Source organism: Macrobrachium nipponense, chromosome 17 (genome assembly GCF_015104395.2).
Source record: "Macrobrachium nipponense isolate FS-2020 chromosome 17, ASM1510439v2, whole genome shotgun sequence".
NCBI classification, from domain to species: domain Eukaryota; kingdom Metazoa; phylum Arthropoda; class Malacostraca; order Decapoda; family Palaemonidae; genus Macrobrachium; species Macrobrachium nipponense.
The window spans coordinates 58420939-58492540 of NC_087210.1; the positions used below are offsets into that span (position 1 = coordinate 58420939).

At 39.6% G+C, this 71602-nt stretch overlaps 3 protein-coding genes across 3 annotated transcripts in view; 2 read left to right on the forward strand and 1 right to left on the reverse strand.

Moving 5' to 3' along the window:
• The first annotated feature begins 14677 nt into the window (after window positions 1-14677).
• Window positions 14678-23414, forward strand: LOC135196262 (uncharacterized). The gene is made up of 4 exons (XM_064222956.1): window positions 14678-15334; window positions 20208-21032; window positions 21181-21336; window positions 22214-23414. Exons 1-4 carry the CDS (start codon window positions 15173-15175, stop codon window positions 22787-22789), a joined length of 1719 nt encoding a protein of 572 aa, XP_064079026.1. The 5' UTR covers window positions 14678-15172; the 3' UTR covers window positions 22790-23414.
• A 2913-nt stretch (window positions 23415-26327) lies between these two features.
• LOC135196263 (uncharacterized) lies at window positions 26328-47852 on the reverse strand. Its single transcript, XM_064222957.1, has 10 exons — window positions 46526-47852; window positions 40287-40417; window positions 39648-39784; window positions 36665-39147; window positions 31173-31362; window positions 30351-30497; window positions 29536-29655; window positions 28785-28892; window positions 27506-27564; window positions 26328-27061 (listed from the first exon to the last, which is right to left on the reverse strand). The coding sequence occupies exons 1-10, from the start codon at window positions 47633-47635 to the stop codon at window positions 26975-26977; spliced, it is 4572 nt and encodes a 1523-aa protein (XP_064079027.1). The 5' UTR covers window positions 47636-47852; the 3' UTR covers window positions 26328-26974.
• A 13225-nt stretch (window positions 47853-61077) lies between these two features.
• The window catches only part of LOC135196266 (uncharacterized), an 83101-nt gene continuing 72576 nt past the window's right edge, over window positions 61078-71602 (forward strand). The window contains exon 1 of the mRNA XM_064222969.1: window positions 61078-61264. The gene's annotated coding sequence lies outside the window, so the exon portion shown is untranslated. The remainder of the gene's footprint in view (window positions 61265-71602) is intronic.

The following is a 71602-nucleotide window of genomic DNA, read 5'->3' on the forward strand; positions in this document are numbered from 1 at the left end:
CACAGGGTGACGGATCCCCCAAGCTTCCAGTGTCACTGACACCGGAGTTGAGGCAGGACCTAGCCTGGTGGCTGGACGACAGGAAACCTCTTAAGAGGAGTGCCTCTGCGCACTCCCCCCCCGGACAGCAGCTGTTCTCAGACGCATCGACCGAGGGATGGGGCGCACACCTGGAGGAGTTGCTGACTCAGGAGTGTGGGACGAGAACGACAAGCACCTTCACATCAATGTACTGGAATCAAGGCAGCGTTCCTCGCTCTCCAAGAGTTCCAGACCGCTTGATGGGACACTCAGTGGTGTTGATGTGCGACAACACCACGGTGGTGGCCTACGTCAACAAACAGGGGGCCTAGTGTCTCTCCCGTTGTACCAGTTGACTCGGCAGGAGTGCACGAAGTGGGCCGAGGCAACACTCGATAGAGCTGTCGGCACGCTACATTCCAGGGAAGAGGAATGTAGTAGCAGACACGCTCAGCCGTCGGGATCAGGTGATAGGGACCGAATGGTCTCTACACCAGGACGTGGCGAAAGCTCTTCGACCTGTGGGGGCGACCAGTCGTGGATCTGTTCGCCACCCGGCACAACAGGAAGCTCCAGGTGTTCTTCTCGGCCGTGCCGGACCCATGGGCAGCTGCACGAGGACGCGCTCTTCAACACCGTGGGACAACCTCTTCGCCTATGCCTTTACCCCCGTTCAGCCTGATTCGCAAGGTGATCAGTCGAGCACTGGTCACCCCACCCGAATCTCAGGATGATCCTGGTGGCTCCCAAATGGCCACAGGCCATTTGGTATCCGGACCTGCTGGCTCTTCTCGCAGGAGAACCGAGAGAGATTCCCCCTTGGCACAACCTTCTCGCCCAGCCACACGTCGAGCGGTACCACCGAGCAGTCCAGTCCCTACGTCTTCACGGCTGGCTGTTATCCACCATCTCTTGCGAACGAGAGGCTTTTCTCGTAGCGCAGCAACAGAGATGGCTGGAAACGTCCGTCAGTCCTCTGCAGCTGTGTACCAGGGGAAGTGGGCCGTCTTCTGTGGTTGGTGTCGTAGACGGGGTCTATCTCCTCTCAGAGCCACTCTTCAGCAGGTAGCGGATTTCCTCTCGTTTTTCTTCGCCGAGAGAAGCTCCTCTCAGTCCCACAGTCAAAAGATACAGAGCCGCCTTGGCGCTCGTCCTGAAACTGAGGGGATTGGACATCTCGAACTCGTTCGAGATCTCCTTGCTCATGAGGAGCTTCGAAAGGTCTTGCCCACCCAGGGAACTCAGGCCCCCTGCGTGGGATGTGACTCTCGTCCTTAGGAGTTTGACTCGAAGACCCTTCGAGCCACTCCGAGAGTCGTCAGACAGGGATCTGACCCTCAAGACCCTCTTCTTGCTGGCCCTGGCATCGGCGAAGAGAGTAGGGGAACTTCATGGTCTTTCTACGATGTACGACATTTCCAGGGGATGGGGATCTGTTGACGCTCGATTTCGTCCCGAACTTCGTTGCGAAGACTCAGAAACCGTCGATCCCTGACGACAGGTTCGAGTCATTCACGATTCCCTCCCTAATGGACTTCACCGATAATGATGCGGATGAGATGCTGCTTTGTCCTGTTGAGGGCGCTACGGCGCTATCTGAAGAAAACGACACCTCAGGCCTGAGATGTCGACGCCTCTTCGTTAGCACCGGGGTAACCAAGAAAAGAAGTATCCAAGAACACTCTTTCATTCTGGCTGCGTGAGGTCATCAGGAGGGCGTATGAGGCTGATGGTAGTGAGACATCCGTACGTCCCGTCCGAGAGCTCACGAAGGTTCAGAAGTATTGGCCCCTCGTTGGCGTTTTCGTAAGAAACTTCTCCGTGGCGCAGGTCCTGAAGGCAGGGGTCTGGTCTAACCAGACTACCACCTTTAACGTCCTTCTACCTTCGGGATATTGCCCACAGGTCCTTGGATACCTTTTCCTTGGGACCCGTGGTGGATGCTCAACAAGTTGTGTAGCAAACCCAGACCCTCGCAGGCTGAAACAGCATCGAGTCCTGGTGTGACTGTGTGGATGGATGTGTGAATGAGTGAGTGACTGGCTCCCTCTTCCCGTCTATTCCTCCTCCTCTACTGTGGGCAGAGGGCCACGGTCGTCACTACGCTGGATGAGGACGAGATGCAGGTGAGCTATATGACAGAGCCCCATCCTATCCCTTTCACTAGGGATAGGAGCAGAATATCCACCACTTCCTTCCTACAAGGGGGGGGAAGTGGATGCCTACAAGAGTCAAACCATGACTTTATATTTGCTCCTGTACAGGAACAAGTTCTTACATTGCTGGTACGAAGAGATACGCTTGCCTCTCTCTTAGTACTCGGTCCAGAGGTCTGACCATTGATCCTGCGGTGCACACCCCGATCAATCGGACAGAGGCTTGGATCCCTCCCTCGCTCTTACGACCAGGGAGGCTTCCAAGGTTGGGCGAACACCAGTCTGTTCACAAAAGACTCAGATTCCAACCACCAAGAAGTGAGTCTTCTATTGTAAAAGGACCGAAGTTTGTATGCCGTGTCGGAACAAATGACAATTGTTCCGATACGTATAATACAAACCCTCGGTCTTTAACAATAGGAAGTAGCTAAGCGGCAGCTGGAACGGTCGTAAGCTTCGAACGGGAACAAGGGGAGAACGGTAGTTAACTGCTTGTCCGATCGTCGCGCGCCGCGCGACTGGGAGGTAAACAAATCACTTTTGCTTTCGGCCGCGGGTGTGAAGGACGTGTTCGTCATCGCTCTCTGCCCGCTTCATCGTCGTAGGCTTTGTTTATATTGTGTTTTCTACTAATGGTTTGGTTTGACTTGAAATGAAACTGTAAGTACACTGTTTTCATTTTCATTACTTAATTATGAATCAACATGGAGCTATCGCCGTAGAGACGGCGATTTCCGCTCTTTTCATGAATTGAACCCTTGAATTATGCTCGGTGCCGAGGGCGGGCGCGCGCTGCGCCGATCATGTATTTGGGCGAAAGGGTGTAATTGAAAAATGTAAGTACTTTTTTTCATTATATTTTTGCCCTGTGCGTTCGTTCCGAGAGTGTGATTGCGCTCGGCACGAACTTTTAATTTGTATAATAGAATGCAATGAAAGTGGATTCGCAATAGCAATATTCTTTTCATTTTCATTTATTGATTGCATGAATTTAATCTGGATCAATTTTCGTTCTTACCCGGGAATTGATCCTTACGATTTTTTATGTGAAAATGGAATCGCAAGTGCAGTATTCTGTTTCATTTTCATATATATTTTATGATAGCATCATATTATTGGATCAAGTTTCCGTTCTTACCCGGGAATTGATCCTTTCTCCGTTAAGTTCTATGAAGTGAATCGCAAGGGCAGTATTCTGTTTCATTTTCATATTACTTTTCACTGCTGTGCGGGGGTGGGGGAAGCGAAGGTCTGCCAGGAAGTTGGTAGCCGATTCTTCGTCTTCCTTCCTGCCCCCCGCTCAGCTCTCATTGTATTTTGTATTTTGGGGTCTTCCTTGCGTTCGGGGTGGGGCATGTCTTCCCCCCGTGCGTGAGGGAACCCCTCTTACTAATCTATCTATGTTACCGCAGGTGCTACATCCGTGGGAGACGACCTTGGATGTAGATGTAAAGCCATCAGCGAGGACGACCTGGGACAGGTGTGGGAGTCGCTGGGACTGCAGGGGTTGATTCAGCGGTTGGCGGGGTCGGCAGTGGTCAACTCATGTACGGTAACCGGTAACCCCTACAAAACCAACCCAATCTCGACACAGCATATGAGATGTCACCGCACCTGGTGTACACACCACATGTCATGTCGGTAACACCCACGGCTGCAATCCAGAACCAATTCCTGCCGTGCCAATCAGGACGGTGCCACCGCCACCTGGTTCTTTGTATTGCCGACCCCGGACTGCCGCTGCCCAAAGAGTACCCCCTGGACCTGCCGCCAGTGCCGAGGATACGGTAGCTGCCGACAGGACGCCTGTCTCTCCTGTGGTACCTGCCGTGCCTGCCGTACCTGTTGCGGTCCCAGCCGCTCATTCCCTTCAGATCAGGTGCCTGCTGCTGATTCACTTTCAGATGTTCCCTGCTGTTCCTGGACCTGTTCCTGTTGTTCCTGCTGTTGGTGATGCTGTCACAGTCTCAGGTCTTTCCGGACAGGTGCAGTCGGGCCCTGTTGCTTCGGCAACTGCCCCGGCTCCCTCCTGGATGGAAGACCTGACGTCTGTCCTGCGGAGCCTGGCGAAGAAGAAGAGGAAGAGGAAGAAGGTGTCGTCGTCGTCTTCGTCGTCTTCTTCGTCGTCCGCTGCCTCTCCTTCCCCTTCGACTTCTAAGGCCAAACAGCCGAAGAAGAAGAAGGTTGCCTCCTTCCCCCCTAAGAAGACTCCTTCGGGATCTTCTAAGGGCCCAGCTCGCTCAGGCGAGCTGGGGAGCTCTTCTGCTGGTCCTCCTGTTCCTTCGGGAACGGGGCCCGTCGCTTCTTCTGCAAAGAAGAAGTCGACGGGGACCAGAGGGCACCAGCCTCGGCTTGTGCGTCTCACCTGGTGCTAGCGGGTCTGCCGCTAAACCAGGTTCCGTCTCGGCCGCTTCTCGTTCGCGAGAAGCACCGAGTGGACGCTCTTCCAAGAAGACCGTCCAGCCAAAGTTTTGACGCCCGAGCTCGCTCGCCGTCAAGACAGCGGCGCGGAGCAGAAGACTGGCGAGAGTCGTGCACACGACTCTCGCCAGGCCAGTGGACGCTCTCGCAGCGATCAACTGGCTGCTCGGGCTTAAACGTGACGGTCGCTGATCAGCCACGGGTTGAGGCGAGGAAGGAGTCCCCGCGGGCCCGCCGTACCACCCACGGCTGGTACCAGCGACCTCGACGCGCCGAGAGGACGCTGGCCGGTCTCGACGCGACACAGAGCTAGCAGGTCACCCGTCCGCCGCTCCCGATGGGACCGGGCGGAGACGGTGACCAGCGGCAGCTCGCCTGACGCTAGAGATCGGTCTCGACGTTCTCAGCCGAGCCAATCGCCCCAGGCGAGCGGCGACGCTAGGCCTGCTGCTCGACCGTCACCGCGGGTTGACGATCAGCAGCAGCCCTCCACGCACGCTGGTCCTGCCAGCGAGCGAGGGGGGAGCGTCAGGTCTGCCTCTCCCATAACGGGTTGAGGCGAGGAAGGGGTCCCCGCGGCCATCGGTACCAGCCACGGCTGGTACCAGCGGCTCGACGCGCCGAGAGGACGCTCGCCGGTCTCACCGTGACAGCGAGCCTAGCAGGTCACCTGACGCGCTCCCATCGGGACCGGGCGGAGACGGTAACCAGCAACAGCTCGCCTGACGCGTAGAGATCAGCGTCGACGTTCTCAGCCAAGCCTCTCGCCTCAGGCGAGCGGCAAGGCTAGGCATGCTGCTCGATCGCCACCTCGGGTTGACGATCAGCAGCAGCCCTCCAAGCACGCTGGTCCTGCCAGCGAGCTAGGGGGGAGCGTCAGGTCTGCCTCTCCGTACCTTCAACCTCCTCGGCTACGCCGGGGGAGGATGCGAGGTACCTATGAGTGATCGCGAGAGGTGCGCCGCTCGCGACCCCGCTATGACGCCGTATGGACCAGGCACGGTTCTAGGACCGACCAGGACATACGTGCAATTAGCTGGAGGCGACCGTCAGGGGTCTGCCGCTCTTCCTCCTTCTGAAGGAGGAGTATCTAGGGATCTGTTCTTGTTGGAGGGACTGGACGGTCCTACTCCGCAAGACGCGGTTACTCCCGAGATACAGAGGAATTTGCAGAAGTCATTAAGCTGATTCGTCAGCATAATGACCCTGCGGAAGGATTGCCGCTCCCACCAGCGAGCCCAAACGTCTCTGCTCGAGTCGTTTTGGGGCCCGAGAGGGAACCCAAACCGACGGTGGGTCTGCCGCGATCGGAGCTTGCCGATTCTGTCTCGAACCAGTGTTCTCGTCTCCGGACAAGAAGGCTCTCTCAGTTCTGGCCGGATCGATCAAGCTACTTCCACCTCCTCTACTGCGACAGCGGCGTTTTCTACGTGTCTTCGGACACCGTATTTAAATACTCCTTCGGTCCTCCTGAGAGGTTTCGACCTCGACGAGGACTGGAATGAGTCGGAGGACGGTATCGGCTCTCTCCTGTCAGGTGTCGATCAGCCCCACCCAGGACGACGTTCACATGGGCGGCAGACCCTTACCTACAGTGAGAGTTCGTAACCCTCCGCGGGAAAAACGTTTTCTCCTGACGATACGTTTTCCCAGACTCTGAGAGGCCATCGCCGCAAGGCGATGGCTGCTCCTACTCTTCTCCAACTGCTAGTTCCACTGGGAAGGCGAGCGAGTATCCAATTCCTTCCCCATTCCCTCTCTCCTTACGGCTACGAGGGAAAGGGGAAGGATCCTACAGAGATTTCTTTGTAGGATCCCACGTTCGGGACTGCGCTACCGGGGGGACCTTCGGGTCCTACCTGACGTAAGCCCCGGTCGTTGAGGAGGAATCCTGCTCCATTCTCGATTTCTACGGGAATCGAGAGGACCACCAGCCGATATCGTTTGACGAATTCGGTGGGGGTTTCGCAGACTGCTTAGAATTCTACGGAATTTCTAGCGCATTCAGAGTGTTCGAGTTTTTTACGATCTTCAAACACTTACGCGAGACCACGGTCCAAAGTGAGCGAGACGAGAATCCCCGATATGTTACACGATAATCGGGAACCTCGCCTATGCTCGAATTCCTGGAATTTCTAGCATTGTGAAGAAGACTGCTGCTGAAAGAACTATCTCACAGTAGGCGACCAACCTGGAATAGAGGAGATCGGACGGGAATATCCAGTTTGGCTTGAACTATCGTCTTAGTATTCTGGTTCACCATTGAAGCTTTTTCCTTCGAGGAAGACTTCTCCTTCACTCTCTTTGATAGAGAACGAAGGTGGTCGATCTCCAATCCTTATTTTGTTTTCTTGAAGGAAAGAATTTAGGATGGAGATCGTTGTTCAGAATCCTACAAATATTACTACGTATATTAACCTCGCGGACCTGATTCTGCTAAGCAGTTGACTTGTCCGAGGGGTAGGCGCATATCCTAGTTATTCTACGGATTGCGACTTAGACGAGAAGTATTCTAATTGAACTGCAACCTGGGGGTTGCCTGCAACCTCCCAGGAGTTTTCAGTTTCAATTTTATATACTTATGGTTTTGTCACGACAACACCATTTCAACTTTTATATTACCGAAATTCGTTTCGCCTAAATATAATTGCCCGAGCATATCTTTTATGCTCGATAGTTCTAGCCGAACGCATTCCTTCGTGGAATAATGGATTACCTGGCAAACTCCGGATGACGAGTCAGCAGGCTCAAACCACTGCGTATTGAACTGCCTCATAGCAGCTCAGTATCAGCTGGGCCTCCGAGATTCACGGTCATGTATGTCTCTCTCTCCCCTGCTTGATTGACTACCGAACCGTATCTCTGCCTAACAATCATGGACTTAGGTCTCTGATTAACGGGGATTCTCGCAATAATGAAGGACCATCTACTGCGGTGACGCTGGATTCCATCGCCTTCGACATTGCGAGAATTTTCAACAGAGATATCTCTTGGACTCTTTCATCTTTCTGTTTACCGCACGGTAACAGAAGTCTGTACAAGTCTCCCGCTGCATCGCACTGCGATAATGCGAATGATTTTGCAGACATCTGAGTTTGTCTTCAAAATATCTCGTATTCGTAGGTGTACAATTGTTCATTGTTCAACCCGAATTACGAGATGTGTCAGAAGACATCGCCTACTCTCCGACCTGACAGCTCTACCTCCAAATGTTCAGCCATGAGAAGCAGTTCTTCAGGCGGCTTTCACCTGTGTTTTCATTACCGAAGAACGCCCCGCTTTCATTGCAACTACGACTTCTCACCGGACAGCAATGAAATAGCGGGTAGCGTTTTCAGTCATTTGTAAGCACAGGTTATGAATCTTGAGATCCTTCTCTCGATTCATATGTGAAGACGTAGGTTGCATTCAATATCTACCTTCGTTTTCAACTGTACATAGTGTTGTTTCTCCTTAGCTGAGATTCAACAAACATGAGATGTTTTACCTTCAGGGACCTCGGTCTCTAGAAGGCAATTGACTTTCGCCTGTTGGGTACATGCTTTAAGAGAATCATCACCTCGCTGTCCGGCATTGGTGACAAACAAATACATCATTTGTTTGGTCTCTCGCATAACCCTTTACAAAGGCGAAGGTCATGTGACTTACTCGGATGCTTTGACAACTTGCCTCTACCGAACGCAGTCAGTCGGCAGCTGTCGGAGCGCCCGAGTCAGTTACGAATTACGCTGTTGACTTAGTTCGGTTGTTACACAGCAACCATTACTTCGTTTTAATAGCTTGTCACAGTACCCATACCATTGACACCCACCATGGAGTGTCGGTGTCCTATCCACTACCGAGAACTTCGCTGCATGGGGATAGGAGGATGCGAGAGACTTCGTTGCTAACGGACAGACCAGTATGGGTACTGGACATCACCGAAGTAGAGAAGAGGGATAGGTCATGCGACTATTTCCTTCTTTTCCTCTGAGGAACTGCATGACTTCTCCTGCGAAGTCAGGCACCCAGGGGATGGGGATCCGTGACGCTCGATTTCGTACCGAACTTCGTAGCGAAGACTCAGAACCCTTCGGTCCCTGACGATTGGTTCGAGTCGTTCACAATCCCCTCCCTAATGGACTTCACCGCCTTCGATGCGAAGGAGATGCTGCCTTGTCCACAAGAACTTCTCCTTGGCGCAGGTACTGAAGGCAGGGGTCTGGTCCAACCAGACCACATGCCCTTCCTTCTACCTTCGGGATATTGCCCACAGGTCCTTGGATCTTTTTCCTTGGGACAGTGGTGGCTGCTCAACACGTTGTGTAGCGAACCCAGACCCTCGCAGGCTGAACAGCATCGAGTCCTGGTGTGACCGTAAGGAATGGATGGTGAATGAGAGTGTGACTGGCTCCTCTTCCCATCTTTTTCTTCCCCTCTACCTGGTGGTTAGAGGGACACGGTCGTCACCCTGCTGGATAAGGACAAGATGCAGGTGAGCTACTCAACAGAGCCCCATCCTATCCCTTTCACTAGGGATAGGAGCGTATATCCACCACTTCCTCCAACAAGGGGGAGGAAGTGGATGCCAGCTTGAGACAACCCATACTTTATGTTGCCTCTTGCAAACAGGAACAAGTTCTTGCTTGCTGGTACGAAGAGATACGCTTGCCTCTCTTAGTACTCGGCCCAGAGGTCTGACCATTGATCCTGCGGTGCACACCCCGATCAATCGGACAGAGGCTTGGATCCCTCCCTCGCTCGTTACGACCAGGGAGGCTTCCAAGGTTGGGCGAACACCAGTCTGTTCATCAAAAGACTCAGATTCCTCCCACCAAGAATGAGTCTTCCTATTGTAAAAGGACCGAAGGTTTGTATGCCGTGTCGGAACAAATGACAATTTGTCGAAAATTGCATTTTTCCTAACTATACAAACCTGAGGTCCTTTAACATAAAGTCCCTCCTCATGCCACCCCTCACTCTGCGTATTTTGCATAGGCCAAAAGCAAAAGTGATTTGTTTACCTCCCAGTCGCGCGGCGCGCGACGATCGAGGCAAGCAGTTAACTACCGTTCTCCCCCTTGTTCGAAGCTTACGACCGTTCCAGCTGCCGCTTAGCTACTTCCTATTGTTAAAGGACCTCAGGTTTGTATAGTTAGGAAAAATGCAATTTTCGACAAATTGTCATTTTTCCTAACTATACAAACCTGAGGTCCTTTTACACATAGCCCCACCTCATGCCACCCCTCACTCTGCAGTTTTTGCTTGGGCCAAAAGCAAAAGTGATTTGTTTACCTCCCAGTCGCGCGCGCGCGCCTGTCGGACAAGCAGTTAACTACCGAACCCCTTGTTCGAAAGCTTACGACCTATCCAGCTGCCGCTAGTACCTTCCTATTGTAAAAGGACCTCAGGTTTGTATAGTTAGGAAAAATGCAATTTTGGACAAATTGTCATTTCAGAGGAGTACTTTGCCAATCATTGTGCATTTGCTACTGCTAGACATGTGTTTTATGTCCCACATATGACTGTAGATTTTTTAGTTGTATGTGAGAAATATTGTGAAACAAAATATTTTTTAAATGATTAGTGGGTGTTATGCAAATTATGTATACTGTACCATCTTTTGAAGGTCTTTAAGTTGAAATGTTTCTGAGCTTTGTGAGTCTAGCCATAAGCATAATTTTTATGAAAATTCTTTTTCTATTTACTTACCAAAATGGCAATATTTGAGAAAGGTCTTGCAAATTGTTCGGTACAGCACTGAATGCAACAGTATATGCAAGCATATAAAAATGGTATACATATATGCATTTGTATACTGATTTTTACCAAAAGAATAGCTACATTTTTGTACCTTCTTTTTGGTGTCTCGATATACTGTTAATAATAAAATGAACACTCATTCTAATTTAGATGAAATGTATGTATGTATATGCAGAGCTACTGTAGCAGTATTTTAATTTTGTTTGGCATACATAAATTTACAAAATCCTTTCACCATCTGCAACATGGTGAAGCTACTTGAGCTTAGACATTTTTATTTTGTTAGATGAAACAGCATTTATGTAATGCAGTGTTTCCTTATTAACACAGTCGTATTAATCACGTTTTATTAAAGGATATTAAGTTCCGCATTGGATGAGTGGTTTTTGTGCTCGGCTACCGATCCGGTGGTCTGAAATTCGATTCTCAGCTCGGCCAACGCGGAATCAGAGGAATTTATTTCTGTTGATTGAAATTAATTTCTCGATATAATGTGACTTGGATCCCGCAATAAGCTGTAGATACCATTCCTAAGTGACCAATTGGTTCCTAGCCACGTAAAACATCTAATCCTTCGGGCCAGCCCTAGGAGAGCTGTTAATCAGCTCAGTGGTCTGGTAAAACTAAGATATACTTAATTTAAAGCATATTAACTTAAATTAAACATAAAATTATCTTATCCTTCGGGCCAGCCCTAGGAGAGCTGTTAAACAGCTCAGTGGTCTGGTAAAACTAAGATATACTTAATTTAAAGCATATTAACTTTATCAAAACTTAGAATAAATACTCGTACACAATGGAAGAAAGAGTAGGCAGACATATAATTGGGTACGAAAGTGACAAGCCACAAGTAATCAACAACTAAACTTGAGAAATTTACATGTAAGTATGGGAATTTACACTATATTACAGTGAAATAATGCTGAAAAATGAGAGTGGAAAGAATTTTTGTGTGATTGCTACTCAGGCAGTTGGGTATTAGGTATTTTGTTACTTATCAGGAGGTTGGCTGTACGTATTTTGTTACTTATCAGGTTAGACTCTGAACCATCTGCTTAATTTAGCTTTTACTGCTATGTTTTTTGTGCACTTCTGGTAGTTTTCTTGTTGTCAGCATTGTCAGATGGTTATTTGTGATTTTCCCTGTTGAGTCTTCCCCCTACCATTCTCCCCTTTGACTGGGCCAGTGGTAGGGATTTTGGTTGCTCTCAAGACCTTTATGTTCCTGCTCTCCTTGGGTGAAGGCCGAAACTGATTTTGGAGGACATTCGCATACTGATAATTCCAGTCCCCTGGTCTCACACTCTAGTAACACATGTGCATATTTTGAATGTCCCTGGAGGCTTTGATCAACTTTATGTAGCTTAGAGAACTCCTCCTAGTCCTGAGTTGCCCAGACCTGTACTGCCCACCAGAATAATCATGTCTGGTACCATTCATGGGTAGGAATATGTGTGGTGTTATTCATAAGCATTAAGAACTAATTCTTGTACCACTTAGCACATTTGGGGCCAGGTCATGTCCACAAGTGAAAACACTCTTAGGTTCTAGCCACAAATATGATCAATCCAAGTTACCAATTCCAGTATGCCCAGTATAATAACATCCATTGGAGCTATCGTTTATAGGTGCCTTAAGCATGATTGGTGGCTGGTATTCGTTATAATTTTTCCTATTTGGTAGTGTCCTAAGTATGAACATTCTCCACTACTATACAGAAGTTTGATTTTTTTCAATTCTGTTGTGGGTTGCCAGGATGTTGTCCTGTAGAACTATTGGTCTCATGTCATAACAAACATGGCTGGTACCTTACCATAGCATCTAGGAACTTTTTCTCAGGTACCTTCCAGAAGTTCAATCTGTTCCGAGACTTGCTTTGACAGGCACTGTTCATGAGCAAGATCACTTGGTTGCTCACAACTGCTTGCATGAGATTAACTTGTCCATGGAAAGTCTTTTGCCCCATGGCCCCCATCCTCCTAGAGGTGTCATCAATAATGGTATTATGCCTGCTCTTACATTTCTTCAGTTGTACAGTAGGAAATTAGGGAGCCAAAATATTTTCCTAGTGGCTGGACTAAGTTTCTTGGTAGGGATTTGTTTGGTTTTCCTGTATTCTCACTTACCCCTCATTAGAGGTTTCTTGCTTTTCAGGAGGCACATCTCAGGGTAAAATTATTCCATGTGGTGAAGAATTTGTGCCTTTCTCTATCATTTTGTAACTTGTCTCATTTGGACAAGGAAAACATCTTGCCCAAGGTTCTTTGTTGGGCTGAGGTCAGTGAAGTGGTTGCGATTGTTGTCTGGTTCCTTTTCCTCCTTTGCACTTGTCCAGAGTGTTTGACTGCCCAACCCTTTTTTGGGCATGTCTTGCCAGATGCAGGTGTGCTATACAGTTTAGCACCTGTTCAAGGATTACAGCCCCAGAATACTTTTTTCCCTCCACCTTCTAAATAAGGGTGAGGGGCCCATGCATAGAGCATAATTCTTTATGTTCTGGGACAGCAGTAATTTGCTACTTTTTAAATTGTTTCCAGTTTGTAGACAAGAGAAACAGGGTTATTGTGGTTCTTAGAGTTGAATTTGACATGAATCAGACTTCAGTGTATGGCCCTGTCAGCCTTTCACAATGTAAGCCAGGCTATATAGGAGGCTGTAGAATTTTTTTTCCCCTGCTCATGTACACTACTGGGAAGATGGCATATCTTGGTAGTGATCGAGCATATTATCAGTCTTACCACTTGGCAGAAGTCTATGAACTTGTAAGTTCCACGTGCTATGTACCAACTCAATCAATTCCTTCCAGACAAAACCTCCTACTTGAAGTTTTTCCTCTATCAAGACAAAGGTTTGTTTACTTTGGAGGAACAAAGTATGGTATATTTGATTTTTCTTAGATGTACAAACATCAAGTCTACATATTTAACCCAACCTTTAACCACTCCCACATTTGCACCCCGTGAGTGGGCAATACCCCTCTTTAACCTGTAACTACCTACCTTGGTACCAAGCCTCAGTAATTCATGTAAGTGGCTTGGTTAATTCAAAGCTTTTTCGTCAGAGAGAACCAACAGAACCTTGTCATGAAATGCAGTACATGTATAAAAGAAATTAGAATGCCTATTAAACAGCCAAGGGTGCTTTTTCTAATTCTACTCTAAATATATTTGTTAGTAAGTAGGTGTTGTGGAGTAATGCAAATGAATATCAAAAAAGGCTAAATCCACTCTAAATGGAAGTTTGTCTGATCAGTTAAGAATTTTTATTGCAGAATGTCATGCAATTCTAACACCATTACATAAAACTTTTGCACTCCAACAGAAAGTATGTAATCATCTTTGAATGTGTCACCAGCATTGAAGAACTCTGTTCACTCCTCAAATAATACTAGATGTATTATAGTAATTTCATAAGATTAGAAGTAGGGCTTAAGAAACAAAGTTTTGCTGGGTTGTGTTTTTGGTGTGATAGAAACTGTAAGAGCAAGATGCAATATCCAAAGAGACTGTCATTGACACGAAGAAAAGTAACATCCATCTCCCTGTGAAAGGGATGTAGCAATATTACAATTAGCAGTTGCAGATTCTTAGAACTCTTGTTGAGAGATTAGCTAGCCAGAAAATGAAAGTACAGTAATCAGATTCATACATCTTTAGAAATAAACTAGAATTGAAAAGATCAAGAGGTTGAATTTCGTACATCAAAGAGTGGACGCTTAGATTTTTAGTGAAAGGGAATTTTTACCCTTTTTGCGACACTGTCTGGTGTAATTGACATTAGACAGGTAATGGTAGAGGCTGCAACACCTCAGTGTATGAAAAGACCGCTTTTGCGGTCACGGCCTGGCATTAGACAGTTAAATAATATTACTGACTACACTGACCACTTTTTATAACTTTATTTGCTTGGCTCTATGTTTTCTTCTTAAAATTTTCATTCAATAAAATATTTACAAAAGATTACAACAAATCTAGAACTACATACATTTTCATCTAGAATACATTGCTTTCAAAGTTACAAAAAATTATGTGTGAAATGCTTATGAAGCAGTCTGAAAATACTACGCAAATTAGAGATATTCAAATATCAGCTAATTTAAGTATCTGTTAAAGATATGAAATAATAACTTTATATTGCTACTGAATAGATAATAAATGTAGTCATGTCAATTATCAATTACAATGGTATGCTTTAAACAGGTACATATATGATAAAATTGCCAGTTTCTAGGTTACAAATGGAAGTAGAGTTTTTTTTAATAAGGGAACTAACTCCACAACATAGTTATCAGTATAAACAATAAAGGGAAGTATCCAATCAAGTAGCATTGCCCATAATCATATAATACGTACTTTTGAAGTGCGAGCAAAGTAAATGAGTGTAACAAGTCTCACTGAAATCCTTGAAGCTTCTGACACCTGGCAGTTATCTTACAGAGAGAGAGAGAGAGAGAATATGAGGATTCTATTTTACAACGACAGCATTGAATGCCAAGTTCTTTCACTATAGTACCTTCTGTTCTTCGAAAGTAACTGCCTTTTATCGCCATGGTCGGAAACAAGCCTAGGTTGTCTGGTTGCAAAAGATAAAGTAGGATCTCTGTACGCATACGTTAACATTATGAGTAGAAAACTTGTCCAGTTCTTTATTTGGCGCTAACATCACCGTAGAAACGTGAAGTAGCTCACGGTCAGTCAATGACGTGGCATGGTCTGGTAAGGTGTAACATGACAGCTGATTGTTCAGTGTCCTGGAAGTTATCGGCAAATTCTCCGGGGTAACAGTAGAAACATTGTGATCGTGAAGGTGGACTTCGTCCAAACGTTCCATGCATGGGGTCTTTAATGTGTCGCATGAATTCATCGAGAAGCAGCAAGAGGAAAAGGAAGCGAAGGGATTCTGCGGTTGCGATAATTGTTGCCTATAATGCGAAAGACAATGTTGAATCGTATCCAGGAGCCAAACATAATCCACCTGAGCCTACGCGGAGAGAGGTAAGGTTGAAATATATCATATGTGCATTTTTTATGCAATATTGTGCATATATTCCATATGTTTCAATGTCCTGCCTTCTACCAAGGACAACGTGATATCGGAATCTTTCTGCTGATTTCTCTTGCCCTTTATATAAGTATCGATTTACAGAGTTAGGCGAACCAGGCATGTTTATGTATCCCCTCACGGACTCGACATTCATCGACCGGCTGCTATAATATACTTTCACTACCAAGACTGCCAGGAAGGCTACCATATTACTTGCAGCTGTTTTATTTATCTTGTGTACCATCGCTGGGACGTTATGTTTTCATAATTGTCCGTCTCTTCGATTGTTTGTGACGAACACTATTCTTCAAACATGTGGAAGGTAGTGCTACCCTCGATTTAAAAACATTACTTCGTGGCGGTTTTAAGGAATAATTTTTGTGTGAAAGATCATATCGACTAAATTTCGTTGTGTTAATGGAGCAGGAAAACCGAAGTATCCGAAAACTTTGAATTTTACGTAAATATTTTATAAAGATCCAGATATAGTGAAGGTCATATATTTGTCCTTTGAATAGTTAGTCACTGAATTAAACTGCCCACACTTTTATATGTTTAATTCAATATTTTTTCACTCTCGAAATGTTACCTTGTAATTAAGGGTTACGATGTATCTCATTATCCTTTTTTACCCTTCATAGATGAACTATGAACATATTGGTTTGGATTTGCGGGAAAATAAAATTCCTTAGAAGTTAAGCCTGGGTCACACTGGCGATTTCAATCCGCTCAAATCATAACGGCCGAAATTTTGCTAATTTCGACTCCACTGCGTTCTCATTACAATCAAATCGCCGTTAATCGTAACCAAGTCACCGAGTTTGACGACTCTGCGCCAGTGATGGCGACTATTGTCGCCGTCATTCCACGACTACTGTCAAAAGTTGCCATGTCGTGGCGCAACACGCAACAATTTCGTAATGGCCTCTCGACTTACGGCATTTGATTACTCAAGTTGTAACTAGTAATGGCAAGTTACGGCATTCATTACATGCGCCATGTACTTGGTAAACCCACAATGTGCGCAGAGTCAGAATGTTAGTGCGTCGGCAGCCTATAAATATAGTTCAAGGGCTTAATGAATAACCCATACCTGCCTCGGTTTTCAATTCTGGGTAAAATATATTTTGGATTAAAGATTTATTGTATTCTTGACATAAATTGAGAACTTCAGATATAGCCAAATATGCCACTGCATACAATTTAAACGAAGATATATTCAGTAATATAAATAAAGATGAAATTTAACTTTTCATTGCAATCAAATTCAATTTATTAGCATGTTCTGAAGATGAGAAACGAAAAGGCGTTTTCTAATTTGAGTAAAATATGTAATGCATTAAAGATTTTCAGTAGGTATTCATGATCTAATTTGAGAACTTCAGATATAGATAAATGACACTGAATACTACTTAAAAGAAAATATATTTGGTAAGTATATAAATAGTTTTGAATTTTAAGTTTATCCAGAAATTTACATAAATTTTAAACATGATTTTCCGAAGTATGATAAGGCATTATTTTATCGTTTTATTATATCATTGATTTTTGCCAATGAACTAAGCCTGCAGGGGGATTTATATAATCACGAAGACGATCCTTGTGTCACAGAGTCCTCTCGATCTGCCTCACTCTTGGATTTTTTTTTTATCTAAATTAAGTTGTGCAACGGCCAGCACCAAGGACTCAATACGATCATGAAGAAGATTTATGGGGGTCTGAAACACACTGGATCTATGGGAGATAAATGTTTGTATAGTGTTTTTACTTTGCATGGAACGAGTGGTTATTCAGCAACAGGACCAATGGCTTTATGTGACTTCCGAACCTCGTCGAGAGTGAACTTCTTTCACCAGAAATGCACATCTCTAACCCCTCAATGGAATGACCGAGAATAGAACTCGCAGTCACCGAGTTGGCAGGCCAAGACCATACCGATCACACCACCAAGGCGCTTATGGGAGATAAATGGAAATTATCGATTTAGTTATTAGACTATACACACACACACACACACACACACACACACACACACACACATATATATATATTATATATATAGATATAATATTATATATATATATATAGATATACTATTATATATATCTATATATATATATATATATATATATATATATATATATATATATATGGTGGCATCCATGTTCACGCCTCAGTACAATCCCGTTACTTATGTCGGAATATTACCTAACTAAATTGCAAATAAATCGTCAAAAATCGTCACGCCTTCACAGCGTTAAATGTGGCTGTGGGTTAAATCATCGGTTACTTGCACGTACGTAATCTCATCTCAACTTGCGCAATACTGTTGTAATGGTTCATTGTAGAAGTCGTCATGGTGTCAATAAACTGGTCGCCAAACCCAACCTTTACGAGAGTCGCGGTCTGAAATTGCCAATGTGTGACCCAAGCTTTAAGGATGGATCACACATCGGCGACTTTAGAGCCCGCGACCATCGTAATGGCTTGGCTTTACGACTGTTGCAGACCTTGGGGGAGTGGAAAAAAAAAGGAAAATCAGCTGATTACGACAAAAGTACGACGCCCGCAAAGTACAATTACTTACGTCGAGATGAGATTTGTGACATGCGTAGATGTACACGTATGTCGTCGATGATCTAGGCAACACCCACTTTTAACGGTTTTTTGGGGACGGCAACAGACGTAAATGCAATTTCGTCAGACGTAAGTCAATTACAACATACGTCATACTGAATCAGACATAGGCGACTTACATAAACTGTATCGTGAGCATGTTGCAAGTATAGGAATGAGTGCAAAGCACTCCTTCCCATTCCAGGCGCTACCGACAAAGGCACAAGATGGACGGACAGGAAGTTTTAAAGAATGAGCAATATCTGGATATGATATAAGACCATTAAATGATGATCCTGAACTTGCACTGGCCATGGTGGATCATTACTTTGCCATCTTGATGTTAAGAATAATGAAAATACGGCAGGAACGAAAGCGCAAGAAGCAAAAGAAACGAAGCAGAAGATCCTGGGTGTGGTCCTACTTACAAAGAAGAGAGAAGAAAGGTTAATACAACTTGATAAAAGAATTGGCTATTGAAACTCCATGACTGTACCAGAACTCTACTAGGATTTCAGGGGAGTTTTTCTATGTAATTGTTGAACGGGTCTCGCCCTATGATGAAATCATACCCTGCACGAAAGACAGCGTTAGCACATCTTTAATTACCGACTGAGCGAGAGTGCCTTTGGTATATTAGCAAACAGGTAGATAATATTAACAATTATTGTAATGTATTTGGTCTGCTTGTTTAAAAACGGATTAATATGAAACACCTTTTGTACACAATTTCTTTTCTACAACAGAAGAAATACGTATTTAGCATGGAATACCTTTCGTATACCATCTGATAATAAACCCTTGAGGTCGGTCGATTAAAAAAAAAAAGAAAAAAAAGACATATCAATGGAAAGAGGAAGATATGCAAATGCATATGGTGTAAGAAGAAAAAAAATCCAAAGAATTTTTCCTACCTTCCACGATAAGTGTAAAATGACAATTTACACTCCCTTGCGGGGTTTACAAGATAATCGTAAATTTTACCAAGTTATGCATCTTTTTCCTAATAAATAATTTAATGTTATTTTGTAAAATTATAATTACAGCTCACACAGTATCAAAACAGATAAGCACTAAAATCAGTAACCATTTCTGAGTATATTTGATGTAAAATCTTTATGTACATTTATTGAGATCAAGGATGCAGTAACTTTTTTGGTTATGCATGTCTTTTCTACTATTTCTTCGCATTTTTATTTTCAAAATTACAATTATAACTGGCATACTATATAAAAAAGATAAGAACTAAAACCAACAGCAACCCTGGGTATATTTATGGGCAATTATATATAACAGGAGAGAAAGGCGACACATTTGTTTGTGAGTTGTATTCATATTTATCAATGTATGACATTCTCAAAGTATATCAAGAACACTTAAAATCTAAAATGCAATTTTTACTTGAAAAAGATAATGTATTTTCTTTTATTATACTTCAGACCATTCTAATAAATTGTTTTGATTGCAGTTAAGTCACTGACATATGTATTTTTAAAGGAAAAAAATCCGTGAATGTCCTGAATAGATGTCAGAAATATTTATATTATTACCATATATATTTAATTTAATGTTTTATATTCATGTATATGAGAAGACTAGGCCGTAAGAGTATATAAAAATACTGAAAATCTTGAATCCCAAATACATGCTAATCAAAACAAAAAAATATAGGCGGGTTTGTCTACTAAATTCTGCCCTAGAACTTTGTTATAGCTGGAAACGCACGTGTCAGTCACAATGTGGCTACTGCGCACCTCCTCCGCGCAGGTTGAGGGTTGCCAATTACATCGTGTACGTCGAAACGGACACCGTGCGTCGAAATTGCTACTTACATCTGCCATAATCACATTACGTATGTCGAAAGAGTTATACGTACATCGAAAGATCTCTCGGGTACGTCTGTATGACATGGAGACTTGACAGTTGTCATGGCTCGACTGCGATAACTACGTGCTGCTTAGCAGCTAGTCGCAATCATTTGGCGGATTTCGTGAAACTCGGCTGTGTGAGTGCAAATGAACATTTTGGTCGTAATTAGGCTTTTACGATTGTCGTGGGCTTTATTCGCCGATGTGTGATCCAGCCTTTACTCCTTAGAAATGACGTCTAAATTAAAAGTGAAAGTTTGATTGTTGAGTCGTTAACTATTCTTCAACTTTCAGTCTTTGATGCTATGCAAAATGAAAATTTCAAACCGTTTCTTTCCAGATAGCAGTACCTTTGCTGAAATGCACAAGTTGTTTGGGAACTTACGGCGATGTCAAACTGCCGAGAAACCTATGTTGCGGCCATTCGTTGTGCACAGGTTGTATAGAAAAGCACCTTCCAGATAAGTTGATTTGCTTAGAATGTAGTGTGGAACAAAAAGCAGATAAGATAACCAGTTTTCCTGTAAATTATCAACTATTGAGGGTTAGTCGATCTACCAAGACTGAAGAAATACACATTCCTAATGATATGTCATCATCGTTAGCTGCCAAAATCCCGCCATCCAATCCTCTTCTAGAAGACTGGAAGTGTACCATCCATGGATCTCCGTTGGCAATGTTCTGTTGTACCTGTAATGTTTGGATTTGCGAAGACTGTCTAGTATTAGACCATGTTATTCCTCCACGTGGGGTGTGCAAGATCACTGGAATTGCAGAGGCAATGGAAAGAATTAAAGTAAAGTACGGAGAAACTGGCAGTGATATCCTGAAAGAAATAGAAGCCGTGAAAGTGCAATTTGACGTTGACATAACACTACACGATTTCTGTCTCAAGCACTGCGTGAAAGCGAGAAGTCACATACGTCTTATTAAAGAGGCAGAACCTCTCCTGGAGGGGAAGAGAGCAGAAAATGAGTTGGAGGTGAATCAGGTGAAGGAGCGATTGAAAAAGTTGACTGATTCAGCAAATGTTACCACCCCAGATGTATTAACTCATTGTTGCCAGGATCTGCTTAGCTTCCGGGAGGATTTAAAGGCATTTATTGAAACTGAACAGAAAAGGTTATTGGCACCCATGCAACCCATACTCTCGCATTGGAGACTGGTAAGTAACGTCTGAACGCATAAGATTTTTAAATAACTGAGTGAACAATTGCTGCAGGACATCATTAAACTACAGCTGCAATAATGTTTCTGCTTGAAATAACGTAAAGATAGCAAACCGTTACATGAAATTTGATATTATTCCACAGGACCTGAAAAAGCTGGCTGAGGGAATAAAACCAGTGTACGCAATATTTGGAGAGAACCAGGATTGCAAATGGGCTGAAATAGCGGTTAGAGACAATCGGCTCTTGTTGTACTCGCTGAACGAAGGAACACCGCCAAGTGACGGAATCACTGTACCGGTATGGAAATCTGTTCATGTTATTTCTTTTAGCATTAAGTTATAGGACTGATACAACAAATATTTATCACTATATCAGTGCCAAAGCAAGGAGCTAGATTTTTTTTTAGACAACGAAAATGTTTGATGTTCCTGTATGGCTGTTAACTATGTCGATATCAAATTTAGGGAACTCTCCAGTCATACGGACAAATTTATACTCTACTCTTTTGGAATGTATCCTTTTGTGCTCATTTATCTGCTGTCTTGTTTTGTTTCCAGGATCGCTTGATTCAAATGAATGTGACCCTTAGCACTTTTCAGCTAGTACTGAACCTATTAATAAGATTACTCTGCCCCATTCCGCATGTAATTTTAGCATTAAAGATGACATTCGATTTAATTTCCTGAAGTGTGTACGGTTTGACTTGAGAATCTTCTCAGTGATTTACTTATGGCAGACTATCATATTTGAATCACATGACACAATTTCGACCAAACAATGTACCCCTGCTTTTATGGTTTTACCCAGTGTTGGTCATCAACAAAATGGCTGACAGTATAACTGAAAAAGCAATGTAGATACCTGGCCCGCCCATTCAAACATTTCGATAATAAATGTCTGTTTTCATTGCTTGTAATTGGTGATATGTTGCATGCCCATGCAATTACCTGTTAGTTTCAATACGGTCTGGTTGCAGCTAAAACCGAAATGTGCACGCAAAGGTGACAGTCCCTTCAGTAATTCTGCCATTGACTTCAGTTCATTCGACATATCTCACCGTGAAATTTACTGCTGATAATATTATAGGCGATAATTTTATAAAAATATCTGACATGTTAGGGCGTTTAGGATTTGCTAATCTCCTCTCTCCGCTCCTCCTTTCATCTCTTTCCAGTATGAATATGTAAAGAAACTCATCCCTTCGTCAGAACCAACAATCTTCTTGGAAATAGAGGTGGCGGAGGAGAACTTAACTGGGAGAGTGTGCGTGGGTCTTACTTGGAACTGTCCATTGGTGAGACAAATGTTACTATTGTGCTCTGGTGAAAAGGGGATATCTTTGAAGAATACTCGTTTTTTCAAATATGACAAGGAAAATGGTCGTCTGAGTGGAGGGGATTATGAAAACAATGACGGGACCGGGGGAACGCCCATCATCAGTGGATTAGCTAACGAAACCGAAGAACCTTGCACGACCTACTTCGATCAGATGAAAATTGGCGCCCTCCTCGGAGAGATGACTTCAACAAAGTTTCACTTTAATTTTAAAGTGGCAGCAGAAGAGCTCCCATATACGATCGGCTATGTGAAAGTAGGTCTAAAATTACTTAAGGCTGTGACTAAACTCGACTTAGTTTCGAAAACTGTGATAAAGGACTGTGGCGTTTGTATTCCAATGAATCCGCCTCCAGTGGAAACTCCAGAGGATTCTCCAGAGGATACTTCAGAGGATACTCCAGAAGAAGAATAAGTTATATTTTGATAATGAATGCAAATTGTCTTAAAATTCTAAGGCATTTTTTTAAATGCACAGCTTTCTAAGGAGAAAATATCCACCAGATATTGATAAGGTATCTGGAGTTTTAGTCTCCTTGTCAAGAAGAATTTGGTTCAACAAAATGCCCACAATAAAAACAAAGAATAGTGTTGATAGTTCCTGTGTGTTATTCTGAAAGTGGAATGATGGTTCAACTATACACACCAGCTCAAGTGTCTCAGCAGCAGTCATTGTGCAGCAACTACGCATGATTAAGACAAGGTGGTCCTGAATAGCAGAAATTCTGTCTTCATATATAGCTACACTTGTAAGTAATGGTCGGAGGGGACCAGTAGAATTTTGAAGAAAATATACTGAAAAGGCAATTACAAAGAGGAGCAAAGTTGAAGGATTTCTTCAACGCTACTCTCTGTGAAGTGTGATCTATTTTAATACAAAGTAACCTCGGTAAACAAGAGCCCAAGCACAAGTTTCTGAGGAAAGGGGTGGCATACAGAGAGATCTGTGCTGTGGGTGAAGAGAGGTGGCAGAGGTGGAAGTGGAGGGGTGTCTGGTAATGACGGGCAGAAATTGCATGCACGCCAAGACCAGTGTTGTTCAGTGCTATAAATGTATGTATATATATATATATATATATATATATATATATATATGTATATATATATACATATATAATATATATATATTATAATTATAGTATCTACTAATATATACATCATACACACAACACACACACAGTATATTATATATATTTATATATATATATACATCTATATTCACTAATATATATATATATATATTATATATAATATATATCATAATATATATATATATATACATTATATATATATATATATATATATATATATACATACATACACACACACACACACACACACACACACACATATATATATATATATATATATATATATATATATATATATATATATATATATATTATAATATACTGCTCAAGGTTTGCAGATTTCTCTGAACGCCTGATTCGGTCTTAGGCACTGTCTCCCTTGATTTCGGTCTTAGGCACGGTTTCCCTTAATAATTTTTGTAGGTTAGCGCTGAAGGTATGACAAATCGAAGGAGTACCATAAGTGGCGAGTGATAATTCACGAATGAAATTCAGAGGTGCTGACAAGGATACATAACCTAACCTAATCTAACCGAAACTAAGGCCGCACCGTAACTAATCTGTTGACCTTTCCTAAAGATCATGCCGGTAGTACATGCAGGGATACATCCTGTCCTAAACTACTATACACACTGCATCCCTTCTGTCTAAGGGATAGGCCTCAACCCAACTCAAACTCCATTCATTTTGTCTAAGAAGTGCGCCGGTGTGACTTACAGGGATACATCTAAACCTACCGAAAAGATGTGAATCGCCTCCTTGACATTCCATATAATCGGTATGTTGCTTGCTTTAGTTTCAGAGGTCGAAAAGCTAAATCACTCTCTTATGCCACTCCTTTATTTCACCTTATTTTTTTTAACCAGATTTCAATTTCCATTTATACAGTTCACATTTCACAGAATCAGAGAAGTGCAAAAGATGTCATTCACCTTTTTCCTTCAGATTTGTTTCTCCATCCACTATTTTCTTCGGAATTCGATTCTTCATTCTTTTTGTAAGATAATGTGTTAAACGGAGTCCTCTCTCTCTCTCTCTCTCTCTCTCTCTCTCTATCTATATATATAGATAACACTTTTAAAGTTAGAGATAAATAAACAAAGATATTTTGAAAAGCAATCGCTATTAACTTTCTGATTGAAACTATAAGCCTTGTAATGCGAATGAAAATATCAGTAATGACTGCAAGATCAGAACGCTATAACAAGATGACCAGAAGATTTCATATGCACATTGTTATATTTGACTTAAATATTGACATTTAAAGATCAACATGTTCAGATAAGATTTTTTTTGGGACGCTGGAAAAGAAATGTAATGCTGACCTGTTGCAAGGCAGATCGTGGCAAAGCCTTCGCTTAAATGACACCGCTGCTGGACGTTATTCAAATTAACCTAATCTGGTGAGTAGAGTCTTGTTTCTGACCGTCGGCCCACAGCGTCCTCATTAGCACGCAACGCTCCTCTCTATGAAAGCTGTTGTGATAAGACCTAAAAGGGATGTTATTGGAGTTTATGGACTCGATGGGCAATGATATTAAATTTTTTTAGGACAAATTATAAATGCAAATACTTTGTGCCTTAGTTCAAATGTGACTGTGAAGAGTATTTTTATGATTAATAAACAAATGACTGTTATTAGTTACTAAAAAGAAAGAATATTATGATCGATTTCTTCCATCGTTTTATTTTCCTAAAAAAAAAAAAGATAAGGCTATGTGGCACTCCAAGGGAAAGCTAATTGCTAATTTTCACATTTTATTTGTTGAATGTCTGTTCATAGATCAAGATGGGAGAAGCTTCTGCTTATGAATTCGTGAATGCTGACGGTATAGAGTTCATGAAGGATTCCGCAGGTAGGTTTAACTTTTAAGAAGGTTTTGAATATTTATTCAGGTGTCATGAATTTAAAGTGAAAGGAAATCTTTCACGAGACCAGAGCCAGATAATTCGGTAATCTTTATAGTAAACTAAAATTTTAGTTGAATACTTAAATATATTAAGATTCTATCACAAGCCTTTCCAGATCGCAAAAATAGAATCACGCTTTGTTTTGCGTTATTGATTGGAGTACTTCGTGCCGCTCTTTGCAAAGGTTGTGCAATCTCGCTAGTCAAATTTGTTCGCCTTTCCTTATGCACCAAAGTGCTACATATACACAACGTCATATCTAGTATACCGCTTCGATCATATGAATGCTTGATGCACAGTATAATACACAACACAACAGAAACTTCAAATGTCACATCCAGTGGAAAGTACATAACATCATTGGAACAATCATAACTCACTGAAAACTGGCTGACGAAGTGAAGCTAACGTTGGATACAATGAAATTCTTATAAGTAAACTTGAAAAAACTGCGCTGTGTAAGACATTCTTAGGAAGTAAAATTAAAAAATACAGGGAATATGATTCAGGCTCGAAGTTCAATTGAAGGATGGAATAAGATTGAGGCTCACTGACTTAATTTTTTTTTCTTTTTTTAAGGATAGTTGGTGTTTTGTTAGTTGAGTGGAGGATGCTGTGAATGATTCTGAAACCCTCGTCGTTTCTCATGCAACATCTCATACCTTTTAATAAATCTCCGCTCATGTTGGCTTTCTCAATTTTACTTCCCACTCTTTCCTAACATTTGTTTCAACATTATTTTCTGGGCTGAATGACCCTACAGTTCCCAGCACATGGCATTTGGCCTAAATTTTATATTCCAATTCTTAAAGACGAACAGTCCCATTTTTCAGGGGTTCGAAACCAATTACCTGTTACCACTCATCAATAGTCACCTCTTACGCTCACTTAGTGATGACAGTTTAGTAAAAATCAAAGTTATTGCTAAAGGAAATATATATACACTTTAGATAGTTAGAAAATAATTTTATTGCTAAGTTACACTCTCCCTGTATGAACAAATAAAGATTCCCCATTCTTCTAATTGACTTATACTATCATAACTTTCAAGCTTGCGTATTCTAACAAGACTATTTCAATGTACAGAGAAAAATTTATCTTTTATCGGGTTATATGTATTTAAGTAAAAAAAAATCAAGGGACTGATTTATTTATTATCATAAAACATTTTTTATTATGTTAAAATATCTGCCCGATTTCAACTTACCTACATACAATTAAAGTTACTGTAGCCAAAAGAACATTGATAAGATCGACGGGGTATGGTATGATGTAGAACAATAAATCCATAAGCGAAGACTTTAAACTAGAATACTGAACAATACGTTACCAATCTATGTCTTTCATTTTTTTCCTTTAACTCTTCTTCAAACTACAACGCCGGACACTGACTGATATCCTTCTCAAGACTAAAAGCATAGCGCACGCAACCACAAAATCCATTATTACATTTGTAATACATATTGTCTTGTAACTTGATTTTATAAGAATCTTATTCATGCCACACTCGTAAAATGCTAGATATAAGTACTCCTTAAGGCCACAGCGTCTCACACGGTAACCACCAGATTCTCACTTGATTACATTTATCTTGCGACTTAAATGTACTGAACAGTTCTCGCAGATCGGCTTATCTTTAAGGTGCTGGCAGCATCCCGGAGACTTTCGTACTCTTCGGGGAGTTCCTGCACGGATAAAAGAGGAAATGTTTTGTTTTAATTAACTGTTGAATATATGCACAACACCTCGACAGAATATGCAGTTATCTTCTTTGATTCATGGTTGCTGGATAGAAAAACTGAATTTTTCAGCAGAGCTCTTAATTATCCTTTCACACCAGTGTTACCAACCATCTAAGAGCTCCTTACCCTACCTAGGCACTGAAATGACCCTACTTTCACTGTTATTGTACCCTACGCCCGGCCTTAAGATATACTAAATATTAATAAATTTGTTGCTCATTGGTTATTTTTTAATAAAATACAAGACAACCATCTTGAAATGACCCTACGTTTTACTCAGATTTCGTGATATTACCCTACGGACCCATATCTGAGGCTGAATTACCCTATGCCTAGGGTAATTACCCCACGGTTGGCAACACTGTAAATCTCCACCCACCAACTTACCGGCAAGGTGCTTCCAGTCTTTTCGGCCAACGAATTGAGACGCCTCGACATCCCTTTAACTGTCAATGAAAAGCGAAATCATTTGGCAGAGTAGTAGAATCTATACGTTGCTTAATTTACTCTAGAGTTGCGCTTAAATAGTTGTATATTTACACATAAAAAATTACACTAACTGTAACGTTAATAAAATAATTATTATTCTTAAACTGCTATAAGAAATTCACACAATGAATTTAAATATGTTTGGATGCTTCTTCTAAGGATTTGAAATTTATTTGGTGTTTGTTCCTTACATGATTCATAATTAGAAGTTTTTCAGACTTATTTGTTTATTCATCAATGATTCCATTCATGTTTCAAAATACAACCTTTCTTCCTACAATACTTGTGCACCCAATTACTTCCTAACATGCTCTTGTCTCACTAATCGGCCGAAAAATTTTACAATGTTTCTAGAAGCGATGTCACCCAAATCTTGCTATAAACTCTTGCAGCAAAATGCGGTTATGCGCAAAACTTAAATTAGAAAAAAATTGGTTTCATAGTCTGGGAGTATTGTATTACAACTTCTGCAATTGTATCACCTAATTGGAACTACGTCATTTTTGAAAACGGGACTACTTAAGATATGCGTTTCATGGTGATGTATTGAATTAACAAAAATTAAAATAGTGATAATTTCTTTCTGTATTGTAAAGTATGCCAAACTCTGAACGTGATTTAATGGCTATGTAATGGCTTTTTATATTATTTGTCTATATTTTGTATTTAACTGTTTTCTTTAGAAATTTTAAACAAATAAACAGAAGTGCTCCGGCCCAGATCATGATTCGAACCGTTTTGGCTTTCAGGCTAAGGATGACTGTTACATTATCCACTTTGATATTATATATATATATGATATATATATATATATATATATATATATATATATATATATATAAACGTATCACATACGCAACTACTCTGTGTAATAGTGCAATTACTAAGAGGACCTCATTCGAATAACTCCACTAGAATAAATCACTCCACTAGATACCATCCAGTTTGAATGGGGTCCTTTTAGTAATATATATATATATATATAATATATATATATATATATATATATATATATATATATATATATATATATCTACAACCACCAAGAGTCTTGTTCATAATCTCACTGCGAGGAGAGCGTACCTTTCCCTGCAATGCCTACGAATTTAAACACCAAATCTCGTAGCCCACTTCGGTCACAAACCTATCAGTAACTTAGATAAAATATGTAACTTACGGGCTCTGATAGAATTCCTTCTGACGAAGGCTTGATTAAAATCAGCCTCTTTGTTCACCACGATTTTGTTGACTTTTTCTGCTGCCGATGCTGCCCCTTTGGAAACGCCTGCCAGGGTGGGAGTAAGAGAGTGATGTGAATAAAAGGCGGGACTAGATTACATTTAATGGGTGAACTATTACTATTGTTTTTTGTATTAGGATTATTAGTAAGATTAGTGGTAGTGATAATTAGTAACCGATTTTTTATATGTATTTAATTGAAATGTTTAATACTAGCTCAAAAGTCACGTAACAGTGTATAGGTTTTTTGTTTACAATGTCAATAAAACGGGCAACATGATTTCCTTAAATAATCCCGACGTTAAGGAAATAAGGGCAAGAAGACGGAGAAGCTGGAATAAATAAAAAATAAGTAAATTTAGATTAAAAATGGGGCCTAAACCTAAGAAAAATCCTATAATCTGGCTAAGAAACGGCGGAGGATTAATTGAATCGTCGGTAAATGGAAGCACAGCCAAACCTTAGCAGCTGGAGAGGAGATTGAGATCCAAGGAAGTACGATCATCTAACACGCTTTTGCTCTCTAGAGATAATATTTCTTAATGAGGGCAATTTCTGGGTAAGATGAAATTCATGAGAGAAATTATTTTGTGAGGGAAATGCAAAATGTGAAACCAGTCTATAACTTGTTGATTAAAAGCATGAAAAGTAAGATTCTTAAGCGAACCAAATTGAAAGTTGTAACGAACTTTTCGTGATTCCTGATGGTCGCTCTTCCTCGAGTCGTGTACAGTCCTTCATAATTCTAGACAGAAGCTCATGCTGCACCTTCCTCACTGTACTAGGGATTCGTACAGCCACTGCGGTGCCTGAAATATAGACGATAATATTATCTGATTTCAGATGCGCTGGTTGGTTACATTAATTGAATGCCGGGCAAAGCAAAGTTTCGTTTGCATTGTCGGAATGTGATATAAAATTTCACAAGGTTGACTACGACGACCACGGTCTAGACCGTGACGACTACAACCTTTTGCTACAGAAGTTTGAATGACGTGGGTTAATAATATTCAACCACGTGCTCCATTTCTTCCTTCTACAGCAAAAAACGCTGTTTACTGATGCACTGTTGCTTTCTTTCCTTGAGATGAGGTGCGGCTAATATAAACAGATGAGAAAAGATGTAGCTACCGAACATTATTTGTAAATTGCAAGTAATATGAAATATCACCGATTTGTAAAGTAGTCGGATATTTGGGGCAATTGTTTAAATTTGGAAATAATAGAAAATAAATAAATTTACTACAGCACAAACAAACTTCTGCCCGTAGACCTGAAATTGGCATGAACACATGACTTATGTTCATATTTCATGAGTAAACATATTGAACAAACATACAGAATAAACATTAATAAAATGAGAGTAAAAGCTATATTCACATACACTGCAAACCCGCGTCTGTCGAAGAATGAACAAACCATGACACGAAAAAGCAAACATGCGGGTAGATTAGTGTTAACAAATAAACAGGCCCCAAGCGCGACGAGCATAAACTTGACTTACACTCAGGCTTGTTGTTGGTTTCCTTGAAAACGTAAGTGCTGGCGTCCGACTTGAACACCAGAGTGGATTTGGATATCAGCTCACACGACCAGAGGCTCCTTCCCACGCGAAGCAACACGCCCGAGCCGTGAGTGGGATTGCTGGCGTCTGGGTAACGTAGAAATGAACGAATGAGTAGTTCGAATGACTGAGGCAACTGCAGCAAAACCAGATAGATTCTCGTGCAGGTTAAGCGTATTCACATGCAGTATATCCGTGTTTCAATAAAAGAAACTGATTAACATTTTATCATACAAAATGTACACACTCTCTCATACCCTGATATTGAAACGAAAGGGGAAATTCAGTAGTGCGAGCAGGTTATTTGTTCAGGAAAACAGACTCACAAATCTTCCGTCTAATTACTGATAAGTTAGCATTATGCATACAATAGAAGATAGATAAAAGATTTAGTGGTCTTCTGTTTGCTATAGCATATAATATGCCTGCTCCATGGATCTCTCTTCTTTTTTTCTGTTTTATATTTAGGAGTTAAAAGTATGGGTGGGGGAGTGACTATAATATTGTTTTTCTTTCTGGACCCTTCTAATCGAGATTTTTTTATGCCGAAAGGTAACATTTCTAGCGCCACACCCTTCTATGGAGAAGAGGTATGCGATCAAGTCATGTGGTGAATATAAATATATATATTTGTGTGTATGTGTATTTAATATGTATATTTAATATATTCGTGTGTATTTTACAACAAACGTCGTCTCCTTTGGAAGGAGTGGTGTTCGAGAGACAAATAGACATTTAGATAGTTACTTTTCCTTATCATACCTTTAGAAACCGAAAGAAAAGGTCTGTTCCAGGGAGACGTGATAACACCATCAGCGTAGATGAAAAATATTTTCACTCCTTCTCTGATCCTGAGTATCTCTCTCGTGCTGTCAGTGGAAGAACTTGCGCCGGGGAATCCTTCAGGAACCCGGGGAGGAAGGGGCGAGGAGGACAGGCTGTTGATGCTTCCCTGTGGCGACAGAAGGAGCAGTTAGTTCATTCTTCCACAAACTATTCAAACGGAATAGTTACCCAGCAATACCAGGTCATTACGTTCCATGCCAAAACCTCAATATTTTCACCAAGGAGGGCATATACTCATGAAAAGTATTTGGTTTCGATTTGATGAACTAAAGAAATTTGGAAAATACAGTGATCATTTTCATTAAAGCAATTGCGCTTTAAATGGTAATTTTAAAAACTTGGCTTATGATTATGTCTATAAATTTTGGCAAAGCTTGAGCCAAGCAAGTCCACGAAGAACAAAAATAATGATAAGACATAATTTTCAGCTTAGTGTGCTTTTTGGACTATGTACTGAGAATGACATTAAGATCATAATAATCATTGTTTATTTTCACTTCGTGATTGGCAATCTGAATATTTTTTATTTATATTTTTTGAGTACGTGAATAATACTGAGCGAATAACAGTAGATATGATGCTAAGCAAATCGGGCAATTAACTGGTCTTACCTAAACAACTCGCTTAACACGTCAAGAAGTAGTAAGGTGTGCTGGTAGGTAGACTTTGAATGAGCCAAAGTGATAAGATCACAGAAGGCAGCAGGGTATTAGACTTTTGTGAACGGAAATACTACTACATAGCATTTTCATCACTTTCCGTTGTTTTCATTCATTGTTCACGTTTATTGAAGCCCAGCTGTGTTCATGGGTTCCTTCAATATTCAGATAAGATGCTTCAATAGATAAATGCTGAAGGGGCATTTCCTGTCATGTACATCATGCAGCCGTTCATTAATTGATCTGTGTACCAGTCTCATGTACATACTTAGCAGTAATGAAACGGATTTAGTGGGTGCAGTGAAAGGAGTGGAAAATTGAGAGGAACTTATAGAAACATCATAAGCCAAAGAGTAGAACAGACAGACCCACTCGATCTTTCTTGAGGGGCCAAAAGCCGTCTTTTTCTCTCAACAAGATTTTCGCTTACTCGGGAAGTAAAACTACAAAATGCTTTGATGTTTTGGGGGTGGGGGGGGGGGGGAGGGGGTTGGCGTGGTTGGTGGTTTAGGAGAGCCCTATGGAAAAGCCTCAAAATGTCTGATAAATGTTTTTCGCGTTGAGTTAAAGACACAGGAATTTTATGATAGGATATTTATGATTTATTTATTAAAGTGAAGAGGTAAAAAATAAATAATTAATTTGCCTGTTAAACAGCACAGAATTTTTTTTTCTAATATAGCGTATTTATTTGAATTTTCTTCCGGAGTAAGCTGGAGGCCGCACCGCGCCTTGTTCTCTTTGACAGAACACATGCCGACTTACAGTTTTTTACAAGTACTGAGATAAGAAAATCTTATCACTTATCCGGGTAGAGATAAGAGCGACCCGTTCCGCCCTAAGATAAATTATATTTCGAGAAGCCGAATTTCTGCAACTCTGAACTTCACTATCCATGTCGTCAACATCATCTGTGGACAGAATTTCCTTTCATAGATCCGTTTTCTTTATACCTCATCATTCAGCTACCTGTGATTTGAGGAAGTTATGAGCAAGGGCTTGAAGCTCACGAGAATCATTCCGAAATTCTTTTGAGGAATGAACTTTTCTTTACTTTCTACTTATTCAAGATCAGTTATGATGTTATTTACTTTCGTCTCGCCCTGTTTATGAATAATTCATTTTGTAAAACTAGAAGCAGGAAATATATTTAGCATAAAATCATTAAAAGAATTCATCTTGGTACTATGATGTGACATAATAATATTACTGCAAAACAAAAGATTATGTATATATATATAGATATATATATATATATATATATATATATATCTATATATATATATATATATATATATATATATATAGAATATTAGCTGAAGCATAACATACGTAAAGGTCATAAATTTATACTTCAATTGCAACTTACTGGTGCTTTACGGCAGATTTTTTTTTTGGAAGGGTGTAATGTGGTCGATTAACGACCAGCTCCGTATGAAGACATGAGCACACGAAAGGATGTGGTTACTTCTGCAGGAGGAGCGTTGTGAATGTTTTCTTTAAAAGAGGCTTTTTTCGTTGTCTCATAGGCTGCATAATTTGTTGTAATATTTTTGGAAAAGTTAGGCATACATTTTAATAATATACAAGTCCCCAATTTTGAATCCTAGGAGAATTTTTTTACGGGGTGGTCTTAAAGAATGTCTTGGAGACGAGTTTTTCATCGAATAATCTTTCAAAACGAACGCCACATTTTCAGCCAATGCCCGACACTGTAATCTTATTTGGTGTAATAGGGGGCTGATAAGCTTAAAAATCCCTTGATAGATTAGATAACACACACGGCTTTTTGTTTTTGCCCTGAGTTAGTATCCCCACATGATCAGTCAACACCTTAACACTTTTTGCTTTTTAAATACATCATTCACACACACAGAGAGAGAGAGAGAGAGAGAGAGAGAGAGAGAGAGAGAGAGAGAGAGAGAGAGAGAGTTCTAAGAAATATACATCTATGGGCAGTCAACAAACACAACACAAAGAAGGGTAAACATTACTTTTAAAACCTTTGAATTAATATTATAAGGCAATTCTTTATTAATATTAATAGCTAACATTTCTTTTAATCATCAGTGGAGACACGCATAACGAATGATCTTATGATTGAAGTTCAGGACTATAAACAGAGGACGTGTTGGTTACCAGTGGAAACAATACTATATCCTTTGAAGTAAGATTCTGCCATTCTATACATTTTTGAAAAGGAAACAGTAAATAAGCGTCATGGAGTGAATAATGCAACACTTAACGAATGAAATAAAGTTGCTTGCCACGAAGTGTCCCCTACAGCAAATAAGGACCGAGTGTTAAATTAGTTAGATTTCTGATATTTTACAAGACTTTTCTTTGTCTTTGCTTTTATTCCATTGGACAGATCTACAATTGCATAAACACGAATTTTTGTTATCTAAAAATCCTGACTCTTTCCAGTATTCAGTTTTTAAGACAGGAAAACTTTCTACAACGCTTCCCTATCAAAGAAATTTGTATTTTACAAGCAACATATAAATATTATGGTAAAGAAAGGAAGAGACAAATATAATTAGGCGCTGTTCAAGAAGTATCAGCAATTCAGCTTCTCTCTTCGACCTGGTTTCCATTTGCGCAGTTCCCTTTATCAGGAACACAGAGATTATTATTATTAATTATTCCCCGTAGGGATGTAGTGTCTTCAGTGCACGTCATGCGATGGCCTGTAGGCATTACTTAAGATTCTTTGCACCGTCCCTTCGGCCCCTAGCTGCAACCCCTTCCATTCCTTTTACTGCACCTCTGTTCATATTCTCTTTCTTCCAACTTATTTTCCACCCTTTCCTGACAATTGTTTCATAGTGCAACTGCGAGCGTTTTTTCCTGTGTTACACCTCTCAAGTCTTTCGACTATCAGTTGCCCTTTCAGCGCTGAATGACCTCATGGGTCCTAGCGCTTGGATGTAGGCCAAAATTCTATATTCCATTTCATTATTATTTATTATTATTATTATCATCAGTAGTAGTAGTGGCAGTAGCTGGTTTTCTTCTTCATTCACATGAATCGATTCACTCTAGTCCTCGTTAACGTTGCTTATCAGATTATGATAAAACACTACCCACGCGTGAGCTGAATGACGTTTCCTGACATGTACGTCTTTTCACATGTTTAGTGGTATGTATACGTATTTATTAACATTCATGTTTATATGTTCATAGAAAATTATATATACATATATATGTGTGTGTGTGTGTAAATAAAGGCAAAAGCCACGAAGGAAAGTGAAACAATGGAGTGCCGTTGCAAAGGCTTTCGACTCTCGTCCTTTACTATGCAGACTGCTTTATAAAGGACGAGAATCGAAAGGCCTTGCAGCGGTACTCCATTGTTTCACTTTCCTTCGTGACTTTTGCCTTTATTTATATATTCATTATGTTCCAAATTTGCGTGATTCAGTTGGGGATGTTTCACATGCGGAGCAGACGCACATCGCCGCGAATTTGAAAAAGGTTTTCATACTTGTCAAAGAAATTTCTTTTTGTTCCTCGGTGGTTACAATCTCATGTTAATCATATGCGGGTTAATTCAGAGGAGGAGAGCTACCCAAAGTGAACCGAGTTGGGTACCATCAGCGTAGCACTTCTATTTTTCTCGTTATGATCACAGAAAGCGACTTGATGTGAATCAAAATAAACAAATAATACATTTGTCAACATAGAAGTCAAAGTGAAAAAGTTAATGGATCGTGAAAATTAGCTTCTCTTTACTGCTCAAGTCTGGAATCACCCCCAACTTTAAGTAATAGCAACCCAAATCTGCATAGTCTAGCAAGTTTTAAGTTTTTTCAATAACTTGACGAAGAATGAGTCGGTAAATACTGTGGCTACGAGTTCTGATGTTCCCAGAAATACCACAGATACTTTCCTGCTACATTTCCTTTCGCGCTCATTCCTAATATTCGCCAGATTCTAGACTTTGGAATGTCAGTTACTGATCTCTTCTTGGTCTGACATTGCTCTGCACCTCATTTCGATTCACTGAATCAGTTTCAGTTTAATGTCATTACCCTTGAAGAAGAGAGAGAGAGAGAGAGAGAGAGAGAGAGAGAGAGAGAGAGAGAGAGAAATGTCCAAAGGCATGAGCGAATTAATGTCAAATACCATATAAATTATATAGAAATTATGGCGTTGTTCACTTACTGACAGCTGTACAAAACAGATACATAGACAGACAAACATGCACACACACGTACGCCGTGAATATGAATTAATTGAACTAATCAAAGAAAATCTTAATCGTTTAGCAATAATTTGCTCCTTAAAAGTTTTTTTTATAATTAACTGTTTGACTAAATACTCATGCTACTATGAAGTACAGTCAACACTTTTCACTCACATATATATACACGCACACACACGTATATATATATATATATATATATATATATATATATATCTATATAGATTTATATATATATATATATAGATATATATATAATAATGTTATATATTCATATATATATCTATATATATATATTATATATATATATATATATATATATATATATATATATATATATATGCGCGCGTGTGTGTGTTTGGAAAGTAACCAATAAGTGAAAAGTGCTCCCTGCATATCATAGGAGCATGAGTATTTATTCTTACAGTTAATTGGCAGACTATTGCCCCACGACTAAGATTTTGTTTGATTACTTACTTGAGTGTGGTCTTGGGAAGATATTGCCATGTTAATGAAAGCCAACTACTTCATCTCAATGTTACCTGATTACTAGAGTTGGCGCGGTAGAAAGAAGATCGACCAATGTCATCGGCAATTTCATGTTCACTCTCTTCGTAGTTGGAGCTCCAAGGTCCGCAAGAATCCTGGCTTGATCCTCCTCCGGCAGTTGAAGGGGAGGTCGGGCTAGGGGAGGAGGGATGCCTACTAGTTTCAGAAGGCCAAGATGTAACAGACCCTGCAGAGGATGCGACAGAAGAGCGAGTTCCTACCTCGGCATAGATATGGTAAGGCGATGCAACGTCAGCATCTTTATCATAAATGTCGTCAAGAGCGTCAGTTTTTGTGTTTTCGTAAAAATTGCCTGGATTTTCAATCATCCGTCTGTCTTTCACTTCCTCTGGAGGTGGGTCCCGTTTTTCATCACTTGTATTGGGAGATTTCCATTTCAATTTTCTTGGAACTGCATAATATGATTCATCTATTTTCGTTTCCTCTTCATTGGCAGTGAGAGTGATGTTGCTTCCACTTTCCTCTAAAGCGTCAGGACAGACAACATCATTTTCATTCAGTGTGCTCCTAGAAGATTTTTGAGATGAAAGAGGGTCGAATTCACAGATAACATCAAATTGGCTGCCTGCGGACTCGAGGTATCTTCCAAGAGTGTTGTATGAGTAATCAAGAAGTGTTTCTTCTGATTGGCATCGAGAGTAATCGCGCTCTTTTGGCAGTTGCGGTAATTGTGGAGAAACAGCAAAATCAAGGGCATCTAAAATTGAATTCCCTAAGTCAACATCGGCAGAACTACTCTGGTTCTTGGTAGGTGTGGCCTCATTAGTACTTGGGACACGTGATTTTACCGGTTGCAGTAAAACTTCGGTGGCATGAACAGGTTTGATAGGAGTTTGGAGTTGTCCCGCCTCCCTTTTAGGCTGGGTGTTGGTATTTGAGGTGGTCGTGCAGTTATCATTTGTATTTAGGAATGATGTAGTATTTGTATTGTTCTCTGTAAATGATACATCACTTTGAACACTGCCTGGGATCAAAGGTGGAAATGGATCTAAATCTGTAAAAGGATCGGATATGGCAGTTCCAGTCGTGTTTTGAACTCTCGGTTGTTGCAATGTAGTATCTCTAGGGTGTGAGATGTCTTCCTTTGAGAGATCGTCCCCCGATTCTGATGAACCCCCTAATTTGGAAGTGAAATTACAATTTTCACTGGTGATAAACGCAGACGATGCGCTTGGCCCTTCACCAGAGTGTAAGTCATTCATTTGATCTTGAAGTACCTGCTTTACTTGTGCCTTACGCCTTGCGGGCTTTGGAGGCCTGGGGCGGGTGCCCAGCTTCTCGGAGATGTGGTCATGGTTCTCCGCTTTTGAAAAATTGCTACTATCTGAATTGGAACAATCCCGTCCAAAAGCTTGGTGACGGGCGGCTTCAAATTTTGGCTGATGGCGTGGAATATCATACAGTCCTTCTTCAGAGATATGAGGTGAAAACTCTGTGTTCTTATTCTGATGATAATGGGATTTTGGTCTTGGCAAGGACATTTGCGCTGGTACTCTTGGTTTGATCCCTGCAATGCTTGATTCTCCTTTTGTTTTGTCATCCTCTTGTGATGATCCTCCTGGGATTTGTGCGTTTATCTGAATTCCATCACTTATTAATGATATAGGTCTTTGTGTTCTAGCAAGTGGATTGATACCCCTTAAGGACGCCTGGCGTATTAGATCACCAATGGGTTGTGCTTGATTTCTTAAATAAGCTGGTTGCTTAGGTTGCTCTTTGATCTCAGACTGATTATGAAGTGGAGTATCATCAGAGTATTCTTCAGAAGACTGTTGTGGTAATTTCACTTCATTATTATCTTCTTCACTTTTAGAGGATACATTGATTTCTGCACCGTTCTCGCAAGGATTTTCAAGCATAGGTTGAGAGGCGACTGGTGAGGTTGCTTGAGGCATCTGACATGTTCTTTGCTGTTGGGTTTTTGGCACAGAAGTACGAGGCTTTGGTTTTGGGGGTGTCTTAGGGTGAGGATGATGTCTTAAATGGGAATCAGGCTGTGTCTCAGGCTGATCGTTAGGGGATGCATATCCATGTGGCGGCATCTCAGCTTGACTGTTAGGAGGAACTGTATTTGTGCGAGATGGTTTTTGAGGTTGACTGCTAGCAGGCGTATGACCACGAGACTGCTCCTCAGGCTGACACCGAGCTTGCGATTGATTATTGCTAGGACTACACAACTGAGGCTTCGTGTGCGGTTGCAGTCTTTGGGTTGAAGTCATCTGCTGAGGTTGTGTTGACAGTTGACGCTGTGGCAGAGCAGATGGCTGAGACAGAGTTGGAGGCCGTGGGCGAGAAGGCAACTGCCCCCGTGGTGGGTGGGGCTTAGGATGGCCTCTTTGTTGATGTGGCTGGTGTTGGCTTCGGTGCTGAGGCTGGGAAGGTCTTGGTAATACTCCGTTTGCCGGTGTAGATGCATTTAAAGACGGAGGCCTTACAGGTACTGGAGGCGGTGCACCTTTAATGTACAGATGATATTGTTAAATGATAAAAATTATGCATAAAAGTTCCGAGTAGTATCCTACTAATAAAAGGTGTTTATTATTCTTCAATCATAAGTTACAAGCAACGAAAATGTTTAAAACTGACTACGTTTCGAATAAATGGCCCCTCAAGTGTGTGTTATTTTGAAAGTATGACAGCTAATCATTTCTTTGTTTCCCTGATACATCTGAACTTTTCTAGTTCCACTTCCTTTGTTATATGACAATTATAGTATAAACTTCGCCTTCAAAGTGTCATAGAATTCATTTGCGTGTGGCAAAATTTGGGCACTTTCTGTTAGTTATTTTATATTGATATGAAGTATAAATTTTGACATTCGAATAACACAAATCGTTCAAACTACCAACTGTCTTACTTGGTCCTCCCTTCTCACAAAAACAGAAATATTCCCCAGGATTACAAACTGGTTTTTAGATCTGGTATTTGGAAATACAAGCTGCAGGTATCTCTCACCTCTGACACGTCGTCTATCCTCCCGAAGGACGTCCTGGTAGGAGGGCGGGGCCCCTGGCGGAGGGGCGGACATGGATAGCTCTTGGGGTAAGTCCACGGCTGCTTGAGCGTCAGTGAAGCCGTTTAGACTTTCCTTTCTGCGGAATTAGTTCAGGGAAATTTAGATTAAGAGGCAGGCCAGACTAGTCAAAAGCAGCACAAAATGAGGTGATTTTTTCTTGCAATTATTCAAAGAAAATCTCATATATAAGTGCTTTCTGCTTTGCAACTTGCTTACAAGTGGTTTTTGTAACACAAAAAGAATTGTCTTAGAGGATGGTTAAAAATGTGTCTCTCCTTTAACTTTACAAGGCGATTTTAATTGCTAGGCACTAAATACAGCCCGCAGATAATCGAAAAATCGCAACAGGCGAAACAATAGAAAAGTATTAAACCTAAAAAGTAGAATAACCTTACGAGGTCAAAGGGAAGAAAGAAATGCGTCATCTTGAGATTCTTTAAAGTTAACCAAAACAAAGCTTGAGGAAGCTTCCTAGATTATATTGTGTAATGTTTCCCATGAAAAATAGCCAACACGTGGTTTTATCTTTCCTTATAACAAGTACGGGTTAATTACAAGAAGAAAACATTAATATTTACCTGCTAGAGAAAACTGCTTCTTGTAAGTGAAATAACCTTTGCCTAGTTGGTTCATGAGGTGTGATGAACAGGACTCGAGTCTTCAGCACTTTGTCAATAAGACCCAGCGCCATCTGGTATTTCAACGCTGCCTGAATGAATATACGAAAAAAAAGGACGGTTTTTCGACAGCTAAAGTAGTAAAAATAAGAAAAAATCTACTCTGAAACCTTGGCTTCACATCGCCATTTCTCTCTCTTCACATCGCCATTAATTTTCTCTTTGGCTTACAAGCTGAGTTAAAACAAAGGTTTTGTGGACGATGGCTGAGCCGTTCTTTCACCAGCGTTCTGAAAAGGTACATTTGCCATATCAAAGAAATAACATTAATCCGCTGAATGATTTCTGCCCTTCCTGTTCTCCGATATGTATAGAAAATTCATTTTTAAAGTTTCATCACATTTGAATGTTATTTAAGCAACAATTCTTCGTATTAACGAGGATATCATCTGTTATCATTCATTATAATATTAAAGCCTGCTGGGTCATGATTATGACCAATAGGCTCATAATCATCATCATTGTAATTATCACTATCACATGGCTATGATTATTTACATTGTTTATCTGTTCCTGATTTTCGCAAAACCGTATAATTTCCTGGATGAATTTTTCATTAATTTTTGCGCGTACTGTTTAACTGTAGTTTTCTATTGCGTATTTTTTAACGACAAATTAAGAAGAAGGGAAACGAAGCTGCAGGATCCCAAGTGTACTGAAACCTTAATTCTGTGAAATTTCTAGCAAAATTGAACACTTTTCGTGCAAAATTTCTTCCCAAAACCATTATCGGATGTGCAGGATTTGAAGGTAGGACTATCTGGGCATTTTTGGTTTCGATACTTTTTTTTTTTTTTTTTTTGTATATTGAATCGTTCACATACAGAAATCACCTACCACATTCCTTACTTAACCTAGGCTGGGCTACAGCTCATGACGACACTGTCATCTAGTAGCAACTGGCAACATTGAATAAGGAACGTGAAGTTTTCTATAATTAGTGAAAACGACGTTTCTTCATCTTTCCCTATCAAGAGAAAAGACTCCGTTGATTTAATGTTTTTTAGACCTTTTTTTTTTATTCAAATATGGGTACTGAAAGGCAAATTGTCGGCACTCGAAGAGATACTTTCAATTAAACACTGATGTACTTGGTTTGAAAGGACTGGAAGAAACCTTCATTGGTTTATGGCAATATGTTAAATCAAAGTAGTGAGTATTTGATATTTTTACGTGGTGGGAGTGAATGAAATTTCAGAGCAGACGGTCCTTTGTTATGAAATTGTCAAGGCAATCATCTCAAGAGAAATATGAATTGTTAAACATACTTCAAAACAGGATTATGCTGTTTTTGTAAGGTTAGCTATAAAACTGATGTTAAATTTGATCAAAAAAAGACTAACAGTAAGAAGCTTGGAAATTCAAAATGAGCTATGTGGAGGAACAAAAGTTAATGTTACAATAGCCGACCATACAAAAAAAAAAAAGTTTACCTTTTAAAAACTTTGTAATTGTTCAGTAGTTAAGGGCACAAAAGGGTGTGTTGTCTTTAGGAAGTACTTTAAGATTCTCTTCAGTTTGGTAGATATTAATGAGGATTTTGAAAATTACTTATTAACTGAATGCTGTTTCCTTTTGGGTGACGATAACAGGGGTAGGCTATATATTAAAAGAAAATATAGCAGAGGAAGAAGTCTAGAAGGCTCTAGAGCATGCATAGTAAAACTGCGGCTGGTAATCGTGAGATTGTGGAGCCAGCTCATTTTCAAATTCAAGTAAAATGTGGATTTTGACTACAACCGAAAGGAAAAAAAGGTCTAAACTGTTGAGATAAATTGCCAGTTAGCATAGCTGGTGTAAGAAGAGCACACCGACACCGACACTGACAATTCCGGGTTTGATATTTTATTTGTTTGGAAACATCCGCGTGTCCAGCTCTGGTTCTTAATATCCTTCTCTCTGTAATATCCTTTTATAGTTTGAGAAACTCTGCAAACTTATAAAAGGTTGAGTGGTTATGACCCGATGATAATTGAAGACTTCTGTGCCCCTTTCTAAAGAATCGTTGGTCCTTGGTAGGTCTCCCCGAACACGATAAAGAATACATCATATTTGTGGTTTAAAAAGACAGCATCGCTTCTACGACAGCAGAAGGGGCAACCAATCCACGTATCTTCGAAATAATTTGTTAATTCTCCCAATTCTGGAGGAATAACATCTTGCAGAGATTCAAATATTCCACAAATATCGTCAACTAGCACAAAACCTAACATCTTACAGTGTCGCCGAATATGTTCCTCCCTTATGTAAAGCCGAGTAAGAGTTGAAGCCTGGATTTTCCTCCATGCGCACTGAACGAGGTCAAAACAGCAACCACTTATTTGCGTGCTTTCAAAAACAGTAGTAAATGCATTTTGGAATGCCTTTTCAAAATCACAGAGCATAGTATCTGGCTTCAGATCCGAGCATAAAGTTGAAATAGCCCTTAATGTCCTTTCAAATGAGTACTCTCTTTTATTTTGCAACATACCACTGAAAAAACGCCCTTCACACAGCACATGAATACATAAAGTTGGTAGAATCTCAAATTTTTCAGTGGTTGTTAGTTTTAACAATATTCAATAAATAGTAAAGTGTTTATGGTAAACACTTTACAATAGAACTTAACTAGTTTAAAAAAAATGTGCTGAATTGTTTCTGGCGATGGTTGTTCTTGCGCTAATTTTTTATGCGCTGAATTGTCGTTGCGCTAAATTGTCATGCTTCTGAATTGTCCTTGCGCTAAATTATCATGCGCTGAATTGTCATGCACTGAATTGTCGAGGAATTGTCGGTTCACGGTAAAAAGACTGGAAGGGTAACAAATGCAGAGATATACAGAAGTGGTAAAATGGTTAAACATTAGTGAAATAATGGGTTATTGCTTTTAAGATGCTTTGTTTACGTGGTAGGAATGGAGGATCATATGTTGGGGATAAGAGTATACATTTCATGAGTTAGGGGAAAGGAGAAGACGACCTAAAAAGTTCTAGGAAGATGGGTAAAAGGTTATTTTTTAGGAGGGAGATGGGGAGGCAAGGTCCTTCTAAATGAATATCTAGAAGGTCAGTGTTACATGAGAGATAGAGGTGAATACCCAATTGTTTACGTCGGGAATTTTCGATGAGCTGGGAGGTTTCTATATAGAAATATGAATTAGCTAATGTCGTGGACGTTTCCGTTGGCCGTGGATTCGTCCATCATCCAGCATTATGAATATGGGAGTAACCATTGTACTATATTTTTTTTATTCTCAGAAGTCACACGCTCTTAGGGAAATGCTTTATAATATATATATATATATATATATATATATATATAAATATACATATATATATATATATATATATATATATATATATGTGTGTGTGTGTGTTTTTGTGTGTGTGTGTGTGTGTGTGTGTGTGTGTGTGTAGTGTGTGTGGTGTGTGTTTGTGTATCTAATTCTAATTAAAACGCAGTGTCCATCTATTTAGGTATGTATGTTTAACACAAATATTTTGTCTAATGAACTTTGCGTATTGCGGGCACTTTATCGTAGATAAGAAAGTCGAAACCAATACAATATATATACATATATATGTATATATATATATATAATTATATATAAAAGTGTATATATGTATAATTTATTGTATACATATATTAGTGATGGCTTCATGAATTTCGATACTTATAATAACATAGATATCTGTGAACTTCGCAACGTAGCCTTTAACATCCACCCATTTGGCAAACGAGAAGCCATTGCCTATTGCTTCCTCGGAAACAAAGAAGTTAAACGTGTATATTTTTTGACTAACAATTTTAAGTAACAGCACAGTGGAATTGTCTTGTCTCCTCAGTAACTCGGTTTGTTATGATGTGCATCCAATTCATTATGTCAGTTCTACTGCTTGAATTCAACCAGTAAATTTTCTTTAGCTAATAAGTATTATTACCTCATTTGAAAATGTTAACTCCCTCTTTTTACTATTCTGTTTCAATATAAAGCAAAGAATGCCTAAGAGTCCCATTTTCTTTAGGAACCTTGTTCATCCTATTTTAACACTGTTTAACTCGAGTAGCCGGACCCAGCGTTTCTTTATCATAGATGATCATTCTTCTCATTTTCCGTCAGTGCTGTGTCGTACGCTCGTGTGATACTTAATGAAGAATCCTTCGCCATTTTGCCGTTCAACAATCATTAAGATGGGTCGCCGTTTTGGACATTTAATGAAGATTACAAACTACTATATACCAACCAGAAAGGTAAGTGCTTTGTTAATATTTATCATTTTTTTGTTGTTGAATTCCCCAACGATCGCCACAGTATTTAACTCTTGTCCAAGGAAGGTTTTATTTATATTTAAGATAATTATTCATAGTTCAAATATGTTTTCAATTATTGGTATTGCTTAAATTTCCTCGAGTAACATTGTGGGTTTGCAAATTGGTAAATGAGATGCTTGGCAGTTTGATTCGGTCATAAAGTAACGAAATCTTTCGGGAACGATTCATTACCAAGATGGCTCACTTGTTACAGTTACTGAAACATGTTTTGTAGTATGAGCGTTAGATGCAGATAAATTGGTAAAATTTTGTATCATTTGTGGGAATATGGATGACAATAGATTTTCTTCGATACTGAAACCTAACGAATATCTGGATTTGTCGATAGTAAGATTTTCGTGATGGACACTGCTATCTGCTCTGACGACCAACTGAGGGCAGATAAGGCCCCGAAAAATAAAGATTAAGTAACATGCCGTTTTTCTATCAGATGAGATCAGCATGAAGGAGTTTTTTTTTTTTTTTTTTTTAGGCTCTCGACTTTGAACCTCGCAATTCGCCAAACACTCAACCTTATAGGTCTATAACAATTGTATTTGTTAGCCCTTGCATGTTAACAGCATTCCATCCAGGGTCGGATTCAACTGAAAACAATATAAAATGGTTCGTGGTACGCATGACCAATGCCGACGCTAAAGGTTAAGTTCTGTGTGTAAAATACATTATTATTTATCCTTTGAAATTAAGTAATTTGTTGTCAGAGGAGTTGACAACCGCCTACAGTAAAATGTGCAAATACTTTTATATATAAGTTTGGTTTTAGTTCTGCTGATCTGGTTGCCCATATTGTGTCAGGATAAAGCGGAATCTAATGAACCGATATCTGTGAAACCATAAAAACAGTGACTGGCCAAAGGCCAGAGCCAAATGGCCGTTAGTTGATACCGTGAAAACTGAGCTGATTTTGACGAAACCGTGAAAGCATTCAGTCGGTATGAACACACCCTGGGTATAGGCAACTTATAATATATAACTTGTGAAAATTTTGTGGAATGTTAAAGTTCAGAAGACGAGGTCACGGATTTCTGGAGGTGATATGTTTCATAATCTGTTACATAATTGTGATTCCTTTTTCATAATGATATATTGTAGGTAGTGTTATTATCATACTATCATCAAGTTAGATTTTTAAAAGGTAAAAATTAGGGACATATTTTTGGTAATTGTAATGCTTCCTGTATGCATAGCGGTATGTTTTAAAATTGATAAATTGTAATGTCATTTTCAAATAGTTAACCCAGTTTGACCTTTAAAGGTCAGAGGTGAGGTCACGAAAGTCTTAAAATAGTTACATGTGAGACGAAAGTGGTAACATGGTTTTTTTTTCTTTTTTTTACAATTATTAATATTACTGTATGACGGTGGTAAAGGGATGCTCGTTACACGGTGCCTTTTTTCTTAATACTGATATGGTGCCACAACAATGTTAAAGGTTTCCTGTGTTGAGTGATAAAATTCTGAGACGTTTCCATTTCGGTGAACTTATATCAAAATGGTTTGTGGAATTATTATTTGATCCGTATTCACCATTAATTTATTCTGATGATATAGCCCAACACTAAAGATAATTTATTTTATTTTATTTTATTTAGTAATTTCAAACTTCAATGACATCTGTTTATAGGATCAAGTTTCTCCCATAACTTCACTGTAACATATTCCGTTCTTCGCAGGGGCAGTCTAACTAATGATATGATGGAAGATTTTCTATTAGTATGTTTACAGTACCCGAACTTCCTTTCGAATTACTGCAATAGCGCACTAATTGTATTTCAAGTAAATTTCAAGTTTTTTTTGGGGAAAAATAACGAAAAGTTCAGTAGTCTTACCTTGTTGTACTGCTTCTGTTCCATCAGATCTCGAGCATTTCTTTGTAAGTGGAATACCTGCTTGCAAGTACTTTCAAACTCGGAAATAGTAGTTATTGGCCCCCTATCAAATACAGAGCTGTTTCTCGATGTTTCGGGGTCAGATATTACCCTGGCATGAGATCCATTTTGTGTGGTGGTTATTCCAGATGCCCCAGCTACTGGCGAAGGATTTGTGGTAGGTTGTCTTGGGCGTGTAGCTGTTGGTGGAGTGGCATTCGACTGCAGCCCCTGAGTTTGAGGTGATTGTCTGACGTTGAAGTTTGGTTGAGTAGAAGGTTGAGTGACCTTCGGACGAACTGCTGTAGGTGTTGATGGAGAACTTGCTTGCGTAGAAGGCCCAGAGTCTGGAGGCGAGGGCAGAGGAGGATAGAAAATGCTGTTCGAATTGGGAATAGGGTGCGGGGGCGTGGATGGCAAAGGAGGGGCGTCCTCTGGAAAAATGCGTCTTCTCAGAGATTGCCACGCCATTTGCGATTTGCCAATAGCTATTGAGACTGACCTGGTTCTATCCAAGCCAGGAGGTGACGACTGGGTTGAAGATAAGGTCGATGAGCGTCGGTTGTTGACGCAAGATTTGGAGCGATCGGTTTGATGGCTGGGCGGGCAGCTTATCGGTCTTGGTGGGCTTACCTCGCCAGGATCACTTCTGACGGAAGCCTTGCGGTCGAGTTTTTTCAGCTCATATAAAGCCGTTGGTGTAATTGGTGGTCCAGGATGGGTCACAGAGCGCTTCTTTTTTTCCTTCTCTGCCTTGGCAGTATCCCCGTGCGTGAAGGCTCTGGGTGGTTTAGGCGGAGGGGTGTTGACCGGCGTCTTGAAATTTTCCAAATCACACAATGACCACCGGTGTGTTAGCCTTGCTAATTCGCTAGCAAGACCTTCTCTTGGAGGTAAACTCTGAGAAATCACTGCGAATGTGGCATTTGGATGTTCCTCATTCTTTATATTATAATTACCAGAATGGTCAATAGTCAAGTGTATCGTTTGAGAAAAAGTTGGGGTAACCTCGCCATCCAAAGATTCTAGTGCGCGAGTTGAAGGAGCAACTCTCAATCCTGTTGTCCTCATGCTTCATTGCATGTGATGGATGCATGAAACGGAGCCACGGAAATAAATATAGCTGTCTAAAAATCACTTATGCTCACCATTGTCATCACGTCACATCTTTTGACTGGCTTCAAACAGTTACCAACATTTGATATTCACTAATGTTCTTTTTATCGAGAAACAAAGTGTTTAGTATTCGTTGTTTAACACACTTTACCTAGATAGAATACTGAAGATTTTTGAATACGTGTTACTGTTGGAAAACAGTTAATCTGATAATAGAAGATTCCAAGATAGTGTCTCCATAGTGACGGATAAGCCGTATCAGTCACACGGCTAAGGTACAAATCCCAATTTCGTTAAAGTAAACGCATTTTCTTAACTTATAATTTTCTTCGAGTAATATAGATTACGTGTTAGTTGAAAAACACACTAAATCCATCTGCTAAGTTCGAATATGAATGATACACTTGTATCTAATTAATTTTTTTTACAGTGCTACTGATTAATCTTCACATAACCAAAAACGTGTAACAGTATGATAAAATGATTTTTTTTGAGTGATGGCGATACAAGAAACCTGTTGGTATAACTAGTAGTTAACTAACGCTCATTATCAGTTATGTATCTTACATAATAATATTTTTAGATATACAGGGTACAGTTAACTGAAAAAAAACCTACACAACGGCATACCCACTAGAAAAGATCGGAAACTGAATGAAAACGTTAATTTCATACGACCCTCTAACACACATTAGTATTTTTATCATTTGAATGAAGAATTTTAAAATTAGCCTTTGTTAACAATCTTGCAAACGACTGTGGGAATGAAGAAAGTTGTAATTTCAGTCGAGATTCATAACACCATTCATAAGCGCCTCGGTGGCGTGGTCGGTATGGTTTTTATTTTAACACGTCAAATCTTCAGGTAACCCAGCATTAGTATCATGCATGTATGGTTTTCAGTGTTGCTGATTTTACTTATTGTAGTTATTGTTAGGTACTGGAATTCAAGAATAGGTACTTTGTCAATTTGACTTTCAGCTTTTGAAGATATTTGATTTTATGACTGATTATCACGATCCTATGTGCCATGGAGTTTATTATCTCAGCTCTTTTATTAGTATTTTGATACTGTGATTTTAGAGACCTAATCCTTCGACAACTGTATTTGTAAATGTTTGGGATAATGGATGTGATAAATGGGCCTTTGTAAGCGTGTCTTTATCTCGTATTTTATGCCCCACAGTAATATATGATGTGGCATTTCACTGTTATCCTCTCTGCTTATCACTTTAAACCTCCATCAGTGTTCACAACATGTGAAATATTTTGCTGATGTAAATGTGCCCTGGAAGAATATTATATGCATGAAATACTTGGAACAGTATTTCAACTTCTGTTATCGTGGTTGGGCTTCAACGTTATTGCATTTTTGCCATTTATTTGATAATGCCAATGGGGAGTGTCATCGATTTAATGCAGCAAAGTTTGTGCCAGATTATGTTCAATCCATTAATTTCATCTTTTCCTCTTCTCCACTGCGAAGGGGGTCAGTTGCCCCAGTACATCATCCTCGCGTTTTCTATCGTGAACATCTTCCTCTGCTAAACCTTTCTTCAAATCCTCCTCCCCTTTATCATGCCATTTAAAACTTTACCTCCCCCTTGACCTTCTGTCAAGTTTCATACAAGGCCTCTTTACTCCATCTCCAACACTCATCCATATAACCTGCGGGGATGTGATAATTTTATTTTCCAGCCTCATGTGCTGCAAGATCCCCAAAATCCACGTCAGCATCCCCATTTCTATGCACTCAAGCTTGTGTTGCTCCTTCCCTCCAAATGCCCAAGTTTCTGAATCATGCATTATCACTGGTCTGATCATGGGACAATAGATCTTTTTCAGCTTCGGAATGCTTTTGTCACACTACCCTACCGACTTTTCTCCATTTCCACTAGACTGCTACATTAATTTCATCTTAGGTGGCTGATAAACGATTTTGGTGTATATCATTTGCCTTTCAATTATGTATGCACTTTTCTGATGTTGGTAGAAGTACAATAATTGAAGTGCTGCTGCTCTAATAGTAAGATAGGATGCTCGGTGTAATACTGCTACTCTGATAGTAAAATAGGATGTTCAGTGAACCTCTGCTGTTCTGATAGCAAAAGTAGAATGTTAAATGAACTACTACTGGTTTTATAGTAAAATAGGATGGTCAATGAAGTAGTATCAGGCCTTCCGGGCATATTTCTCTTTATTTCGGTTAATTTCCCAAATTTTCTCACCTATGCTGTATTGTATACGACTTTTATACACTCTTCAGTCAATAAATGATATTAATTAATGATACCGTCTTGCGGCCGTCTCCTTTACATTTACCGAGGGGAATGTTTGCGTTGAACTTAGAAAAAAGAATCTGTAGTTTACCCTAAAAGCAAAAGAGAAAGTGTACAGATTTACTTCATTTTCTGTTAATTATAGAGCTGGGTAACTCGACTGTTTTAGAAAGGTCTATCTTCCTCCGTAGGTTAATGGTTAAAATCGTCTCCAAGAGGTGAATGGTAACTTCACCTCAAAAGCGGTGTATATTAATATTTTAATTATATTCTTTATTTATTCTTCTTTAAGAAAGAAGGATTGGTCCATTTAATTGTCTTATGAATATAACTGAATAAAGAAAAGGTAGCAATGCGATATGATATCACATCTCAGAACCTTGTAATACTGATATAGTTTTATTATCATGATTAGGATGATAGAAGCAACGTGAAGTCAGAACATAGATTACTTACTACTTTCGAAAGTATAATACTATACTTGAACTATACTCTTGCTGGAATAGAGGCTGTTTATTTTCATTGTCCCCCTACTAACAAATGGATGCCGATTAACCTTACTGAAAGGTACTCTTTCACGCTTAGGTGTAAATGAAGGGGGCTCATCCATTTGTCCGTCAGTCTGTCTGTTATCGTTTTACACCTATCGCTATCATTAGTGAATTGTCATAGAAAATGCAGTTAAACAGTTGAAAGGCTTCCAGCCAATCTAGGTGCAGAGGTAGATCATCATGGATAGATGAGCAAAAGGGGAGATTGCTGGTCTGTCTTTCCTTTTGTCTGTCTGTCAGCGTGTCTGTTCAGTTTATACCTCATCACAACCAAGGTCTGTCATTGTTGTTTTATATATACATGGTATAATGATGTAGTTCAATAATCAATGATATTCATCGGTTTTGACCCTCTCATGTATATGACAAACTAACGGAGAATGTAATAGATATATATTTTATTTTAACTATATTTTATTTCTGTATATATTTGCTCATCAAATTAAATATTGTCATATTTGTTACTAATAATTCTTTGCTCTTCCAAATGTTCCCATTTTAATTTCCTGTTTAAGCGCTCTAATATCTTCCGTAAAAATATCTAAACCTATTTCGATTTTGCTTAATTATTAATTTTAAAATGAAAATCGTTCACTTCTAAAGATACTGTACTGATTAAAAATAAATAAATCCAGGAGATTCCAAGATTGAAACGAAAATCTTCATTGTCCTTTGGACAACAGAGAGAAAGGTCCAGTTCACCTTTTCTCTACAATATTCTCGGCGTGACTTGGATTAATATGTCCGCGTACGCGTGGACAAACCTTGTCTTTAGATCTTGATCACAACTCTTGCTTGGCTGGAGGGAATTTTGCTCCAACGTAGTTCAAAGGTAGATCACCTTGTATAGATGTGCATGAAGGGAGATAGTCTATCTGTCAGGTTGTCTGTCTGTCAGTGCGTCTGTTACATCTGCCTTCTTATTGCAACTCCTCCTGCACAATTGATGGAAATTAAGCAAAGCTAGGTATAGAACAGACCATAATGCTTAATTATGCAAAAAGAAGGAAATTGTGTCTGTTGCTCAATATATCTTATATGGTTGAAGGGATTTCGGCTAAACTGTAAATTGGAAAATCATCATGCATAAAACTATTTGTCCAGAGGTAGACCAACATGTATAGATATGCAAAGAAGGAGATCCTCCATCTGGCAGTCTGCTACACCAACAGTTTCATTGCATTTTCTTCTCAGTAAAAGGAATTTCTGCCAGATATGTTGCATAAATGCATGTTTATTCATCAATGAGTGTCACGCTTAAGCTTGCCATTGTATTTCCTTTATGGGTGAAGGGATCTCAGTCAAACTTGCTGCAGAGGTAATCAGTATGCATAAGTTTGCATGGAAGGTGATCTGACTTTATGCCTGCCTGTCAGAAAATTTGTCACTCTTGTCTTATCATCCCAAGTCTCCTGCACAGACTAAGGAGTATATTACACATAAATAAGTATAAAGGGAGATCGTCTGTCCATATGGCCGGGTTCTTTGCGTCTGTCTGCCGCCCTTTCCTTTGTCACTGTAATACCTCCTGTGTAACTTATCAAAGCCCATCTTACAGCGTCAAATGCATTTTAGAATTGGAATAAAAGTCAAACATTGATGTGCATGAAGGAAGATTGGGTGCCTGCCTGTCCACCAGTCTGTCTGTCACATTTACCGTGTCATTACGACTCTACCTACATTTCTGAAGGGATTTCAGTCAAGTTGGTCCAAAAGTAGTTGGAGAGTTGGGAAAGTGAATAGTTCTTTAATTTGAAGTTTGAGGGCTTATCCTATTTGATGCCATGGAACCCAGAGCTGGTCTCATAGTCGATAATCTCGGTCTAGGCGACAACAGTTCTTCCTTTGCAGCTTCGTCTGTGTTTGCCCAGGAAGTGCCTTTAGATTCTATCATGAAGTTGGCAAGTTGCCTTAACGAAAGAGTCCACGTTTCTGCACCCTACAACCCTCACTTTTGCATGTGTGCCTATATATGTTAGGCTGACCGACTGTTGTTTAGCTGGTTGAGGATTTTTTGTTATTTTTGTTTTTAAAGGACTCTTAGAAATTCTGTCTTCTTGGACTGGTAATATGCAGTCTGGCCATTCCCCGACCATTTTGCAATGAATTCTTGGTCATTTTGGCTGCAATGTGAAAACGTTCGTGGAGCATCTCAGACTAGGGTTTTTTTTTTTTTTTTAATCGGTGAAGATGCGTCTGAATCAAGTACTGTATTTGAGGTTTGTGCAGTGAGATGGTTACCTCTAAAAGAAAGGATTTAAAAAAAAGAAAGGCTAGCCAAAATGACGATGCAAAGCATGAATGTATATTTAACGCTAGCGTGGATTAAAAGGAATTTTTTTCATGTTTTATCGAAATTTGTCTTCATTTAACATTGAGTTGTACCGAAAATTACGTTCCTGCGTCAATAACAATTGTTGTGATGCCGGTCTACAGAATTAAGTCAACTCAGGTATACGTGTATATATATATATATATATATATATATATATTAATATATATACTTATATATTATATATTATATATATATTATATATATGTTTATATATATATAGATATATATGATATATTATATATTATAATTATATATTATATATTTATATATTATATATTAATATCTTATATTATTATATATTATATACAGAGAGAGAGGAGATAGAGAGAGAGAAGAGGAGAGAGCGAAGAGAGAGAGCGAGAGAGAGAGAGAGAGAGAGAGAGAGAGAGACTGCCACCCCAATCCCCATCCACCATAAAGTGCCTAAGGCTGGAAGAACTGTTTGCCATTGTTACATTATTTTGTCAAGAACAAATCTAATTTCTTTTAGGTTTTGCTTCACATTTTTTAATTGTCTGGTTTCATTCTTTCGTAATTATACCCTAGTCTTTACAATGGCAATCTGTGATACCTCTGTTCCGGTTTGACCAAAAGTAAGTTAATGAACTGGACTTGAGTTTTTCTGTTTTAGCCTGAACTAAAAGTACGAAGCTGAAGTAAATGATTATGTGAAAAATGTTCTCTTTTGGTTGTCGATGCTTTGCCTTTTTCCTCTGAAATTAAAATATATTCTTGTGGAAAAGTGGGAAAGTGCACTTTCTTGTAGTAATGTGGTCTCTCCCTTGAACGAAATTGGGTTGTTTACAGGCCAAGTGCCATTTCCTGCTGCGCAGCAGTTTCTTATCGATCTCGATGTTCATAATATCATACACCACAAATGCGATAAGGCACGTCTTTTGTCTTGGTTTTCTTGTGCAAAGCCACGCAACTTGTATCTCTGATGTTTTTCTGTTCTTTTTCGTGTGTGTGTGTGTTTGTTTTATGATTTGGCTTACATAAGGCTAACAATCCGGTTGCTACCACTGAGAAGGCTTTCAAACAATGACTAAATTTTAAGTAAGACTACTTGGTAAAGTAGATAAAATGCTGATAACTGTACACTTATCACCCATATCAGCTTTGTTTTGTTCACATAACTGTCAAACTGGGACAGTCATAAATACTTATACTTCATGTCGAAGAGAATTGAACTGATTGGTCATCGTCAGAGGCTAGTTTATTGAAGTTTATTGGACATTCACACACACACACACACACACATCCTGTGAGAGGCGCAGCATCGGTAAAAGTTCCTCGGCTGCCAAGCCGGTGGTCCGAAGTTCGATTCCCGGCTCGGCCAAAGCGGAATCAGAGGAATTTATTTCTGGTGATAGAAATTCATTTCTCGATATAGTGTGGTTCGGATCCCACAATAAACTGTTGCTAGGTGATCAATTGGTTTCTAGCCACGTAAAAATATCTAATCCTTCGGGCCAGCCATAGGAGAGCTGTTAATCAACTCAGTGGTCTAGTAAAACTAAGTTATACTTAACTTTTAGCATTGGTAAAAGATACATATACAGGATGGCCAAAAGGGTTGAGTCACATAATGGAACAACCCCTGTCATCAGGACAGTTTGAGCTAAACCTTACATATAAATCACATTTACATTTTTATAAAAATAACACAGAAGAGACAAAAAGGCGTGTTACCCTCTCATAAAGGTATGCATGTCTAAGGTTGAACAATATTAATAACACATAAATAATAACACATATAGGACAGCTGAAATAATCATTAATGATAATAGCATATAAAAAGGGATAAACGTACCTGAAACTAATAATTAGAATGTTCATAGCCTAGGCTACATTAATTGTAACAGTGAAAATCTACACAAGATCACATTTACAAAAGAGATAGACAATGATTAAAATGTGATAAGTGTCACCAGTTTTATCTTAAGCATTATCATAATAATGTTCCTAATTTGTCACTTCTCTGGGCCACGTCAAAGAGCTATTTGGGCATTGCAAAGTTTTTTATTCTTTTAAGTACGTCACTGACGGACCCTTCTGTAAGCAGATGTATTACTTGGTCCTCCGACTGTCATTTGTGCTATCCTTGTTTCGCGTTACCTGCCATTGGTTGCTGTGTCCTAAACTTAATCAACTAGCATTCGCTACCTTGTTATAGAACTGAATTGATCTGCTTGACTCGCTGTATCTGCCGCTGTGAGCAAGTTTCCGATATCTGAAGACTCCTGATCCTTGCTTTTATCTGCTTTATTGATAACCCAAGGTTGCACTCAATGGTGACCTTAGAACAGCCTCTTTAGCCAGCTCATATACCCTTTCATTACCAGGTATCCCAGTGTGAGAGGGCACCCAAATGAACTTGACCCTTATGTCCCATATTGTCAGTTTTCCTTATTGTCTTTATAACTTCATTTTCTCATTTTTCATACACAGAAACCTAGCTAGTTTTTAAGGACTGTGGGGCAGACAGACTGTCAGTGATCATTAAGGAATCATTATCCCTCCGATTGACTTGTGTCAAGGCCAACAGCAGGGCTGTCAGTTCAACCTGTGTGGATGAAGCCCAGTGTTTTATCCTGACCTGTGTGTCTACTTCTGAGTCAAAGGTACCAGCACGCCCCGTATCTATACTCAATGATCCACCACAGTGCAGCTAGTCTGTGTATCCTCCAACTGCTATATTGTCTCGTATTGCTGCCTTTTTACAAGGTGGTCTGTCTACATGTTAATGAACATGCACTCCCATGGAGAAAATGGCTACCCAAATGGGTTTGTTAACAGACCAAAATCGACGATATAGTAATGCCGAATATCTTTAGCTGTTACTGCAGTCCAGGTATTCATTCCCTGGTGTTTGCTCCAATCCAGTAGCATTCAGTCCGGAAGAGTGTCTCTGTCATCTCTCAGTGCTCTAATGCCAATAACAGCGTTGATTTCTCTTAATTCTCTCTGCTATCGATGCCAATCCTAACTGTATCCTAGGCTTTATGTTCTTAGTGTAAAGAGGCTTAACAACAGTTTTAAATTATTAAATATTAACAGACTTTCTTTCGCTTCCGGAATTCATCTTTGTTATAGGCCATTTCATAGTTCAGTGTCGTTGTCTTGTTTTTCTGAATGTTTTTGTACGAAATAATCAAATCATTCTTTGTTGCCTGCTTTAAGGAATATGTCCAAACCTATTTTATCAAAAACTACCTTTAAATACCATCCATCTCCTACATTTATCTCCTACCTCAACAAATGACGGATCGTGTCTGTTTTTCCTCACTGTATTAAGTTATATTTCTAATAGAAATCGTGATTTATTTTACTTTCTCTTCCCGTACTACGCAGACGAAATTCATTCCACAGAAGTCCCGTCCTGTCGTGTCATGTTTCACAGCCACTTTCGCGTCACTGGGTACCGAACCCGAAGCTCCAAACTCGCCCACTGATTACCCAGACGCATTTAGATTTACATTTGTTATTATTACGAGACGTTCACTTCACACTGACACGGACCATGAGGAGTGACGTCCGAAAAGCTTTCTCTTTGAGACTGTCTATGGCTTCGCGTTATTCCTGTTTGAGAGGCGGAAAACGATGGGTCTTTATGAATGCTTTAACACTCGAGGTAGGCACGTTGGTCGCTTTATTTCAATTGTCAGATAGAGGACTGAGAAGTGTGTCTTGTTAATTGGTTACTTTGGTATTCAGAGCGTTCATAGCTGAATTATACACGCAGACTATAGTCTCATAGTGCTTTGAGCTTATTGCCTGAGTCACTTTTGCCTATCTATCTGTATATATATATATATATATATATATCTATATATAAACTATATTATATATATATATATATATATCATATATATATATATATATAAACTCATATAATATATATATATATATATATATATATATATATATAAATCTATATATATATATATGTATATATATATATATATGCTAGACATGTAGTTTATGCATAGGAATAATTGGTAAGTACATCGTGACGATGTACTTAACAATTACAATGCCCCATGGTGTAAGTTTTTCTTGATTGTATAGAGCATCGGATATTAAATGAAATGGCTATTTTGTGGATGTATTTGTTTAAATATAGTATGTGTATATATATAAGTATATATATATATATGTATTTATATTTGCATATGTATATATGAATATTAAAATGCATAGGACGTTTAATATTCAAATCATTATACCTCGAGAATAACATACACGAAGTGCTTTTCAGTTATGATTCCCCTTGGGTGTATGTTATTCCTGAGGTATAGTGCATTGGGCATGAAAAGACATTCGTACCATAGTATTTTGTGAATATAAATAACGGTCGTGGTGTATGTGACATACGTACACACACACGCACACATACATATATATATTTTCGATGAACCTGTAGAGTTTCAGTACTGGTATTACATAACGTCGTCTAATATCTGCAGATATTATTAAACATTATGGAATACCATATATGTATTATTATATGTATAATAACATAACATTTTATATTATATTATATATATAAGCTAAGTATATTTTAGTTTAAGCAGACCACTGAGCCGATTAACAGCTCTCCTGGGGCTGGCCCGAAGGATTAGATTTTTTTTACGTGACTAGGAACTAATTGGTTACCTAGCAACGGGACCTACAGCTTATTGTGGGATCCGAACCACATTATATCGAGAAATAAATTTCGAATCACCAGAAATGCATTAATTCCTGATTTGGCGGAAGCTGGCTACCAGGTAGATAGGCTCTCTCTCTCTCTCTCTCTCTCTCTCTCTCTCTCTCTCTCTCTCTCTCTCTCTCTCTATATATATATATATATATATATATATATATATATATATATATATGTGTGTGTGTGTGTGTGTGTGTGTGTGTGTGTGTGTGTTACAGGTAATATGTGAAATCAGGGATTTCACGAAGTCCCTAGGAAATGTGTGAAATGACCAACTGTTTCGCAGTGTTTAGTACTAGCCCTCTGCGATCAAATGTTGCTAAGTGAACTGGTTATTTCACATATGCCTTAGGACTATCGTAATTTCACATATTCCCTGTAACTCGCCCCTCCCCACACGCACACATAAATGTATATATGTATGTATGTCAATTTAGGCATTCATTACAGTCACGAAGGCAAAGTATTTCGATGTACGCCACCATCAAAACGGACGAGAAACAGCAGAGGAGGAAATGAAAAAATAGTTCTTAATTTGTCCCATCAGTATCGCCCTCCATCAGGTCTCTTTCGGGGCAATTTATTTAGGCCTGATGGTGGAGTACATCGACACACAAACACACACACACACAAACATTCTTTCATTTTTCATAGGTATCGTTTTTAATAAAATAATTTCAGCCACCTCGCACAACTAAACGAAATATCTGTCTATATTATGTATCTGTAGACAGATAGATATTTCGTTTTGTTATGCGAGGTGACAGAAATTATTTTATTGAAAACGATACTCAAGAAAAATAAAGGAAGTATGAATACTAGCGAAAACTGGAAATGGATAAAAAATCTCATCAAAATTGTTTAATACATATAATAAATATGAAATTATCCTTCTTGAGATTTTTAAGAGGGGACGTGGGAACCATTACTCCCTGAAAGCTGATACTACAGTATTTTCGTTCTCATCATGTACAGTTTGAACTCTTTCTACTGTGTTGGTTCATTTCATCCAGAGCAGTCACTACTACATATTGCAGTAAAATATTAGCGATTTTAGACATAATCCGGAAACAGCTTAATCGTAGGTACTAGAGAGATTTTATCGGTTATCGGTGATTAATTTTGAACTTTTACCTTTGCAGTAATTTCCTCAGACCAAGTTACATTTTTTTAATTTGCGAACCAAGTGCCTTTGACATATTCGGTCAGTTTTCAACCTATTTTGTTTCATAAGTAAAAATGAATCATCCGGGAACAGTGATCAAGGTGAAAGTTGAATAATTATAAATTAGGATGTCACCCTGTATAGAATTTAATCGAATGTACCAAAAATGAAAATACAAAAAGTGTAATATTTCGTATTGTAATGATTTGTCATACACAACTCACGTTAGTGTTTATTAAAAGAGTTGCGAGTTGGAACATTTTCTGCAAAGCGATTTTAGCCGTCTACAATTTGTGTATTGGACGTTTGTTCATGCCCGACCAGCAGTTTGTCTTCATGAAAGTTTGTAGTGATTTCTTAGCTGTATGTTGCTGTCTTATTGCGTGTGTATGTTAGCAAAAAGAGCGTAGTTTTAGAAAGGAAATTCCTTCAATTAAAGCGGATTAATTATATGCAAAGTATATGTTTAGAAGCCAGTTTAATCTTAAGCTAAAATCTATACTGACAGGAAGCCAGGGATTATGTTTTCGTAAATTAAATCACAGATTCCCGTAGGGGGATAGTGCCATCAGTGTACCTCATGCAGTGCACTATAGGCATTACTGAAGGTCCTTTGCAGCGTCCCTTCGGTCCCTTGCTGCAACCCCTTTCATTCTTTTTTTGCTATACCTCCGTTCATATTTCCTTTTTTTTCCCTCTTCTTACCACCCATTCCTAATAGTGGATTCATAAAACAACTGTGAGGTTTTCCTCCTGTTACACCTTTCAAAACTTTTTTGATGCCAATTTCATTTTCAACGCTGAATGACCTCATAGGTCCTATAGTAGATTCACATCAACCGTGCTTCTGATGTCTAGGCCAGCCCCTTGCGACGCTCCTGATTGGCTGTTGATAAGCCAATCACAGGGCTGGAAACTCTGAGTCTCTCTCGAGAATTCACATAGGCAGGATGTATGGTCAATCTATCCTGAGGGATACTTTTGAAACACGTATCTCTCAGGAGAGGTGGAATATACGTCCTGCCTATGTGAACTCTCTTGAAACAGAGTTTCCAGCCCTGTGATTGGCTTATCAACAGCCAATCAGGAGCGTCGCAAGGGACTGGCCTAGATATCAGATGCACGGTTGATGTGAATCTACCACAGCACTTGCCCTTTGGCCTAAATTCTATATTCGGTTTTGTTCTAAATTACAGAAGCTTACTACCCCAACCACATCCCCTTAAAAAGTACACATGCGCTATACGATCATGCAACTGACGTTTTGACTTCCCAATTACAATATTGCAGTTAGATTTCTCACGGAAAGCCATGGAAATCCGAAAACTGTGATTATAACTCACACTGGTTAGAAAATGTCAACTCTAACCTACAGCGCCTCCAAAAAGCAAAAAGAAGAAGAAGAAAAAAGTATTCCTATGTTCACGCCTCCGTCGAACCCAGCTGCATTTTTCACGGAGTGAAATAAACCTATTTGCATCCCGATGGGGAAATGTTAACGGTTTTTTTTCTTTCTTTTTTTGGTTTTATAGGCTGAAAAATATCAGTAGGTCACGTTCGCCAGATGTGTATTGCTATAGTCCATAATGACATCTTCGGATCGTGAGTTCTTGAATAGTTTTGCCCATTTCGCATTGAAAGCTTTAAGACCGATAGGAAACAAAGAGAGCATTTCACATTCTTTATATGTAAACATGAATGTTTATTTTGCCGTATGCGAATGGGTATTTGTATTATACATGGATTTTTTTTTCTGTCTTTACTGAAAAACATTGTAACAACTAAGAAATAGAAGATCAAACAAAAAGTTATTCGTTCATGGTTACTGAAAGACTAATTTATGTTTATTTTAGTTCTTTGCTGTATTTCTCAGTATTTATTCATATCGTTATTCATAGAATTATAAATTTTGCGTGCAGTATGCCGAGTTTTCATCTGAGTAAGAAAAAATGAGGGACTGCAGTTTTTTTGTTTGTTCCATAAATGCTACAGTCATATTTTAGCAGATATGGCCTTTTTCTGTAGAATATATGGTGCATTTTTTTTCATTCTTTGTAGGAGCTCTTGTGAACGCTAGTTTCCCCAAAGAAAAAATATGATGGATCGAACATGCCCGTAATAGAAATATTTATCGTATCTTCTTTAAAGCTGTATACTCATGGGTGTTCACGTGCTCCATGCCTGTACATCTCTCTCTTGACTCTCAACAAAGAGAGAGAGAGAGAGAGTAGAAGAGGGAGGAGGTAGGGAGGAGTGAAGCCACCCACAACATCGGAAAGGCGAATCGCGCAGTATCCAGCAACTCCTGGCAACCCTCCGTCTCTCTTTCTCCGCCATTTATATAAAGGTGGAGGGGGAAACGGGACCGCGAGTACAAGTTGCAGGTCGATAAACGCATAAGGAGTGTGTTCGCGGAGCTCTTTGAATCCTTTAAAGGTGTTTGTGTGCTTAATTCCAGGAAGATAAAAGCGGAAGCTTCCCCAGAAAATTTAGCTTGGTGTGAACCTAACGTATAGGTCTCTTAACACTAATTATTCAGAGGTTAGGTGAGTATCAGACTGTCGTATTGGCTCATATTGTTAGTAGCATTGTTTCTCCCTTTTCAAAATGGGCGGCTTCTTTTGCTTGCTTTATGACTTCTGGCGCTCCGTGATCATTGCTTTCGGGAAATGTTGTATGTCGTGAATTGTAAGTTATATACTGCGATGAGTGCAGTGAGGTTAAGGAGCAGTTTCATAAGTCATATGTGTTTATATTAAAATGAAAACGGATGCAGGTAAACGTATTTATCCTGCAGTTCATTCGTGTCAAAAGAATGACCAAGCAACCCTTATGGTGTATTACACTGGTTGTCCATCTCGGAAAAGAGATGTAAATGAAATGTAGGTCTAAATTGCACTGAGAAACAGCATAAGAGAAACATTGAATTTGTTTGTTCTTATAATTTTGTTTTAAACCCAGCATTGTCGAAGAGGTTATTCATAGTTACCGACAAATAACAGTAAACAATAAGAGATTAGAAAGATTATAAATTACCTTCGAAGAATATTTGAATTTTTCCTCGTCTCATTTGTTCATTAAACTTTAGACTGTTAATAAAACAAATTTTTTTTCTAGAAGGAATTGGTGAAGACAAGTTACCAATAAACTGAATTGAAATTTGTAGAAGATTTTTGTTTAATCTAGTGATTACAACACCGTTCACGCGCATTGTTTCGGCGTTGATGACCTTAATTGTTGTGACGCCAGTAAATAAAACCCATATTATTTGAATATTTGAGCATAATAAAATTTTATGGCCGCAAAGAATATCCAGATTCTCTCTCTCTCTCTCTCTCTCTCTCGTTGGCATAATTCTACTATATGAGACAACGCCAGCCGTTTCCGTGGACATTTTGTTGTTCTCCGACGGCAGTGTTTTTAATTCCTATGACATAGACTCATCTTCCCGTTATTCAAGCATTTATTATTCAGACTGACATTGAGCAGTAGGTTTCTGAAGAGACGAGGGAGAAATTATATGACTTTTGAAACGTACGAAATGAGCTGTTCGTTTTTTTTCTTCTTTCTCCACAAGCTTGTCCCTATTTGGGGTCGCTGTAATAGTTCTTCACCACACTCTTCCATCTCCCTCGGTCCAGTGCATCCTCCTCGCTCAATCCGAACTCCCTCATATCTCTCTTCACACAGTCAGTCCATTGCAATTTTGGTCTACCTAACCTACTCCCACCTGGTAGTCCCATCTCCATCATCTTCCTTATCGGGTGGTCTTCCTCTCGTCTCTTTATATGTCCATACCATCTCGGTCTACTTTCCCTCACCTTGTTTGAAGCTGGTGCTATTTTGAGAGTACCTCTAACATGTTCGTTCCTAACTTTATCCTTTTTAGTAAGTTCACATTGCTGTCTCAGCATCCTCATCTCAGTCACATCAATCCTGTTCTCATCTCTCTTCTTCGTTGCCCATGTTTCGGATGAGTACAACATTGCAGGTCTCACAACCTGGTGCTGGATCTTGCTGTTCGTTTTTTCTTCTTCATCTTTATTCTGAAACCTGTGATCTTATCGTTTATCAGCTCTCGTGGTATCGAGCTGTCCGAGATCGGGAGGGACCCCTGGCGGTGACCCTGTTGATCGGCGGCGTCTGCCTACGGCTGCGCTCGATTCCTTACTTAACACTCCGGTTCCAGTAAGACTCGTTAATCTTGATCTGTTGGAGCCACCGAATCGAGTCCGAGGTCCGTTCACCATACAGAGGTAGGGAGGGACAAGGGAAATCATGGAGTTGCCGTTATCTGCTCTCTCTCTCTCTCTCTCTCTCTCAGACTATAATAGTGCCAAGGTCCATGTTATAAATCCACGTCAAGGTAAATTAAAAGATATGAGCGCAGTCCGTAGGTTGTGTGCGTCTACACTACTGGATAATAATGTGCACTCACGCACCCTAACCATCAAAAGAAAAAAAGAAAAAACTACTCTCTTTTCTATTTTTTTTTTTTTTTGCTTTTTTGTTTTTTGCGAACTGTGTCATAGCGTCAAGCATGAAATAGAAATCGCCTTCAGTTGGCTTCCGAGCTCTACTACAAAGATTAGGTCGCGTTCATCGACTAATATGGTTCAAGCAGCACGTTAAGATGCGTCAGTTCACAACTTCACTGTCACAAAAGTAGGAGCCTTGCATTGAACAAGAAAAGTAATAACCAAATGAGGTGGTTTCTTTGGTAACGAGCTCGAACAATTGCGCGCATGGGAGAGTCTTCATCTTTAAGAGTAGCAGACCATGCGCGTTCTTCTCAGTCCGAGTACCAGGATACAAATTCTGATGCCAGTTGATTTCGTAATGTCACACTCTGAACGATTTGCGCCGAGTGTGTGTGTGTGAGAGAGAGAGAGAGAGAGAGAGAGGTGGGGCTGGGGTGTGTATTGCAAGTTCGTAGTACGTGAGAAACTGCCAGATACGAGTCGTTTGTGCGTAGACACGGGCATATGTGGTTGTGTGGGTGGTCAGGGAGGAAAGACTGGGCTTCGATAGGATTATTGGGACTTCACTGAGAAAAGAAGCCTCGAATGTACTCACTGATCTATCTAACATAAAAGAAAGGAAGCCTGACAAATATTTTCCCCCCTTTTCTTTGTAACCAGACAGAGCTGTTCAGTCAAAATGATTAATGCACCCACTCAAGATAAACGATGAGTGATACATCGTCTTTTGTGATTATTCAAAAAGACTATTATATTTGTAGCTTGTAGATATTGAAGATAAGCTAATATACACTCCGGTATACCAACATGAACAGATATTCGTGCTTTAAATAATGCTGTCGTGCAAACATGCAAGTTGTAAAAGTCTTTACGATTTACCTTACGACATAGAGAAGCTGCTTAAACTGTAATCTAACCAAATAATAATAATAAAAAAGCTTAAAATTTGAAAGAACCAGAAAAACCAAGATTAGCGCCGTATTTCATTAAATAAATTAGAAGAACGGTTTCGGTTGTTCCCGTATATCATTTCAGAGGAGGGGAGTGACCTCTGTATTAGGCCTAAGCGGCACAAGGCCAGGAAGAAGCCTAATGCTGGATTATGGTGGACAGATATAAAGATTCCAGGTACCAGCGACCTCCATGCCGACAGCTGGAATAAGTAAAAGCGTCTTGTTTTAGCCTTTTCTTTAGTTGAATCTTATGTTTCAGATCATCTGTTTAGTCTGAATTGGATGTAAACTACATCCTCCAGTCTGAGAAGCAAAATGGGACAAGTAGTCATTAATTTGGATATGAATTAATCATGGTCACGTGACGTGAAATTCAGTTAGTTGGATGAAACTCCTCGTGTCCGGAAACACCTTGGCAGGCCTAGGCAATTCACCTCCGAGTATCATACTGTTATTAGAAATTTGGTAGTGTTAGTCCGAATAGACCAGTGTCTTAATTGGGTTAATATCAAGATAAATTGTCATGCTATGTCTCTAGGGAGTAGAAATAGTATTCATAAAACTGACGGATCACGATGAACGATGACCGTCTGGACGGTGTTTGGAAAATAGGATGGATGCAGCTCTCAGACGGTTAGATCATAAATGCTAAAGCACATTCTTGGACCATTTTGCTTATCATGGCGCAAGTCATGTACAGGTTGTATGCGGATGCAGTCAAAGCTGACAAACAAGTGAATACAGTGGTTGTAAAATACTTTTAAGAATCAGCGAACTATATCTAGTCGGAGAATCGAACGAGTTCTTGTAAAATATCATGCAACGTTTCAGCCGCATCATGCACTCAAAAATATCACCTTTTTATTTGATTTCATAAATTACGTGCGAGTGAAATAGTCCTCTGTTTGAGTGCATTTACATGATGGCGTTTCAAATTCAGGTAAAAAAAAAAGTCGCAGGTGAAAATGCCACAAGAAGAAAATAACAGAAAAAAAGTCGCAGGACGAAAAAGTCACACTAATTTTCCCAGATAGTGTCCCCAAGTATTTGAACCCGGTATGTGTCCATCTTTGCTGAGTGTTTAGTACAAGGTCGTTGGGGATGACCGTAAAAACATAAACATAAAAGACTGTAAATGTCGTGAGAATAATGACATCTCCCCCCCTCTCCCCACCCCCTCCATGAAATATGAGTCCTAGATAACGACGCCCGAAAACCCTTGGGGGTCACCGTCTAGGAAAGATCCAGAGTATTTTCTGTTTTGTTGCTTTAATTGCCACCATAAATTAATGTGACTTTCTTTCCTGTGACTTTTTTTCCTGTCCCAAATTGTGACTTTATTTTCCCTGTGACTTTACTGCTTGTGACTGTATTACACCCCACGGGCGTTTCACGTGATGTTGCGTAAAAAGGTGAAGGATGTTCCTTTGCCTTTGTCCATCGGAGGGGGCCTACGTGACTAAGGTCTTTCTGCTCTTAAACCGGTTACTGGTCAGGGTAGAAAGCTGCCTTCCTAAAGAGGCTTTAACCTTTCAGGTCTACGGCGTACTTACTAAGTAACTGTAATTGCTTATTCTTTAGAACGAAACGAAACGATTATATAATCATTATGATGTATGACGGTGATAATGATGATGATGATGATGCCTAAGACAGAAATATTTCAACGGGAGGACATTGTAAAATTGTTGAGGCAATTATGGTAGCTCCAAAGTTCACATTCATACATGCTAGACTATGAAAATACAGCTTATGTTTTTATCATTATTAAAAAATACCCATAGTAACAAGTGTCTTAAATTGGAGAAACAAATCCGCAGTTATGTATATGTACCTGTATATTTCAAGATAAAACTATACAGATAGCTTTTGGGAATATGTTCCGTTGCCTTTTTCAATCGAACAGAATCCCGAATCTGTGTAGAGCTTTCCTTGAATATATGTACATATACATAACTGAGGATTTGTTTATCATTATTATCGTCATGTCTAGAGACAGGCAATAAAAAACTTGAAGGAAAAATGAACCTTGGTCTTAATCGAAGAACTTTTTTTCTGCGTCTGAATAATGAACCTAAAATTTCAAAGTAATTTATTCAGGAAGGTACTGGACCATATTGAACAATTTTTGTTTTTTTGTGGGGGGTGGGGGGGTGTTCTTTGGCATGCTGGTTGGCTGGAGAGGGACTGAGCATGAACATAGACGCTCCTAAAGGCCCGGTCCCACTGGCTTTTAGGATGAGTTGCGCACAAAATTGGTTGATATTGGTTCAACATCCTCAACCAAAATTTTTTGCAGCTCAAAAATCTCGGGCACGGAAAAAAGTGCCTCTGTGGATAATTGCGGACGTGTGCGGATGTTGACCGACTGATACAAGCATGTATCACGAATATTGAGGATGTTCAGCGAACATCAACCAATTTTGTGCGCAATTCATCCTAAACGCCAGTGGGACCAGGCCTTAATTAAGGACTTTGTGCCCAAGTGAAAGTTTTCTTGTGTTTCAGATTTAATTTATGTCTTAAAAATTGTAGCAGCCATTCAAGGTCACACAAAGCCTGGAGGAGAATAAAGGTGGGAATAATAGAAGCAATAATAAACATGTAACCCACAAAATGTAGTGTTAAAGATAGAGAAAAGGAAGAAAACGATGTAAGAAAACGAGAATTTCAGAATACTGTCATGAGTTTGACCTTAAAGGGTAAACTGATATGTATCAAGTTACTGATGCTTATATAGACATAAACGCATTCTTTTATAATTTTGTACCATTTATTGGTGGCCTAGACTACTGCATTCGTATATCTGTAACAGTGCCAAAGTGGTTTTGAATTACGAAATTTGTGAATCTTTTAAATCATTGAGAGTCAAATTCGCAGTAAATAAGAAATTCTACTCGATTTACAAACATCAAATCTGTTCAAGGTTTGCAACTAACTTGTTAGTAAGCTTTCACACCGTAGGGGTATTAGTAAGAGTGTAAATGAGTGTAGGTGGAGTTACTTAAATGATCTTCCTCTGATTGTGAATATCTTTAAAAATGTCAGCCTAACAACTTTCGGAAAGACGAAAGCAACGGAGACCAGATAAGCATTTACTGAGAAACAAAAGTATGTTTTTCAGAAAACAGTTTCACTCACAGGGATAAAAATAAGGAGCCTTTCTTCTTGCATCGCTCGCGAGTCAACAAGAGATCTTAGACTGAATGTCTAAGTCAATCTGATTTATTCCTGAACACATCGACAAGTCGTTCCTATCGCAGGCCGAGTGTAAACGAGACAAGATCATGGACAAGAATAATAGAATATTTTGTCTTATTCGAAAATATCCATATCTGCGAGATCAGACAACGCTTGATTCAAACATGCCACCTCCTCTAAAGACATGGACTGACATAAATCTTTGAAAGACGTCCTTTCTTACTGTTGTTGCGTACGATGAAGACATTATGACAGCAGTGGTAATGAAATCCGTAGCCAGCTTTGATCATGAAAAGCGTGAAGGTGAATGAAACGAGCTCTTTTGCACCTGGTGTGTTTTGAAGTTGACCAGTGGCTGCGTATGACTGAGCAAGTAAGAAAATAAATGACTGAGATAGCAGTAAGAACCTTCATAATTTAAGACAAGACGTGAGTTAAAACAGCTGAAAAAGATAAAGAATAATGAAATTGATTAGATGGAATGAAAATAATTTATCAGGATGCACTTTTATAAAAAGAAATTCAGGTCTTGATGAAAAGTTCAGAAAAGGATGAATGAAGTCAAATTCCTTGATACTGTGGGAATATTATGTTTTTATGGAAGGAGTTTTTGGAAGGAAAGAAGTAGCCCGCTTAACCTTGTTATAACAAACCCGAGCTGTCTGTCCCCGGGGGACACATTTACTGTTATTAGGCAAGGGCACGATTGTGAAACTTGCAGCTTCGCCACTTGTCTAAATTGTTTAAAATGGCGTCAGTTCTACCTTCGGCCGCCCTGTGGAAGGGAAATCGTCTGTAATTGGAATATTATATATATATAATATATTATATTATATATATATATATTATATATATAATATATCTATATATATATAATATATTAATAATATATAATATAAATAAATAATAATTATAAATAAAAAATTAATATATAATAATATATATATATGGTACTTGTTTGGTTGCCAGGATTTACCAAGATCGCTCGTTGTGAAGTGATCGGTTTGTACATCAATAACGGCACGTCTGAGGATGACCTCTGGGACAACAGAACCCTCAAGCGATTTTATCTTGACAAGTGGCTCTCGTAGGGAAAGTTGTATTCTCTCTCTCTCTCTCTCTCTCTCTGTACACGTACACATGTATACACATATGTACTATATACATATATATTTAAAAGTATTGTGGTACTCCGATATATAAAGGAATTCAGCAAAAATATAAATTGTCTAAAAATGTTTAAAAATTGAGCTCTCTCTCAATTTTAGCTTCCTGAAGCTAAAAGCAAGTCGAATTTTATTTAATTTGATCGGCGTATGTTCACATTGGTACCTGCTTTCAATAGAACAGTACACATTCTTGCGGACTAACGCACACCTGTATGCAGTTTTTTTTTTTTTTTTTTTTTTTTTTTTTTATACGTTACACTGCGAAATAAATGGGCTATTTGGTCGTTCAGCTTGTTTTAGGTAATTCAGTAACAGCGTTAACGATCTTGATTTGATCATCCAGACTACAATTGATGAGAAGGACTCCTGTCGTATGCAAAATTATTTATTGCACGAGTATAACAACTCGAAAAAGGTAATTGCCCCAACAAATAGTCGATTTGCACATCAAGAATTGCTTAAGGAAACGCTTGATATCGTATATCAAATTTGGACTTGAACAGCTTCGGTTGTTTGCGAAGTAGTTTTTCAGGTGGCTATTTCCACCTTTTTATGAATTAAATGTCAAAGCAAGTATTGAAAAATGTCTAATACACTAAAAATCTAACAAGTCGGCTTTTTTTTCCAACAGTTCTTATTTTCGCGTCGTGCCCGCTCGTTTTTTTTATTGTCCGCTAGCTGAGCTACGCTCTTCATCTCACGAAGCTACTGAATTGCCATTATGGATTCGGATCCTTTCCCAAACTAAGACTGCAAAACTAATGTCAACTGATAAGCTAACCTGAATCATACGTGAGACTGAAACTTTTTGCTTACTCGGGGAGTAAGCCTACAAACTACATTGTTCTTGTTCTTGTTGTGTGTGGGTGGGTGGGGAAGGGGGGGGGGGGAGGTTGCTATGGAAGAGTCTAAAAAGGTCTGAAAAAGGTGTTTCGCAATTAACGAACCATCATTTTCATATTAAAAAAGGGTGTATTAGACATCTATTAGACGGTAATTGTTGTTTTGTCATAGTTGTCCATGAAGTCTTCATCTAAAGATTAACCCGATAGGTTTAATTAAGTAGATTAAGCAGAAGACAGCATAGATACAATGAACGCTAATACATATAACAGAATGGGTTAACAGGCGGTGCATGGAACTGGGTGTTTACGTAACGTCTCATCTGCTTTACTGAGTCTTACGAGGCTACGCCAACTGCAGCTCGTAAGCGCAGGAATACCCGGCCCCCACCCTCGTCCGTACCATCCCCCACCCTCGCCCCCTCCCTACCATCCTGTCTAGCTCCTATGAGGGATAAACGTTGTATGTTTTAAAAATAATGTTTCCTTTGACGTGATGAACAAAGCCAGCATATTCGCTGGCTCCATATTGAGATTCATATAGAGTGTAGACAAAGCATTCAGATTATTTCTTTTTCAAAATTCACGAGTTCCAAGGAGCATTAATTCTGCTTCTGGTTTCCTGGTAAATGGCCATTATATTTGTACAAATTCCCGGAATGTAATATGAGGAAAGCGTTTGCCAACCGAATTAGCGTGAACTGGTCTGTTAAAAAGCTTTCAGTTTATTCTGAAGTTGCGTTTAGTATAGCTCTGGAAGCTTTTTTAATATTTATGCATCTCAATTAACACAGTTTAAATATATTCAAAAATTAAAAAAAATAATGGACATGGGAGAGAATGTTCACTTTTGTAACAAAAGCGACTGATATCCGAACTACAATTAGAAAATTACATCGCGAGAAAATTGTGCTATTTTATACTTTTTGAGCGCCTTTCAATTCCACATTTCGACAGTTTCGAAGACAGTATTTCGAAACCGAAACTGCATTAGGTCCATGATGGGGGAGTTGAAGTACCCAAGTACCACTACGGCACTACGTTACAAACGAGGACCACCCGTACCCCTCCCTCCCACATGCAAAAGCAGGTCCTCCCGAAACTTTGAAATGGATTGCTGTCAAATTTGTTGCCTGACGTAACCCAGCTGGTATGCTTGTAAGTTTGTATTAAAAAACATTAGATCCTTATATGTTTCCTAATCATTGATATGAGGGAACTAGAACTCATTTTGAAAGCGTATTATGATAACCATTTGCTATCCAGTATTGTGCAATACCGGGACGCGTATTTTGCTTGCGTATATTGCTCAGCGGCAGTTACTTGAACGTAGTATACAGACTTCGTCGTTGGGGATTGTAGGGGTCGGCCTCAAACGCCAAAAGAGGCAGACTCAGTCACTGTAGGGGGAGGGAGTAGTTCTATCACGTGGTCACGTCGTGGTTGGGAGCTCCGTATTGATCGCTAAGATGGCCTTCCCCTACCCTGCCCCCCCACGCCATCGCTCGCACACGCATCGGTCTACTTCTCATCCGTCTCATAGTTGAAGAATTGCAATATGGTAACAATGTAGTTAAATATAGGCAAAAGGTTTTAGGATTGCAAATTTACAACTATATCCGAGTTTGCTTTTGCCGTCACCACTTACGTTTACTTACGTTATCTTTATTATTTTGGGGAATTATATTAATAAAACGTTTTCCTAAATATCAGAAACATCTGTTGTTTCCAAGTCTAAAGACATTTAATTGATTAATGATTTAACTGTTGCATTCATTTAAAACTGAAAACAACACGAATGGAAATAGGTATCTCCAGGGAAAGTCTGTCCCGCTCCTCTCAGATGTAAACAAAGGACGACGCATGCGCCTTGTGATCATGTGCGTGGACCGAGTGAACTTTCCTTCTATGAAACTGGAGGGGGGTGACTACGTGACCTACTTGGAGTTGCAGGGCGGGCCTTGAGAGAGGATGCATCTGCCTATGTCTCCACACGCCCATGTCTTCTTCGAAAGGGTCTCACAGTCTTGAAGAAATGTGGCATAAGGTTGCTAGAGGTGAAGTTGCTGGAGTGATGACAAAGAATTATTGCGGTTAGTGTTAAGAAAGTATATTCACGAAGTATACAATATACTCTTGTGTCCGACAGGTGGGGGCTTTCGATGTAATTTGTAATAAATAACTTGGCAACTGGCAGGGTTTGGTTATGTACGTTGTAAACAGCTTTGTGCTGAATTG

Coding starts and splice junctions, on each gene's coding strand:
- LOC135196262 (XM_064222956.1), top strand. CDS start 15,173: ATGGGGTCTTTAATGTGTCGCATGAATTCATCGAGAAGCAGCAAGAGG. Junction 15,335..20,207: donor CTGAGCCTACGCGGAGAGAG/GTAAGGTTGAAA, acceptor GTTTCTTTCCAG/ATAGCAGTACCTTTGCTGAA. Junction 21,033..21,180: donor TACTCTCGCATTGGAGACTG/GTAAGTAACGTC, acceptor ATTATTCCACAG/GACCTGAAAAAGCTGGCTGA.
- LOC135196263 (XM_064222957.1), bottom strand. CDS start 47,635: ATGAGGACAACAGGATTGAGAGTTGCTCCTTCAACTCGCGCACTAGAA. Junction 29,656..30,350: donor AACCAACAACAAGCCTGAGT/GTAAGTCAAGTT, acceptor TCTATATTTCAG/GCACCGCAGTGGCTGTACGA. Junction 27,565..28,784: donor AAGGAATTCTATCAGAGCCC/GTAAGTTACATA, acceptor TTTCATTGACAG/TTAAAGGGATGTCGAGGCGT.